General features: G+C 33.5%; 1 protein-coding gene across 1 annotated transcript; it reads right to left on the bottom strand.

Moving 5' to 3' along the window:
• Positions 1-5,156: 5,156 nt before the first annotated feature.
• LOC129234486 (E3 ubiquitin-protein ligase RFWD3-like) lies at positions 5,157-61,311 on the bottom strand. Its single transcript, XM_054868484.1, has 12 exons — positions 60,992-61,311; positions 59,660-59,914; positions 57,011-57,096; positions 47,240-47,342; positions 45,944-46,122; positions 32,188-32,377; positions 26,941-27,098; positions 23,718-23,921; positions 20,560-20,657; positions 14,655-14,746; positions 6,300-6,464; positions 5,157-5,503 (listed from the first exon to the last, which is right to left on the bottom strand). Exons 1-12 carry the CDS (start codon positions 61,091-61,093, stop codon positions 5,345-5,347), a joined length of 1,791 nt encoding a protein of 596 aa, XP_054724459.1. The 5' UTR covers positions 61,094-61,311; the 3' UTR covers positions 5,157-5,344.
• Between the last annotated feature and the right edge of the window lie 4,048 nt (positions 61,312-65,359).

Raw genomic sequence — 65,359 nt, 5'->3', positions numbered from 1 at the left:
TGAAGGTTAACATTTTTTTTTTCTATTAAACAGCAAATTATTGTCAAGAAAGTATTGCCACTCGACAAGTGTTAGTATAATTCTGAGAAAAACAGGGTTGCCACTCAATTCTGGGGAAAAAATTCCCTGTGGGTATGCAGTTTTACAAACGAGCAAACACTGATATTTGAAAAAGATGCATTTAAAATAAAAAAATAAATAATGTTTGCTTTAATGATAGACATTTTAATATTTTACTTTAAAAAAAACCTTTAAAATTACAATTTTTATTGTATTTTTTATGAATTTTATTAGTATAATATTTTATGGTAGTTTCTATGCGTGGTTACAGATTTTAGCAACCTCAATTTAAAAATTAAATAAATAAATTCCTGTACTTTCCAGGTTTTTGAAGAAATTTACAAAATTCCCTGTTTTTTGTTGATTTTTGAATTCCTTGCATTTTCCCTGTTTCTTCAGGTTTTCCTATGGTGTGACAACCCTGAAAAAGTCCTGCAAAAACTTTTAAACAATAGAATTGAGGAAATCACATGGTTGCTTATTTGCTAAAATAAATATTCTTTTCATCATCTTCATCTAACAACATAACTACCAATTTTATATCACTCAAATTTACGATTATTTTCACTTTTTATGTAAAAGTAATATGAATAGAAGTAAGGAATGTTACTAGTCCACTTAAAATAAAATTCAGTTTCTGTAGTTGTTTGTAAGATCAAAAGTATCATTGAATTCTATTATTCATGAGTTCTTTCACAAGTCTGAAAATATAGGAATAACTCAGTGTAAAAACAAAGGGTTCTGTATACATAATGACCCCATTACACTCAAAAATATAAAAATAAATAAAGCTGCAATAAGGGGGAAAAATCAAGTTGCAAAATCTTTTGGGAGGGGTTTTGCATACACTATTTTCACACAGCAAAGGTATTTAAGACATCAAAAACTTCCCAAGTAAATTTTTAAAATCCTAAAGAATGAGCGGAACTATGAACACAAAATTGTTAAGTGGCGGGTTTTACTGTAAAATCAAGCTCATGATCATTGTTTATAACAATTTTGAGATGTATTTAGTTTTTGGAAAGTGTTTCATCAGTAAAAATGTTTCGTTCAAAGATCTTATTGTTTGTCATTAAAATGCAATAGTGTAATTCATTTTTTTTTAAAACACAAATAGTTAAAATATTATATAGGTATTATTTTTTTGAGTGATGTAGAGTCATACATCAGTGAACATATTTCAAAGTTCCTTGAGTTGTATTTTTGTGATCATTTCAAATGGACCAATAATGTTAAGAGAGGACATTGAAATGTATTTGATACTGATTTTAATAAAATGTCACAGTATGTGATTTGTTTTTCCTTCCTTTCTTTCAATCATTTTAATGCTAAGAAATTTGCACCACCGGCACATATCTACTTAAATAACACTAGTCTACCAAAAAAAAAGAAGAAAAAAAAACTTTTCTTTTTACGGAGAAAATATCTGATCCTAATGTAAACTGTTCCGCTGAATTCAAATATGCAAACAGTTTTTCTCCATCACCCACAGATTTTTTGTAACACTAGACAGTAATTTGAAAGAAATGCGCAAATTCACATACAGGGTGTCCAGCAAAGGACTCCCTGGTTTCAAAATTAAATATCTCGGAAACAAAGGACGATATTGGAATAAAATAAATGGAATGTTTACTGTGAAGCCCATAAAAATCACATACAGGAACTTGGAAATTAGTTTTAAAAACTGCCAACAGGTGCACTGCACAATATCATTGCAGTAGGAGTCTCCATAAATAGTGCTGCAAAGAGGTTAGTTGTTTCATCAGCAGTTTAGTCTCTCAGATATGCTTATACGCTAGAAATTATCGTCCAACCTCTTCGCAGCTTTATTCATGGAGACTTATTGCAATTACAGCGTGCAGCGCCACCTGTTGGAACTTTTTAAAACTAATTTACAAGTTCCAGTATTTGACATTTATGGGTTTCACAATAAACATACCATTTATTTTATTCCAATATCGCCCTTTGTTTTCGAGATATTTAATTTTGAAACCAGGGAGTCCTTTGCTGGACACCCTGTACATGACTAACACTAAAATAGTGATCAAAAACTTTGCTATTGTTCTTTTCTTTCTATATTTGGCAACAGGAACACCCCTCTTAAGTGTCTGCAATAAACAGCAAGGATTTATTCACTTTGAGAATGTAGGCTTCTCCAAAGATGCAATTTTTAGCTTTACTTTAATAATACGTAGAAATTTTGATTTTGAGTTTTCAAATTCAGCACTAGTGTTACAAAGTCTGACAAAGTTTTTAAAAAGACATAATTTAATATGAAAGGCCAGCAGAATAACAGGTCCAGTGTTTTTTTTTTTTTTTTTTTACTTCTTCTTCCCATTGTTATCCCATTCGCATAGGAGTAAACAGCATTGTATTAATAAAATTTAGCAGTTAATAAAATTTGTTTAATTTAATTTAAGACAATAAATAATTGTTCCATGAAATGTGTTGTACTAAAGTTTACCTAAAAAGACTTACGAATCTCCATATGTTTCATTCATTTCGATTGTATATTCTAGTGACACCCAGGGCAAAGTGTTTCTATCATGCAATAATATAGTTTTTAAACTTGTTTCAAAAGAGTTAATATACCAAGTCTCATCTGTTTGGTATTAAAATATAAACATATCTATTACAGTGTCAATACTATTTCAGTACACTAAATCATGTTCCTTACAGTAAAATCTATGAATTCTTTATGTTTGCATTCAAACAAAGGCAAAGTAAAACTATCCCCATCTATTAAAAAAATAATCATAAAAATGCATAATCACTTGTTCTTTCAGCCAAAGATAAAAATCTTCCACTGATGTTTTGTGCATAGAATTAACCTGTTGTGATTTATCTATATGGAAATAAAATGTTTCTTACATAAATTACACCATTTTTCCTTTAATAATGTATTTATAGGCTAAATAATCCTTTAAGTCTTCTTGTCAGTGACACAAAGACTCAGATGGATTTGAGTTTGAAGCTGGGATCAAAAGTTGCTATGTAAGGTAATTTCTGATCATTTGGTTTGGAAAATCTGAGGAAATGATCCAAGTCACATGGTTCAACTACAACGACAGGAAGACACGTTTTACGTGAACCTAGAGAAAGTAAACCAATATCTTCCAACACTTTACTTAAAAATATATCACAGGACTTAAGATCGATGCCTTCAAGAAATGGAGGCTTTACTCTCATTCTCTATATTTTATCTATTCTCAGTTGACATATCATGGCAGGAAATTTTCATTACAAAAAGCAGAGCTTGATTTCGTATTGTATTTTGGCAACAGTTTAAATTTTTATTTCAGTTCTCACTTAACAATAGGATGAAATAAATATTAGTGATTTGGAGATATAACTATTGAATGTTCAAATAAATTAACAAAAACATTTGCCTTTTGATCAAACTGCGATACTAAAGCAATCTCAAATCAACTTAATCACACACATTTTTTTTTTGTCAAAATTGGTTCAGTTGTTTATGAAGAGTATGGTAACAAACTCACACACAGAAGAAATACATATATAAAGATGTACAACACTAGTGTATGAATCCATTTCATTTCTATTTCATTGCAGCTTTCCTTAAAAGTATTTTTTTAAAATAAGAAATAGCATATACAATTGCACACAGACTGAAAATTAAAACATTCTCTATTTTCCAAGCACTTCAATTCTCCAAATTGGTCAGTGACAGTTACTTCAAATAATCAGTTTTTGCTGAATCTTGATAACTTAAAAATGGAGCAGTTCCTTAAATGGGACAAAGCTTCCTAAAGAAAAAATATAAATAAAATAAAAACGAAAAAGGAAGAGGATTTATGTGGAATTTAACTGGACTCAAAACTCAAAGTGCACTTTGAAATTCTTTGCTCCAGGGTTGGAAATAAGTGGTATCTCATCGCAGTTTGCGATTCAAAACATATGGAATATGATACAATATCATATCATAAATTGATTCGAAAATTTAGTAATGTAAAAAATAAATAAAAAATAAATAACTGAATATTTTTGGAACGTGAATGACAAACTAGATGTTGATGCAGTGTAGTTAATGATTTTAGATGACAATTTTTTTTTTAAACCAGGGTGCAAGTGGTTTTAATTTTTTCAATGGTGTAAATTTAATTTTTTGAAATTTTTATACCCAAAATATTTTTGTATTTGTAAAACCACCCATTTACACCAGTTTTTCTATTTTGTAAAAGATAAGTGATACATGTTTTTAACTGAAGTTATTGTTCTAAACTTTTTAAATACACACATTAAATGTAACACTTCTGCAAACTTGTTTGTTTTCTTGTTAAAAATGTAATTTAGCAATTTTGTAAAACTTCTCACTTTTACGGAACTGCTCCTAAGTATCAGAATTTAACGAGCAGTAATGCTCCTCAAAATGAAACACTTATATCCCACACTGCTTTGCTCTCTTTGGGTTTTTAAAACTTGTTTCTTCACATATCTTTCATAACCCCACCCCTCTATTTTTTTACACATCAAAAAATCTTTTTTTTTTTGTTTGTTTGGATTTTGTGAAGTTGAAGCTTTTTTGCCAGTTTTCTTACGTAATTAAAAATGTAACATTTTAGTCCCCCCCCCCAAGTATTAAAATAATATAAATACTTCAGCAACTGATTTATGTTGAAAATATATATGCACTATGTAACATCAGTATGCCCAGTAGTGTAGTTCCAGGGGGGGGGGAACGTGAGGGGGGATGGGGAGCTTAAAGATATAAGCTTAAGTTAATGAAATCAAAACCTGGGGGAAAGCTTTTGTTGAAATCTTAGAAAGTGAGAGATGCAAGTGTAAAAATAAAAAGTAGAGAGAACACTGTCCCTTTACTTCCTCCTGAACTTCACCACAGCGTATGCCTTTATATACAAGGCAAAATTTACTGACTTTTCATTTTCTTTAAGCTAGTTTCATAAGGTTGTAATATCACAGCATGTACGAAACACTTTTACAATAATAAGTTCAATTTCATTTAGGACAAAAGTGTTGTTCTCTTTAAGTTTAATTCACTAAAAAAACATAATTAGATAAAGCATCATAAAGAGACACATATGCACTACAATATAGTATTATAAAAATATGAGAAAACATTTATTTAAATAGCTTTAGATACATATTTACAAATGCATATAAAAATTAAAATCTACTCTATAATTACATTGGAAGATAAAATGATAGAACATTGGATGTTTTGTGCTATGCAACATAATTCAAATGGACTGGAGTACGATGAGCACTGTAATTATCACATATGTCTAGAATGTTGTAACACAAATTATTCTTCACCCATCCAGCTATACACCCTCAAAGATTTGTCTGTGAGAGCCGTCAGAAATGATTTGTGGTTGATCTTCATGCCAGCTAAGTCTAAAACAGGCGAATCCGTTTTCAAATGAGACAGACAGTTTCCAGAACAACCATCCCATATAAGAGCCTGTCAAGGACAAGGAATGTTGAAATTTTCACCATGCATAAGAAAAAACATTAAAACAAATGACTCATAGATATAAAAAGTAAAACCAACATGGCCAATGCTCAAACCATAAAAAACATTTCGGTATGCTTTGTGTGCCCACTTTTCAGGAAGTTATGAGATATAGGAAATATTGTGATTAACGGTAGGGGTATACTCCATATACGCTGTATACTCTCTAACTATGTATATAATCACATACACATATCGCCTCAGAGCAACAGTAAGATATCTAATCTCAAAAATAACACTAAGATATCTTACTGTTGCTCTGAGGCGACAATATTGTGCATAATGGATTACTGGGAGTATAACCTCAGAAAAATTGATGGGAACACCAATGATGTGATACGGTGTGATATGGTGCCATGAGGGCAATGGAGGCTGCCTAGAACTTAATTGGCTAATGAAGAATTAAAATTGCATGAAGAATTTAAAATGCATATAAATCAATTTTCAGTCATTTTCTGCTGTTTGTTTTATTTTAAGTTTACTCTGGAGATAGCGGCAATAAAGCATATTAAATGCTTGAACAATAAGTAGGGAATAAAACAAATAGTACTTTTAATCAGCTGTAAATATAACTACTTAAATGCTTACTTATTTTCATACCAGTGCTTATCATTGACCAATTGAAATGTTTATAACTGAGAACAAAGTAAACAGATAACTGTATACAAGTTAATTTAACTGAGATCCCAATATAAAAACAAAGTACAAAGCATTGAGACTCTAAGGCATGATAGCAAGAACTTACACCATTGGCTTCTTCATCACCAGCACAAATAAGCAAAGAGCTTTCCTTATCAGGATGCAACAGGAGCTTTGACTTTGTAAGTTGAGCTTGAGTTCTACCTCCAAAAATCGTCTGAATGGGATTACAAATAAGTCCTCCAGAAGTCTCGGTTACAAATTCACATAACTGAAAAAAACATTATGATTGCAATACAGTATAACCATATCTCAAATTGATTGAGAAGAGAAAAAAAATCGAGATATCGATCTTTCGAGTTGTTAAGGTTTTGAAAAAGTACCCTAGCGACTCTTACAATAGGGAAGTTTTCGATTTTTCAATTTTATTTTTATATGATAGAGTAACATGTATGAACATCATAGGTGAAAAAATGTTTGCGATACGATAAGTAGTTTTTTTAAATTAATTTTTAAAAGTTCAAGCGTTTGTGACGTCAAATGGCACAGGAAGTGATGTCATGCGCTCTTCCGCCACGGGAGAAGCCGAAGAACATGCAGTTGGCTTCGAAGGCGAAACGTAAGGCTTACCTCCTCGCGTTTCTGGAACATTAAACCTCTCATCCTCTCGGAAATATTCAAATACCTTCATTGACGTTACTTGAGGAAGATTTTTAGATTGTGCTTTAACGAATCCGGCCTCCATAGTGTGTTCAAAAGGGTTATTGAATTTCTAAAAAATAAAAATATCAGCGCGCTCAAAATATCCATAACGAAAACAAGGGATCTTTGGCGGAAGGCTGCCGATAAGTGCCCTGTGACGTAAGTTCGTGACGTTTCAGAAGAGCGCACTTTTGCGCATGGATCTTTAAAAGTAATGGCGACTGTTTACTGAAATCATTGGAGATTGCATGTCTCGATGTGTCGATTCAGAAAAGTTGAGTTGTCACCTGATTGATTCGAATTAATTCCACTTGTTGACCGCACGTGCTATGGAGAGGAGTACGAATATTCGCGGCAGTGGAATATGCAAATGAGTGATGGTCAAAGTAGAAGTTAGTGTGGTGATGTCATCGAGGCATGGAATCTCATTGGTTGATAAAACATATATATTGTTGCGAGTGGCAGCATTCTGGGCATCTCGTCTCTCAACGATCCCCAGTTGTTGTGTTTGATCGTGAAGCCTAGTCCGGCTCACGTGTGGGGGAGGGTTTTTCCCCGTGATGCTAGCGGGGGTTTTTTGTGGTATGTGATATTTAATCTTCCAAGTCCTGGAATTAGTGAGTCCAGGTGAAGAAACAGTTGTGTTGTGTCCGGCCAATTAAAATGCCGGGGAAGTGTGTTCCGACGTGTCTACCTGAGATGTTCACTGATCTACGAATTGTGTAATGGTGCTTTTCATTACGGACATTCCTGAAGTGTGATCCGGCGGACCTTTTGGGAGCCTTAAAGTTGATCCTTCGGAGTGGCAAGCGATTGCATCAACATTTTGGTGACATTTTTCTTTATTTACTGGAACCACTTATGTTATGATATTTTGGGGGTGTATTTTATGGGGATGTTATTCTAGTCATATTTAATAAATGTATTTTTCTGAAACATGTTTTTTGCTTGTCTCCAACTTGACATTACACGGCCAGTTAATGTTGGCTTAGTTTAAATATCTTAACTTCTGGATTTTAAACTTAACTTTAATTTATGCCAACAAAAAGTTCGTTAAAAATCAATCACAGTGTTTTAAAATACGGCGATGATTTTTTTAGTTTTGAGGGTCAATTAACAATATCCAATAGTCAAAATACGAACATTTAATAGGTTGCAACTTCCCTATTATAAACACATATACTTTATATACAAGGCTCATGGCAGATTTTGGTAGTCATAAAGTAGGAAAAGTAGGATTAGTATTTCAATGAAGAAGAAGGACATATTCGAAACAATTAAAAGGAAATTTGATGTTTATAGTTCCCCAACACACCGAGCTATGCAAAAGGAAAAAGACAAATCACTATTTGGAAGAGATTACCACTTGAATTCTTTTTCAAGCTAACTCACAACTTCTTATCGTATTACCCTGCATTATCTGGCATGCCGGAAAAAAGGGAGGTCCGGCACGCTGGATAATTCGAGGTTTATTTTGCAACAAAGCAAAAGTAAAATTCTCCATTTAGTTCCAATCAGAAAGCAAACCACTGTAAGAAAAAATAAATAAATCCCGAAAGTAATCTTCTTTATAAAAAAATTTGTATTTCATAAATACGAGCTTGTTTTGTTTATGGTAAGTCTTTATTAACGATTTTAATTATTTGCCAATAAAGTAATCAATTCAGAAGCTATCATTGTTACTGCGATTTGTTCATAGTTTTTTTTTATATAGGTTCCTTTTAGAGAGGGAATTTTAATTTTTATTTATTAAATAGCTATGGTAAGTTCTTTAGCACAGGTTTAGGGGCGGTAACTTACTGCTTAAATGTTTGCTTAGTTTTAATTTAGTTGTTATGAAATTATTGGTTATTAAGCAATATTTTTCATGTTAAAATAACAAATGACATTGTTAATAAATATTTTTTAACAAATTAAGCTGTTTATTAATACTAATGAGATATGTATAGAAGTTACATTCACTTTTAAGCGGAACATTTATTTTCTACAGTATTATTTTTTTTTCCTATCTTTGATTTTTCCATGCCGGAAAGAACCAGGCAAGTGTTATTGAATATCTGGTGACCCCTGAATTTTGTGGCACATTGGATAATACTGTAGGTGGGTTACTGGACAAACATTTACTTTCATGCATACAATATTTTTCCTGACCACTGTCGTATAACTGATTGATGATTGCTGATAAACGTGGATTTCCTAGATATGTGCAAGGATAATGTAGAAAAAATATTGGATTCTCAATTAAATAAGCAATATTTATCAAGAATCTACATTCAATGACTTTAACAGTGGTGAATTTAAAATTTCAAATTGATGCAAAATAATGGTTCCAGAATTCATCCACTCTATATGTAATTACTTCAAAAAGCTTGAACACTGGCATTTTCAAAGTAAAACTAAAAAACTTACAACAGGTTTTTCAGTTTGTCCCTTGCAAATATTTTGAAATTAATGAAAATTACATTTGCTACCAAATATAAAAAAGAATTTATAACTGGAAGCAAAATGTAAATCTCCTAATCAGTGCAATTTGAACTTGATTGTAAGATTTCACAAAATCATTAGTTTTGAAGTGAAATATTAACCAGAAATATTAATTGAAACTAAAATAAAATTAAGCCAGAAATTCAGTCAGCATTTAGCTTTTTGACGTTTGACGCTCTTAAAGAACAGACACTTATTGTTCAGGATTTTTCCATTACAGGATTTTAATAAAACCAAAAAGATATTTATCTCTTAAGAAAGCATTATAAACATCAAAAATATCCATACTGGACACAAAGATATTTAAAATATCAAAATGAAGGCTCAGGGCTCTAAAAATGGCATATAAAACAATTTAATTTTGTAAAATAATTTTAGAATAGTGTTTTAAATATCTTTTATGTTGCTAATGACTATTGACATAATAGAAGCAAAAATAAAATTGAACCAGAGATATAGCATTTAACTTTTTCACATTTGATTTATTAAGAGCATCTAATTTCATTTGGAAGTTTTCATTTTATAACACATTTGAAAAGAAAAAGAAATGTCATTTATTTGCCTCTTAACAAAGTACAGCAAACATCAAAAACGAAAAAAAAAAAAAAATCCAATTTCCAGTGGAGGCAAACAGATTGCATTTTTCAAAATGACCAACAAAATTATAAACAGAAAATAAAAGAATTTATTACAGTAAAATAATTTTAGAATTGGATTGGCTAAAATTAAAAAAATCATATCATATTAATATTATTTGCACTTTTTTATTTTTTAGTAGTTCCTATTTTTTAGGAACAAAATAAATACAACAATAACAAGCACACAAAACATTAAACAGAAATAACAACGTCTTAAGTTCTTAATAGAAGTTTTTTAAGTTGCTTGTATTTTCTTTTTAAAGAAAAAGTTTTTTTTTCCCTCAACAGAATTTAATGTTGAGCATTCTATTTTCGGATTTATCTTAACTAATCAGATATACTGTTTGGATTGGGAAATTTGAACTAATTATGAAAGTCTTAACCAGGGTTGGGTTTTGGACTGTCCGAAACTGGTTTAGGACAGGTGGTTTTTACCGTCCAAAAGTATGCTAAAGCTAAAGAGGTATAACCTAATCAATTCATATTTACTGCAATACTGAAAATGGGTAGCAAAAGTTATCAATAAGTTATAATTAATGAATATTTGATAATATTTTCTCCAAAATGTTCATTAAAAAATATTTTGCTTTAAAAAAATGCCAATCACTCTATTACATAAAACCTTCCTTATGTAACAGTTGGTAGAGTTATGAAAGGAAGTTCACAACACGTTCTGTTTATAACTTAAAGGAATGTTATTAAAAGTGTAATATTTAGGTGCAGGAAATTTTTTTTTCCCGAACCAAATTTTTTTAATGGTTTTTGCATATAAGTTTTACAAGCTGTTTCAATGAAAATTCTTTTTTTAATCATTGATTAAAGAACAATATGCGCTCATATTTTAAAACTTGTGTGCTTTCTCTTTTCAATTCATATTTTAAATGTAATACATTCTGTAACTATAATAAACAAAAACTAAAGTAGCTTGACAATTTTTAGTTCAAAAATTGTCATTCATTGCATTTAAGTCAATTATTACATTACATTTTAAACACTTTTATTCGCACATATGTGTAAATTTCGAAAATTTGGTTTCCATTATGTGAAAAATAAAAAAACCTCAAGAGCACAAATTGAAATCTTTAATGAAGAATTCAACTTCTATGTAACTAGATTAGAATCAGCTGTATTAATAAGTTACAAATATATTTATACCTGAATGTTTACATTGAATAAATGTTCAATATAAAACAGGGTGGCGACAGGAACTGTGAAAAAAAGTTCCCTGAATTTTCCCTGATTTCCCTGATTAAGTTCACCAAATTTCCCTGATTTACGTTACCAATGATAATGGTTTTTTTTCTTTGCTTTACTTGAAATCCATTGGATGTTTGTATAAAATGCAGTATTTTAAACGTTCTAAGTTATGTAAAGTTGTTGAATTAAAGATATGTTTTAAAAAGATGCTACTTTTTAAAATAAAATGGTTAAAAAAAACAAGACTATTTTTTGGGGGGGGGGGAATAACCTACAAAACAGTATATTAAATTTTTATACAATGGAAAGATTATAGAAAATTAAAAAAAAAAAAAAAAAACTTTACATCCAGAAACCACTTAGCATAAGAATTTTAAGAAACTATTAAAATTACTTTTAAAAACATATGTATTTATGATAGAACTAAAAAGTAATTGAAATTATTTTGACCTAAGTTTTCAAACAGTATAGTAATTGTTGCAAGAATAACAAGTAATAGTGAAAGAATAGAAGTAATGCAGTTATTCTTATATAACTAATTGACATATTTATGCAAAACAGATGAAACCATTTGACAAACATTCATAGGGAGCTTTTCTCTAATCAAGAACATAGGTTTTTAAAGAATGAATACAGCATTTTAACAATAAAAAAAAAAATAAAGATATTTACTTAAGTACACAAGTTAACTCTATTTCAAATGATTTCAGTATGTAACGAGAAAAAATCTTCGATTGCTTTTATAACAAACAACTTTGAAATGCAAGGGGGAAAAAATGAAAAAAAAAAAGCAATTAGTTAATTTCAAAATATATAAAAGAAGAATACAACTTGGTTATAAAGTTAAAGAATCCCTAAAGTCTGAAGAAAAGAAAACCTTTATAATCTGCGGTGACAACAAATAATATAACGGCAAAAACAAAGGTTTTTTAATTGAAAGTTCAATTTTAGCAATTAAATTAAAAACTCGAAGAAGTAATAACTTTCAAGCTTCTATCAGTATTAATTCAAAAGCCAAAGATTTCTTTTTGAAATCGTGATTACAGTAAACTAATTACTTCGAGACAATGGAATAAAGGCAAACGAGCTAAGGCATAATTGAAGGCTTCCTCTTTGCCTGTATGGTTGTTTATTTTACGTAGCATTGAAAGCGTAAAAGGAAATTTCAAGCTATGTAAAATAAACAACCTAACAGACACAAAAGCAATCTTAGGAAGTTCATCCTGTGGTTAATAAGTAAGATTCAATACTTTGACGTTGAGGAAAAAAGATGCACAAATATGCGGCAGTATAATCGCACCTCATTAATTTTACTTTTTTTTTGAACAGATAATTGGCGGAAAATGCGTAGGAAATTAAGAGTACTTAACTTTGTAAAGCAAAAAAAAAAAAAAAAAATTCTTCAAAAAATCAATTTTCCCTGATTTTTTGTTATTTTTTCAAAATTCCCTGATATTTCCCTGATTAATAAAGTTCCCTGACTTTTCCCTGATTTCCCTGATCTGTCGCCACCCTGTAAAACATAACTTTGATACATTTTGTTCTGTTTTTGATATCTTCTCACAAAATAAAATTTCTCTAAAAATGTAGATTTGGACACTTTGGAATAGTTTTGGACAGGACGTTTAAAGCCCTGGTAAATACTGTGGTTTTTATTGTAGTGCCCGAAACCTTGCCAACCCTGGTCTTAATTATATTAACAAGTTCGTATTTTTGTGTACTGCACTTTAGATTATATTGAATCTTTATTTTTCTTCAGAATCTCGTCAGATTTTTTTTTTTTAGCACTTGACTAACAATCATTTTCTTAAAATACTCTTACTTCATAGGCATTTAGATTTCAGGAGGTTAAAGCAGTACTATTTTCGGAATGTAAAGCATGAAGGAACATTTTTACACCTGACTTTTATATTAAATTACGCAATGATGTAATTTTAGTTAACACACTCATTACTAATGATAATACTCAAAACATAATTTTGTTTCTCTAATAAATTTAAATGCAAAGCTGAATTAAAAATATGAAAAGATAGACAAAAGTGCATGCATACAGCAGAGTAGGGTCATAACCACTTTTATTTCGGGAAGGGTTTTACCAACACAATTCTGTGAAATCTATATAATCGATTGACTCGATTTTATTGGTATATTCTATTGGTTTTTGTTAGAGTAGGTAGTTTAAATGAGGGCAATGCTACTTTAAGGGCATTAATAAGAGCAATTGATTTGTACACTACATAACTTTGCTATTGTTAAATATTTAATGTCGTTTTAATAAATTTATTTAAAAAAATGTGTGTAATAGTACATACATTCAAAGTAATACTTCTTGAATTCATGTTTTTGGACTTAAAAAATGTGCAAAATATACGATTTGTCGCATTTAAATTAAGAATTTTGAGGATTTGTTAGATTCAGGACTAAAATCTGAATGAAACTAAGGTTTTCTAAGAAATAATTTCACATCAACAATAAAAATAAATAATGTTGCAGATAAAGACCTGAGTATGTGCAATGCATCAATAATAATAATTTCCTTTTTTAACCTTTAAGAATATGGACAGCGTACTGAGCATGCCACTAAGAGAAAAAGCAGCTAAGAATTTCAGAATAGTCACTTGAACAACACCTGGCCATTATTTACCCTTTTTCCAAGGTCCTTTAAGTGACGTACTTGTGTTTAAAGTCGAAAGTTGCCTTTTTGTCTCGTTCTTTTTTATTATTTTTTTATTAAAACCACACGTGAATGTTCAAATTTTGTATGAAAAAATCATATAAAAATAACAAAATACAATTGTGAGAGTTGCAATAATTGTTCAACAAATGCTAACAAGTTGTCTCAATGACTAAAATATCATTTATATATATGCATTTTTTCAAAAAAAATGTGTACTAATGTGTGCATATCACACTATTAGTACTAATTTTATATTAGTGAAATTCTCAAATTAAACGTTATCACAATTTTTTTTTATATATTGTAATTGTATTCATTTTAATTGTGTTTGTCTGATCGTTCAATTAAATCTTTGCTCTGTCTATAACATTACTAGACATTGTATCAAATAGGAAAATCTTTAAAAATTGATAGTCGAGCTTTAAAACATGCTGGCATACGGAGTACACCACTTGTGTTCTTATGTTACTTCAAACCGTCTGTGTTCTTAAAGGTTAAATGTGATTGAAAATTAAACAGAGAGAGTAGTAATAAGTTTCTCGGCCATGCAATGGAAATATATTAGATTTATACATGAATTTAATTTTTTAATATAATGCTCTTGAAACAGCCAATTTTTAACGTCTTCTGAAAGAGATTCAAGCTAAAATGTAGGAAAAAAAGGATTTTTCGCACAAAAGTACGATATTTAATCCTTAAGGAGGAAAAAGGACAAAAATGAGCAGTGTATTCTAAATGTGCGCTAAAAAGAAAAAAAAATTACTGTATGAGAGACCCGAGGCTGCTTTGGAGTAGGCCGACAGGAGACTAAAAAATGACCAGAAGCTGGTTCTGAACTCAAAGAATTACAGGGACCTGCAACAAAAATGATTAAAATACACTTCAAATACACTAAATCTTCTTCATAAATGTAAATTACATTTAAAACTCAAGGAATATGGAAAAACATTAGCTTAATATTGATATTAGCTTGAAAAAACAGAAGTGTATGTGGAGCAATACAGTTCCAACAGAACTTAATCACTTTCTACAAGGGCAAAGAAAAAGCATAAAGACCCTATTTGAGTTTTACGCCATGCAACCACTTGTGACGAATAATGTGCTCAACAAAATGCAAATTTGAAATATGATATGGGCATTATTTCGAATGGACAGGAATTTTAATGGTAGAAAAAAAAAGCAATTAGTTTCGATAAAAATCTTTATTAGGATAAGAGAAACTATACTAAATAAAGTCGTCATAGCAAAACTGAACATCAGAATATCAACTACAGTCCTAAAAGATCCCCATCAGAATGAAAAGAATTATCATGAAAAACCCTCGTTGCAATCAAGATATAAGTTACAAGATATCTTCATTAGAAAAATAGCGACTCAAACCTGATAAAAATTTCAGAGTAACAATGAAAAATTTCAGTAGTTTTGAAAACTGTTCCATTGTTTTTAGAAATTTGATATTTTTTAAAATTGAATGACATTATCAAGAAAATTAGTTAAAATATCCCTATTACAATAAAGACAAGTTGCTATAACCTCAATGATCTTGTTAAATTAGTGGTGGAGTATTTTTCATTAAAATATAAATAAGTGGAAAACAAATCTACTTCAGTTGGTTTTAATGAAAATTTATTTTAGGAGACAAAATAAACTACTAAGCATACATGAGGAACATTAAATTTTAAGCCAAAAGAAAGTGAACTCAAAATAATTGTAACTCTAATTATTTTTATTCATTGTATAAAATGCAGGGAGGAAAGTTCAGACAGCAAAAAAGAGGAAAATATTTTTCTTTATTATTTTGTTTTTGTAAAATTATGCAAAAAAGGAATGATATACAAAAACTGCATCAAAATACCACTGAAAGGTCAATATCCAAAAATACAATACAAAAAAAATAATAAAAAAAATATCTAATTTACCAAATTTTTAAGGTATTTATTTATTTATTAATTTTTTTAAATAAACAAATTATGCTTCAAATATTTTAGTAGAAGTTAAATATGTTGCACATATTATTCTTGAAGCATAGCATTCTAGTATTCTTCAACTTACAGTTTTTAAAGAGATCAAGAAACTGTCTTACACACTAAGTACCAAAAGACTAATTTAACAGTTGCATTAATCTAGTGTTTTTAGGGATACCTAAGAAAAGAATTTACAATCAAACTGTAACAAAACTCACAGTCATTAAATATTTAAAACTCTGGGACATGCCCCCTTTTTAGAAATTTTTGAAAGTCAGTTTCCAAAATGTTATGCTGTGCTTATATTTTTTGGGAAAATTGGGAAACTTTCCTAAATTTCTCAATTTTTAACCAGTATATGATTTGGGGGTAGCTGTAGTTATAACATTAGTTGTTTATTAAAGCATCACATTACAATTTTTTTAGCATACATTGTTTGAGTGGGAAGCAACTTAAAGGGAAAAAAAATCTTCTCTCATCCAGACATTTAACCATGTTTTTTCTTTGTTATCATTGCTCGTTTTATTTCCTAATAACTTCCCAATTTGTATAAATGTGCTGCATTCCACTATTTCTTGAACTACATCGTTTGTCCATTTCTATATTACTTTAAATTTTACAAGACATAAGGGCATCAATTTCTCACCCCTTGGCTCTCCAAACACATAACTTTTAAAATTGGGAGTGTTTGTAGAGTAAAAATAGAGTAAAAAATCTAAAGTCTTTTTTATGTGATAGAACATACCTTTTATAGCAATGGAAAATGAATAATTAAATTAAAAAATGACTGGTTACCCGTTCATTGATATTTGTATTTCTTCTAATCTTTTTCCACTTAGAGTGAAGCTCTTATATTTGATGAAAAAATATTCACTATTTCAGGACCAAAGTTGCCTCACTTTATCATGAAAATTATGCAATATTTTTTTTTAACAAGCTGTAAAACTTAAACTTGAGGTTGGCCATAAATATTTTCTATGCTGTTAAATACAGAAAAAGAATAACCTTGCCATTTTTCAATAAAATCAGAGAATGTGGGTGATGGACCACATTCTTTTTTATTAATTTTTCATGGAAGGAACCAACAATTTAAATAAATTTAAGAAATAAATAAGAAGAAATAAGGTAGCCTACATTAAAAAACCTTCTAACAATAAAAAATAATTGAAATATTTGCAGGATGCAAAAGAATTGAACTCTCCAACAAGGCGTGTAATTTTCGGTGAAGCACGTGTTCGACGATGGCATGTTTCCCAAACATTCGCTTTTGACATAAATCACAATGAGTGGGGGGTGGACGGGGGGAATAGGAAGAATATTAAAACAGGGATCGATGACAAAGGAAAATCAAAATCGTTTGGATTCTCAAGAAAAATAGGAGTGGATCGGCATTGAAGGGGGAAAAGTTCCAAGAACTAACAGAGACAGCACAGGGTTCATACTCAATTTGGATTAAAAATTTCCATGACTTTTCCAAGACTTTTTCATGACTTCATAAAAATTTTCATGACCTTATTATACGAAAAGAACAATACAAATTAAATGCCAAACTTGCCAATTTTCGGAAATGGGCTTTCGAAAAACTTTTATGTGAGTGCCACTACCTCATTGGACGTTACTCATCGGAGGGCACTTACTTGTGACTGAAAAAATATAAGTGCACTGCAGAAACTAATAAATTACTCTTATTTGTCATCATATCAATTCTAGTAAAGTAAAAATGCAATACACTGATGTTTAAATGTCTAACAAATATTTAATAAATAGGGCAGAATAGTAATTAATAAGACAAAAATTGAATGGGTCAATACTAAGTTACCAATAAATAAACTTACTTCATAAAAACATTGCCCTTTGGTGGCAATAGTGCACATGGGCGTCCATATGCAAAATTTTAAGGGGGGGGGGGCTCAGATATTTTCCACCATGGTTTAGCAGGATATTTTCCCCACAGAAACCGATTGCAGTACAGATTAGAGGTATTAAAATTTGACATTTTTAATAACTTATTCATTAATGGCTGGAAAAGAAATGTTTTTGCATTTTTGCAAAGGAAAAAGTACTAAAAGCAAGGAAGTTCTCATTTCTAGGGGGGGGGGCTTAAGTCCCCTCTTGCCCCCTATATGGGCACCCTTTGATAGTGCATCTACTCACCAATGTAATTGAACAAAATACTATATTCATTCAATAAAGTAAAGCCGCGTTTTTCATTTTTCTAAATCAGATATTTCGGCTGGCTACAAGAGGATCAGTTTTACGAGCTGTATGACGGGCACCACTGTTTTAGAGTATTAGAATTCCCCTATTTCTATGTTCTATTGCCTGACTAAAATCTTCACTTTCTAAAGCCTTCAACATATTAAGATAAACTCTGGTAAATTTAATAATGAATTTTTTACAAGTAGTTGAAACAAACTCGGGTGCAATTGAATTACACTTTTTGAGTAGGCGTGGCAAAATCATGAAAGTGCAAGTCCATTACAACAGAATATAAAATATAAAAAGGGCAGAAAATAATAGTGAATTCAAAATTAGGGATGTCCTTAGTAAAATCACATCACAAAAAAAGGCGAGCGGCTGTTACAGAAGCAGATGAAATTGGATTCTGAAACTCAGACTTGTTTCTGAAATTGTTCAAGTTATATGCAATATTACTAAAGCACTCAATATTTCTAGTGCTCTTTTAGATATTGTTACTTTCTTACTACTCAAGACATTTTTTCATGACTTTAAATAAATTTCCATGACTTTTAATGAAAATATTAATTTTCTATGACTTTTCCAGGTCTGAAATTTGTTTATTTTTTTTCCATGACTTTCCAGGATTTCCATGACCCGTGCGAACCCTGACAGCCGGAATTTTGGGAAAATCTCATCCCTGAATGTAAGAAATTACAAAGAAAAATTTGAATTTCCTCTCTTCTGTTTAGGAACTCTTTTTATATAATTGTTATGTATACATAAAATACAATGCCAGCTCAGTTATTCCATCCGAGGGCAGCAGTTTTGTGCTTATTAGCACTCATCAGCCCGGGAATAGGAAGTAACTGAGCTAGAGACAGAAAACCTCTTAAAGGAGCCAAACAAACTGGTAGCTAATGTAGAATTAGCACAGACGAGTGACCGCAGCAATGGTGTGGTTCAACTGAAAGATTGAAGGAAAAGCTATGTATTTTGCAGTAAGTTACGGCTCAAAACCAGGGCCCAAGGCAGAAATACATAATATACACTGCTAGCTCACTTATTCCATCCGAGGACTGCAGTTTCGTGCTTATTAGCACTCATCAGCCCGGAATAGGAACATTAGTTACCAGTTTATTTGGCTCTTTTTAAAAGAGAAATAAAAAATCATTTCTGAATTACAACAGTTGCAAAATAACTTATACACGGGGTTTGATGGCAATCACCGTTCTTTATTCATTGTAAAACGAGATTTTTACGTTTTATATTTTTTTCTTGTAAACGACAAACAGTATTTCAAGATCATATTCTCATGGTTATATGAAAGAATGCCATCAGAAAGAAAACTAATTTTTATGGGGAGAAGTACATTCTTTTGAATAGTACCAATGAAAATAAGATGCAAGGTGACACAATTGAGTTACAGCGTATTGAAAATACGCTATTTTTCATGTGAATGATTTCGATAGTCACTTTGGATGGCAATATCTTTTAGAAAATCAATATTTACGCTCTGCAACTTTTACACATCAAAACCATGTATATTGACAGTGGAATTGCAAAGTAAGAGCCAGGAAAAGATTTCCCCACTGCACTTTTCACGAGTTTACACGCATCCCATAAAAAATCAAATGAGCTCAAATTCACAAAAATACTTGAGCGTATTGACAGGCAAGTGTACTTTAAGATCCTAAAATTTCAGGCTTCCAGGGTGATAAATTATTCTGCAAACTTAGGCTAAAGACGGCAATTTATAACAAAAAGCTAATCCGCAATTTTGGGTCTTTTTTTTTTTTTTTTGAGAGAGAGAGAGATCCTAGATCCTTAGGATTTGTATCTCAGAAGCTGAAAATTTTTGCATAGGTTAGTTTCAAAGGCATCTCTACACTTCTGGGGACGATTTGAAAAATTAAGTCAGTTGACGTGGAATGACTCAATTTACTCCCCAAATGTTTATTCTAAAAATAAATTGCATTTTTTCTTTAAACTACAAAAATAAATAAGGACTTTAACATTAATTTTAATCATTCAAATAAAAAACACACCTGTTTCTGAAAAATTTGTTATAAAATGAAGCAGTAGTCAATAAGACAGTTGACATTCTGAAATTGCTAAGTTATAACAATTTGTTAAACAGTTATTGTTTTGGCCACTGCATATCTAAGTCAATCTTCAAGTTTATTATCCTTTTTTTTAGTCACTAATGATTATTGATTTGATACACATGATTTTTGATAATTTTGTTATTTGACCAAACAATGACCCCCAATCCTGGAATATTTCTTCCACTTGGGAAAATTCCACTTGGCCCCTTTGAGGGTAATTATCCCCAGGCTGGGCATGGCTATACTATAGCATCCTCATGTCAGCCATAAAATTTCTGGAAATAGAGTTGTCTTGGTAATCTTGAACTCCATCTCAGACAAAAATAAACTGTTCAAGGCATAAAACGGAAAACATATTTAATTCACAGCATGGGAAAAGAAATAAACTATTAATATTATCAATAGTATCATACAATACCTAATGCAGGCAAAGGAGCAACTTTATATTCCCCAACACTGTTCAATTTTTCATAAAATGCACAATCGGAGAGCTTCCCAACAATCGGACCAGACGTTCTACATAAAAAGAAAAACATCAGGTAAAAAAAAGCTTGCGCTGCATTGAAAATGCAAAAATGAAATATGCTATCTAATGCGAAACACACACTTGTACACTACACTTATCTGACACTTAGAAAGTTAGAGCAACTCAAAAAGTTTGAGGATAAAAAAACAAACCATACACAGAAACAAAATTTTAAAAAATAATTCATGGGTTAAAATTCAAACTTTTAAATGAAGGGAAGACCTCCTCCAAGCTTTAAGAGTGGAATGGATCTAAAGATATAGGGAGGGAGAAAAAGTAGCAATACTATTTCACTAACTACAACCTTTGGGTACTACCACCATATAAAACTTTGCGTTCATTGTCTTGCCTTTTTTTTCCGCAACCACCCAAATTCCTAAGAATTGTTTATTTTTATAACACTAAAAGAAATAAATACAAAAGTTAATAATCTATAAGGGTTAATAAAGTGGCATTAGCATCACTATGCATGTGATCTGATGCACTGAGTCACTATGATCTCTGATACGGTGAGGCTTCTGCAGGTGGGTATTTTTCTTATTGAAAATTTTAAAAGACGGAATCTGAAGTTTAAGCTGAATTTTAGGCTTCATAATTGTTTCCTTAAAAAACATTCTATGACTGAGTTGTTTTCAAGAAGCCCAAATGTGATTAAAAAAGTATGTGGCTTATGATGCACCAAAAGAGAAAGGTTTAAAGCTCGAACATATCCATGAAATCTTGTTACTGTATCATTTTTTGCAACAAATTTTAATATATTGGTCTTTCAGCTAAATAGTGAAAGTTAGTATATTTATTCCAAAACGTGATTTAATGAAGCTCATTTTATATATTTTTTAACAGAAGCTTAAAACCTATTCAAAATGGGTTCGGTTTCCAATCAGAACAAGTGGAAATACCTTTAAGCGGTTCATGGATGCCACAATTGCTACTGTAATATATGAAATCAGTATGATTAACAAGAAGTTCTGCCTAGAACTCAACAAGCCTATTTTCTCACATACCCACATTGATTTTCTAGCATCAGATCATAATTATCTTTTTTAATTAAGATTACAAATTATGTCGCCATACTTTTTAACATCTTAATCTAATTTCTAAAAACAAAATATGCCTCTTTCACAAAAAAAAAAAAATATATATTAATTTGAATTTTGACATCTTGAATTCAAATTATGTTTTTCGCAATCACCAGTGTGTGTTTGTGTGTGGGGGTATGTGTTTGTGTGTAGGGATGTGTATGTGTATGTAGACATGTGTGTTTGTGTCTGTGTGCTGGCATAAGTATGTGGGCAGTTGTGTGCATGAATGTGTGAGTGTGTGTGTGGGGAGAGGGGTATGTGTATGTGTGTGTAGGCATATGCGTTTGTGTTTTTGTGCAGGCATGAATGTGTGGGTAGTTGTGCGTATGTTTTTCAGGGTTCGTACTCAATTTCAGAAATAAAATGAAGGAGTTTTGTAGGAGTTTTGAAGGAGTAAAATGAGATTTTGAAGGACTACTAATGGGGTGTCATTAAATGATGTCACACTTTTTTTCAATATATTTGACCATCTGCACCTTTTATCACAAAGTGTCACACTTCACCCCAAACTTCTCGTCACGTCATATTTTTTACAAACATATTGTTACATTAACTATGTCATGTCACTTTTTGTCACTCTCTCTCTTCCGCTTGTCACAATTTCATGAGCCCATCTCCTCCTCAAAGCATGACATCACTTGTTTATGACCCTTTTTACAATATCATAACTGCAATTAACTAAACAATTGGGGTTTTTTTAACACAATCACTTAATATAGTACATCTACTTATGTATTTTTAAATATTTAAATAATAATTAGACAACCTGACTTTTGTAGCTGAGTGTAGTGGAAAGAAAAACAATCTTAAAACTTGAAAAAATAGCCAAGCACCATTTAAGCATATTTTACTTCACTTATGAAATGTCTTCTAATGAAATTCTCACCTTCAACTTTTATGAATCAACTATGATCAATTTGTAAATCAAAAAAAATAAATGCACGAAATTACTACATTAAAATCGCCTTTGTGACGAAGTTAGTTGCCAATCGAAGTATTTTAAGTTTCTGTTATAGAGAAAGATTATGTAGTCTTGAATTAAATAAGAAGGAGTTCTGAAGGAGTTAAAACCAAAATGAAGGAGTTTGAAGAGCCCTTCAAAAAAATTTCATAAATGAAGGAGTATTGGAGGAGTTTTGAAGGAGCGTATGAACCCTAGGTTTTGTGTGTGTGTATGTGTAGGTGTCTGTATGTATGCGTGTGTGTATGTGTTTGTGTGTAGTTGTGTATGTATGCACGTGTGTAGGACATGGATGCAACCTGGAGACTGTTTTCGCTATAGGAGCAGCATTGTGAGGAGCCGGTCGACGGTGATGGTGCGGAGGGTGGCGGTGGGAAAAGAAAATGATAGCACGCCAAAAACAGTCAAATGAAAGAAATAAGCAATTGTGATTGCTCAAAAAAAAAAAAAAAAAAACATTTGATGGTACATAGAATTTATAACAAATTCAGTGTATCAAATTGTTAGGTTTTATTTTTCAGGTAATGATCTTTTTGTTAGGATCACTTTAAATTTATTATTATTATTTTTTTATAATTAAAAGTACAATTTCACGAGAGTCAAATTGAACATCATATTACAAAAAAAAAAAAAAAAAAAAATCTCACAATATATATGAATCTGAGAGGGTAAAAAATAAATAATCAAATAAAGTAACAGCAACTTTTAAACAATACAAAGGCAGGTTTTTCAGTTTAAATAAAAATTGTCAATGGTTCGAAAAAATGAAAAAAAAAAAAATTAACAAGACCAAAATTAATAATTTTTTATCAAAAACAATATTGTTTTGTAGCTATTTCATTTTGGTAAAAAGTCAAGTGCCTCGGACTTCTCTCCCCCCCCCCCCCCCATTTCAAGAGAAGAATTTATACTCAGCTAAGATTATTTAAGCAAATCACTTCAATAATACCATGATAACCAATACAGAACTTGAATGTTGTGGTGGTGGGGGGAGAATAGATACAAACCTGTAACTAGCAGATGTTGCATTGCGAAGGTATTCTACAGAAACAACTGGAGTTTTACTGCCGAAAGCTGGTAATTCACGGACATGGCTGCTAGTCATACGAATATCAAAAAGAAAAGTGGCACCAGATTTGAGACCAGCAAAAAAGTACAGTGGATCATCTGCATCCCATTTGCAACTCCAAACATCAGATTCAACTGAATACCTAAAGGGTGATACAAAGGACTTAAATAAAAGCATAAAAAAAGTAAAAAAATTCAATCCTTTAAGCGATTGTTTTTTTTAACAGGATTTTTTTTTTTGGTTTTTTTAAACTGTTTTTTTTAACAGTTTAAAAAAACAAAAAAAACATGATTTTTTTTAGTAGGCCCGGCTTGTCTGGAAAATCTTGGCTGGTTTTTTTTGGGCTGGGCAGGGTTAGAAAAATCTCAGATATTTTACATGCCATGCCGAGTATGTTTGTCTAAAAAAATACAAACCCAAATAAAATTTTATATGGCCAGTTTTTTTCATTGTATAATAATAAAAAATATTTGAATTTGTCATATAGCATTAATCGGACAAAAAATTAATTGAACAGCTTTATATCTAAATTAAGAATGATTTCAATAAAATACATAAAAGTTCAAATAAAAAGTACATAAGTTGTCATTAAAATTACCTATACTTAATTAAAAATTATAATAATTACATGCCCTACATTTCCAGTAGGGCATCTAAGGGTAATAGATTCATGCTTGATCAAAATGTTTACATGCCAATATAATTTTTGAGCCCTGAGGTTGGCAGTAGCGTAACTATGGGGTCTGTAGAAATTGCCCCCCCCCCTAGGGTTGCCCATATGGGAAGTTACCAGAGGTCATTGCGACCTCAAAAAAAAATTTTTTTTTAAACATTTTGATTAGTTGATTCGACAAATAAGAGGCAGTATTGCAATTTTTTCCCCTTATTTTCTTTTTTAGAGTTGTTTTCAATGATGCCCAATGTCCCTTTTCAGTAGATGTTATGTATCTGTCTCTAGCTCTTTTCTTTGCGAGATTTTTTTTAAATTTTTTTAAAAGCATTTTCAAAATTCTATAATAATAAAAAAAAAACTCTTAATTTTTTTTTAATCAGTTGAAATGCCACCCCCCTGGCTGCTGTGCCCATGGCAAGAGCCACTCCTGCCAACCCCTTGTTACGCTACAGGAGGCTGGGTCTGGTTTAGCGAACTCTGACTCCCCTAAGCTTTATATTCAGAAGGGAGTAAGTTTTTGGGAGCAAGAAAGCATAATTCGACTGTTTCTGCTTTCGCACATTTTTAAATTATAAATGTTTGCGTTCAAAGTCTTAATGCTTTTTCACAACTTTTCCAAAATTCAAAACACTTGCTTACTTTTATTTCACAAAACTTACAAATTTTTAACAATTTAAAAAATACTCCTAATCAAGTGTAAATTTTAGTTTTAGCAGAGTAATTATAACTTTGAACACTTTACATCAGGGATTGCGCTAAGGATTTCAAATTGTTTGCCAGTAAATTAGCCAAATTTTTAAAGTGTTAGCCAAATTTCAAAAGTCTTAGTCAAAGACTAACTTTTACTCATTTTAATGTATTTTTGTTTGCAGAAATATTTAATCAGAGAGTGAAGTATAACTTAATTTTTGATAATTTTTTGAGGATAAGGACAGGGGTATATCCAGGAATTTTTGTCCGTTTTTACGAATTTTGTGAGAAAAAAAATCATATGTAATTTTTCAAAGGAAAAATGGCTAAAAACAAAGAGAGCGTAGCGCAAAAGGGAAACGTCATCCTTCCACCGATCCGATGAACGGTAACGCTCTGATCTAAGGCCCCTATATATACGAGCCGAAGCATCAGCTTAAGATTAGCCTTTTTGGATCAGAGCGCGTGTTTGAGTGGTTGCCTTTCTGGCAAGTTATCGTGTTTGGTGATTGTTCACTGTGAGCAATTATTAGCGGCACGTGAATTGTTTATTAAATAAAATATTATTTTCGGCAAATTTGGCGAAATCTGAAACTTTGCTGTAGTAACCCTAACAGTGCAACAATGAAAAATCCGATCCAAAATGGCTTAACTTAAACTGATGCGTCGGCCTATCTATATAGCCGCTCTACTCCGATCCGATGCTAACGCACGCGCGCGTACTCATTCTGCTAGGAGTATAAAACAACTTTCAATGATTGCTAGTCTGGGAGTTTTGTGAAAGGTTCATTTTTAGGGGTCCGAATTTTGTGAAGGAACCTAATTTTTATCTAGATTGACATATGAAGGGAGATTTTTTTTCTTCTGTGTATATTTTAGAGAATTTTCTGTTCGCCAATAAATTCGCCATATTCGAATTTTTTTCGACGAATTTAGGATTTTATCGCATTTGGCGCATTGGCGAATGCTTAACGCGGTCCCTGCTTTACATGATTACATTCCAGCCACTGATGAATACAATAAAGTACTCAAAAATTTAAGTTTGACTTAAAGTTATTTTTAAAAACATCTATCAGTTCTTTAGACAGAGTAACTAATTTGAAAGATATAAAATTCCTATTCAGAATGCAAAAATATTGTCCATTTCAGTTGATAGGGCTTGAAACTAAAGACACAATAGTTGGAGGCAAAAGATTCTCTTTTTATGACAATAAGAGAATGATACTAAATTTCTTATATTTCCAGTGATTAAACATAAAACCTATATTCACCCAACTAATCAAACAAAATAGTTTCTTGCATTTATTAATTACAGTAGAACCTCATTTATCAGGATCTAAGGTTTATTCAGATCAAATTTGTAGAGTTCAAAAAAAATTATATTTACTAAAATAATAATTTTGAATTACAATTGCAAGAATGGAAATAAATATGCCAAATAGTCGAATATTATTTCAATTAACCACACAACTCCAGCATAGAACGTACAATAAACTACAGTACAAATTTAACAAACAATATGATGCACTTGGAGCTTCAGTTCGACACCACTGTATTTGAAATATAAATGATAAAATATTTGCAAGAAATTAACTATGTAATTTTATTACAAAGTAGTTTTTTTTTTTTGCTGTAACAAAAGATAAGTCTGCTTAGTTAAGAATGTGTCTTGGTTATTATCCGAACTATCACTAGCCCCAGTTAGTCAGGATAAACGAGATTAGATTATAATGGGAACAATATCAGGCTATTGAGAAAAATGTCCAAAGTTTTGGAGCATTCTTGTGACAAAACTTACGTTTGAACTACTGTGTTTGACAAAACATTTGTAATCTTAACAGATTTGTCTAATGATGCAGTCAGAACAAGGCCATCGTTGACATGAAATGCCATATCCTTGATTGGCTTCTGATGGACCCAAACAAATTCTGATGGCTTCATATCTAATGTTGATATCTATAATAAAATGTTAAAAGTCATGTTCAAAACAATATTATTCTAATGACAGACGATACAAACAATATTATTATAAAAGACAATACTTTTAAGCATAAAGGTATTAACAAAATAAGCATAATAAAAAAGTTGGTTGAGAAAAATTAGGTACTGTCAGATGCTGCAAAATTACTTTTAGCTAGTAAAATTGTGCCACCTAAACTAACCTAACTCTTCCCCTTAATTCGATGCTCAATTTTGTATTTTCAATGTTTTGGTTAGAAATTGAATTTTGACTGATCAATCTGATTTTTGTACTTCAGAATTTGTAAATAAAGTTAGGCCTTGCAAACTACCGACCAGAGAGTGGTATGCAAATGATGTCACGCTTTGAAGAGGGAGGGAGTTTGGGATTTTTTTTTTTTGCAAAAAAGAAGGGAGAATGTAACAAGAAGAAAGACATCACACATCTTTTTATAATTATACGCTTATTAAAATCAGTGTGAAATTTAACAAGGGGAGGGGTTAAGTTGAGGTGCGATACTCTGTGACAAATGAAGGAGGGGATCAAACATTTTGAAAAAAAAAAAAAAAGCGTGATATTGTTTATGAACAGCCCTCCAAGAGCTTTTTTTCAAAAAGGGGTCCGCACTAAATATTGGTCTATGAAAGGGGTCCGGTGTTTATAAAGTTTGAGAAGCTCTGTTCTAGAGTAACAATATATAGGGATTCTTTTGATGACCAAACAAGACCGATAATAGCTCCCACCAAAAAATTGGATCTTATAAGTGAGCAAACTTCGTTGTTATCTGATCGGAAACACTGGCGTAATTCGCTATACAAAACTGAGCAATTTATGACGCTGTGTAAGTTCTGTTAGGTGATAAGAGAAAGCCTCAGAATTGAAAACAACCTCTATTGATGCATCTAAAAGCAGGTGGGGGACAGATTGATCTTTCACTGTTCCCCTTTCCGCTCACTTCCCTTCCCCTTGGTCTCCAGTTTTAGGGTGGGAGTAATAAAGAAAAATCGCTTTGTATGAAAAAAATGAAGATGGTTACAGCCCTTCTCTCGTACCCCGCTTAGGCTTCAATCTGTTAGCAATAAATTCTCCTCCTTGGTCATGAGACTTTCCAGAGGTTTGGCCTCCAATTAATCATTTTACTTTTTGGCTAACTTTCCCAGTAAAAGTTAGATAAAGAAGAAAAAAGCATGAAAGAAAGCTTAATGCATCTTAAAAATTTTGCTAAAAACAAAAAGCCAAAAATGAATAAAATTAAATAAATTTTAAAAATTAAAATTGGAAAGTAGGGTATTGAGATAGGGAAAATGTGTCTGTCAGTCTATCTGTACCCTTCAAATAACATTTGAGTGAATAGTCCAATTCAAACATTTTTTTTTTTTTTTTTGGAAAGATCTTGGTGAGGACACTTCATTCTCATACCTCATTTTTTGATTTGAATAATTTTTTTGTTCAATTTAGTTCAAAAAACTTAACAGTGCCTACAGGGAAATTCAAGGCAAATATAAATCTTGAACTTACAGGTGAATTTGCTTAAAACAAATTTTGTAGAAAAAAACTTTTGAAGAAGAACATGTATAGAAAATATTTTTTGGATTTAAACAATTTTCCGTTCAATTTTGAACAGTTCAAATCTCTTAACATTAGCACCTATGGGGAAACTAAAAGTTAATCTTAATCCTGAACTAAAAGGCAAATTTACTTCAAATTTTGTTGGAAATAGCTATTGTTGAGCAACTCCCTACTCCGACTCCTAGAATTTTAGAGCAGTCGACTCCAACTCCTGTACCCGAAAATTAGTGAGACTCCGACTCCCCAATTCTGACTCCGTAACTTTGGAAAAAAATTAGACACAGAGAATAAAATGACTGCCTCCGACTCTTGGATTTCATATAATTGGTATCAAATTTTGAATGACTTTGTTTATAAATATGTATTGATTTTTTTTTGTATTTTTTATATATTTTGAAATATTTAACATTTGAAATTTAAATGAATGTGACAATTTGTAATATGTTTTTCCAGGTTTCGAAAATATCATGATATTTTCGAAAATACCATAAATATCCAATATTTTGATATATATATCCGATATTTTCAATCAGCACAACCACAAACTAATATCATTCAAAATAGTAAACACAAACTAAGTCTTCAAAATAGTAAGTGCATCCTCAAACCACTCTTTATTTTCTTATATTAATATTGAAACAATATGTAAACTTAAAATTAAGGTTTCTTTCACTATTTATGTTTAATATCACACTTTTCATTTTTATCAATTTTAATGGAGTTAATTTAGAATTAGCTGTTTTACTCATTTTTCTTCTGTTAGCTACTTTTACAGTTATATGATTCAGTAATAAAACATATGCATTAATTGGTGCACAACCATAAGACTTTTTTTTTTTTAAACCAAAGTTTTTAATATTTATTTTTTTGTTTAATATTTATTTTTTGCACTTTTAATCTGAATTTAAATTGTTGCATTGCAAATAAATTTACAAATATAAAATAAAAAAGGAATATTAAATTAATGATGTATTAACACATCATACAAATATAGTACATAACCTTTTGGTTATTTTAATAATAAATGAACAATATTACTATGGTTAATATAACTTTTATAATGAAAATACCATAGTTGAAATAATAAATATTGGAAAACATCAAATCATCATAATATTTTCAAAATAAATATCAGATATATATTGTGTTTATATCATGATACACATTGACTGATATATATTAGTGAACCCTGTTTTTCAAGCATTTCTGCATAAATACAAAACTGAAGTTATAGCACGTAAAGCATAATTGATTAAAAGCACTTAGTAAAAACTTAAATTCCCAAATGGAAACATGCCCAAAATATTAGATTTAAAATTTTTTTTCAAAAATCTCTTCTTGCATTGTGTAAAGGGATGCCTAAGAGTCCTATTTTCATAAAGCAATTCACTATTTTACACTTAGAACATAAAGGCGCATTAAAAGGGTTAATATAAATGACTTTTAACGACTTGTAACAACATGAATTTTAATGAGAATATTAATTTTAAATGACTTTTCCAGGTCTGAAATGTGTTAATTTTTGTCTCATGACTTTCCAGGATTTCCATGACCCATATGAATCCCGTAAAATCAAAGAAACATATTTAGAATAAATGCAGTTCATTTAAAGGGTGGAGAGACTTTTAAGAATGCATAATGAAGCACTTAAAAAAGGCTAAAATACCTTTGAAATAACAAGCATTGTTTCAGTTGCATTTCTGAAACTAGCCATAAACGCTCCCTTTTATGTACAGAAACATTATAAATGTTTTATGTTCTTGCAATGATATATTCTAAGAGGCATTTCTGAGTTTTTGCTCTGTTTCAGCATCAGTAAATGTACTAGCATTTCTTTTTTTTTTTCTCAAAAGGGTCAAAATGAAACTTTGACACACTTCTAGATATGACCCCCTAATTTGGGGTTTTAACAAATTACAATTTTCTTTAAAACTTTATATTACAGTAGAGAACCAATTATCCGGGAAGTTTGGGACCATAGCAATCCCGGATATCTGAATTTCCTGGTTTTCTGGATCGCTAAAAAGAGCTTTTGGCCGATTGTTTATAAAACTTAAATTACTATAATAAATAGTAATACGTATTAAAATAAGAAGAAAAACAGTTCAGAAATGCTTATCAATATCGAAACATTAAAAACTACTAGTGAGAGAATAATTTAAACACCAAAAACCTTAAGTTATTTACCAAGACCTGAGACCTTCATATTCATTTTGAAAAAAGAAAGAAAAATTACCAATTTTCGATGTTTTAAAATGAAAGAGAATGAAGGGAAGGGCACGAAAGGGGTTTTTGAACGTAAATGTGCGATTCTTCTATTACAGTGTATCAGAATTTGTTTTCATGAACGCGTTTTTGTTTTTTTTTTTCACTTTTTGACAAGGTTTGGCGTTAGCGATTATTGATAACTATTGCTTTTGCATTAAGTTAATACCAATTGAAATTAAATTTACGAGTTCCTGCAGCCTTATTACAGTCTTGCGTTTAACGATTTCTAGATTCCACCATCAACTATTCGGAAAACTCGAGAATCGCGGCGATTCACGCGCTTTTGCGACGTCACTTCCGCTCTAAACGGTTTCATTCAATAAAATATTGCATTATAATGTGACAATATTCATTTCTTTAGCTTTCAGTTGGACTAAAACACAAAAATTTCTTTTAGTTCAAGAATACATTCCGGAAATTTTTCCCTTCGTCAAAGACAACCTTTGAAGTTCATTTTTGTAAACATTTTCCCGAGTTATAGATGAGTAATGTGGTATTTATTAAGAAACCGCTCATTTTCTTTTAGGTATTTCAAAGGAAAAAAAAAAAGCTTAGTATTTCAAAAATTGCTGAAAATGCGTATTTTTAAAAAAAAATGGGCCGGCAAAAGGTTGCCGGTTTTCTGGTTTCCCGGTTTTTTGATTCCTGGATAAAAGGTTCTGCACTGTACTACACAGCGCGATGATTTATAAAAATTCAAGGAAGGCTTAAGCATTTCATGAAAATACAGAGGAGCAGTTAGCAAAATAAGTTAGCTTGGGGTCAAAATAATCCCTCCCATAATACCAGTGTTAATCATAAATTTGAATTCATTTACATTGACTGCATTAATATTACATTCTCATTTTTCTTTTATATATTTGTTGGTTTTTGAATAAATTTCAGAATTTTAACGAACATTTTTGTGTCACATAAAATGCATTAGTTCTTACTTTAAAGCATAACACAGTAGAACATCAGCTTTAAATGCCCCATGATGCATGTTTAAATCTTTTAATACAAAACTGAACAATATCAAAATGATAGATTCACTAATTGCATGACTGTTCACTGTTTGCTCGAGTAAGCTACCAATAATCATTGCAAAAATAATGAAAGCACAAAAAAGAAAGAAAAAGCACAATGATGCTTGATAATTGCATCTAGCTTTAAAAAGTTCACAGAAATTTGTATCCTTTTCAATTAGAAAACATATTCTTACATTCTTAATCATAAACTAAAAACATTTTATACAATTTTTAGACTTACTTTTCGAAACCCATAACCAGGAAATAGTTCATTTACAGAAGGTTGAGAAATTAGAAGCATTCCTAGAAGCTCACACACATCAACTATTCGACATCCACCATTTTTGGCAATATCTAAACATTTTTCCAAAGAATAAATAGGAACCTTGGATTTGGAAGCCTGTGAGCTTTCACTGCCTTTTATACCACACCTTAAAAAAGAAATAAGTAATGTTATCTACCAATCATTACATTAGGGACATTGTTGCTAAGTTAAAAATTTAAACTACTTCAGACTTATTTATTGAAAAAAGGAACACATTAAATTGACTTCGAGATCTGCTGAAGCATGTTCTTAGCGTGTCTCACTTGAGCTGCTTGTTTACTTCTTAGAAGAGAATAGGTGCAATCAACAAAGTATTATGAATATAAACAATAAACAGTCAATAAATAAATAAATAAATAAATAAAATAATAATAATAACAATAAAATAAAATAAAATAAAATTTTGAATTTCAAAATAGGTTCTTTTAAATTTTAGTATAAAATGTAATATTGTGTATTATGGTCTTTTACATTTTCTCGCAAAACCCCTATTTTCTGTTCTGTACTACCAACGGTGATCAGCACACTGTTTTCATTAGCTAAGACAAACCCAAACAACACTGAAGATAGACTCTAAGTGCAAAAAGGAAGAAAACAATTGCACACAAATATTTTATTTATAAAAAGATTGCAAAAAGTCAGTATAGAAAGGAATTGAACCATGAAATTACCTTGCTTTCTTTCAGCCATTTTTTAGAGCACTAGGCACAAAAGTCATATCTGCAACTGATCTCAAAATGGGATGTTTTTTACAGTACTAGGGGGCTTCACCACCTGCTTGCTGGGGCTCACCAACCTCCAAAGATTGCTTTGCAATCTTATTTTTTGCAAAGATTTAAATTGTCTATTAGAAAGAATCAAATTAAATCCCCCCCCCCCCCGCCTCCCACCCACTCCAGTAGAAAATAGATAATAAAAAAAAGATTATAATTCGAACACAATCCTGCTGCTATCCGAAGACAAAGAGAATTTGAAGATTCACAACCTAAATATTTTTTAAAAAATGCTTTGAAGAGCACCCTTTCCCGGGTTCCCAAACTAACTTGCACAGATAGAGGTGACTGGAGGGTCCCGGGTTTGATCCTAGCTGATCGAAGATCAAACGTCTTAATTAATGGTGACTGGGGGACATTAAATATACTCGTGGTCACTAAGTCTTCCAAGTCAAACAATACCTCTAGGGGTGGTGGACCAGGGATTGCTCGGTTTCTGGTATGGATCGAAATATCAGAACTGTCTTCAAGGATCCACCCAAATTTTTAAACCAAAAATAGTGGATGGTACGGGGGACCCTGGAGCGAAAAGTGAACAGATATAGGTGTTAAGGGCCTACTGAGCATTGCAAAATTGCAGTTTTTAACATTTGAAAAGTTGCTTTCAATTTTGCGGTGTCTAGTAATATATTTTGCTCTTTAGTTTCAAGCTTGAATTGAGTTGAGCCTTGGATTTTTCACTGAAATATAAACCCTTATATCAGATGTTCTAATTAATTAGGAAAATTGGAACGAGCTTTATTTGATGCAGAAAAAGAATCTCTTTCAAATGACATAGAATGTTAAGGGGTATGGGAAATCTTTCACCCCTTTAATAGGCAATTCGCGCGAAATTTTAGCTTTAAAAAATAATCACAATTTGAAAAATAAAAACTAGGTGCAAACTCTTGGGGCTTGAAGTAATTATGTACTAAATTTCAAAGCTGTAGGTGCTTTGGGGTCTCCTGGACTTAGGCCTGCCACAGACTTCCCTTCTCAATTTCTTTCATTTTTTCCCCCTTAATATATAGAGATTATGCCCTTGTATACTTGATTCAGACGCTACTTTAGCAGAAATTTTCAAAAATATTCTCATTCTGGCACTGCAGGGACTACCTCAAAAAATAAAAGTTCGTCAAGTGACGCATGTTCAGCAATCAGGGAAAAAAGGGTTCAAAATTTCCTATCAATGTGCAAGAAAGAGCAATTTTGTGACTCAAAACTTAAATTTAGACCTCTTAGGATTTTTTAAAATCCCAAAACTTCTGTCATCTTCATATATTAACCAGCAACCAGCATCAGGCAGGCTCTTTCCACATTGACAGCAGCAGGGCCGTCGCCAGGTACATTTGTTTGGGGGGGGGGGGTGTTGAAACTGATTTTGCCGACTGACTCCTAACATTTTGCTGACCCGACAGATACATACGTACACACATTATATATACGTATACACACACACACACACACACACACACACACACACACATATATATATATATATATATATATATATATATATATATATATATATATATAAATATATATATAAATTCAGGGTCTTTGACCAGAATTCGTTACATATTGGAACATGCAATTGTAGACGTACTTCAGTGCTACTAAGGGGATGCATTAATTTGGATTAAAGGCAAGATAGACTGCTGTCCTCCGCTAGGAGGCGCACTCCTGTCCTGAAGACCGAACTGGATCCAGGGCAGTTGGTACCGGAACGCGGACGCGCAACTACCCCCAACGTCAGCTCCTTGCCATTTCTCGTCCCCAACTACAACTTGTAAATACATTGTAAATATCTATGTAAATAGTCAGTCAATAAATAGTGTAACCCGTACCTACAACTGGTGACCCGAACCGAACATGGACCTCCAAGCATTGCAGGAACAACTCGAGGATCTTAAATCAACGGTGCAACGGCAACAACAGCAAATCGTGCTGTATGAGCAGCGTCTGCCGGCAGCGACGAATCCTGCCCCCTCAGCCGACCCCCCCAACTCCATCTGCCGCGTCACGGCGAAACTGCCTCCCTTTTGGCCGGAGAAACCCGCCGTGTGGTTCGCACAAGTCGAATCGCAGTTCCTGCTAGCTAACATCACCCAAGACGCCACGAAGTTCCACCACGTGGTAGCAAACTTGGATAGCCGATATGTGTCGGAGGTGGATGACATCATCATCAATCCCCCCATTTCAGGCATGTATAATCACCTGAAAACAGAGCTCATCCGAAGAATTTCCCTCTCTGAGGAACAGCGCGTTCGCCAGCTCCTCGGACGTGAGGAACTAGGAGACCGGAAACCCTCCCAGTTTCTGCGACATCTGAAATCACTGGCAGGGACAATAGCCATCCAAGACACCCTGCTGCGCTCTTTATGGCTGCAACGTCTTCCCCCTCACGTACAAGCCATCCTGCAAGGACAAGTTTCTCTCCCTGTTGACGTCATGGCAGAGACAGCGGATCGAATCATGGAGATTCCTCTAGCACCGCTCCACAGTTCCGTTCATGCACTCCACCCTGCTGCTTCCCCCCCCCCCCTACCGATTTCGCCGCGCTCAGTGAACAAGTGGAACTTTTATCTCAGCAAGTAGCAACGCTCGAAACCAGTTTCGGCCGGTCAAGTTTTCGCGCTTCCGAAGGGGATTCCCGCGGCAGATCAAGAGATCGCCGATCTAGGGGCCAAGGAAATTCCACCCCTCGTCACTCGCCCGACCCTGCGGCGGTCTGCTTTTATCATCGGCGTTTTCAGGAGAAAGCTCGCCGTTGCACCCAGCCCTGCTCTTTTCAGGGAAACTTCCACGGCAGTCAATAGCGGCAACTACCAACTGCCAATCTGGAGGAAGTCGCCTTCTCGTTACTGATCGCTTCACCAAGCAGCGGTTCCTTATTGATACTGGGTCGGACCTCTGTGCCTACCCCGCTTCCCTCGTGTCAACCCGGCGCCCGGACCCTAACTTCCAGCTGTGTGCAGCGAACGATTCGTCTATCAACACCTATGGAACATTGATGCTCCAATTAGACTTCAACCTGCGCAGAAGTTTTTCTTGGCGATTCGTTGTGGCAGACGTTTCCCTCCCTATCATCGGCTCAGATTTCTTGGCATACTTTCATTTGTTGCCGGACTGTCATTATAAAAGACTGATTGATGGGACCACCGGACTTTCTACCACCGGCCCGCCGTTAAATTCAGAGCAGCCAAGCGTGAAACTCCTCCAAAACAACTCCTCTCACTTTCACGAAATTCTACAGGAATTCCCCGACCTGATTCGACCAGCCGGAGCTGTGCGCCAGGTCCGGCATTCCACTCTGCACTACATTCGGACAACTCCTGGACCTCCGGTTTCCTGTCGTCCACGTCGCCTTGCACCACATCGACTAAAAATCGCTAAGGCCGAATTTTCCCCGACCTGAATCCGCTCGTGATCTCCGACGATTCCTTGGGATGATCAACTTTTACAGACGGTTCCTGCCATACGCCGCATTCTACCAGGCACCTCTTCATGACTCTCTCTTGGGCCTGCGAGGTTCTCAGCCCATCCCTTGGACTCCCCAACTTGAGAAAGCATTTTCCGATTGCAAAGCAGCTCTGTGCAAGACAATGCTCCTGTCACATCCCGCTCCTGAAGCACCCCTGGGGTTATTCACAGATGCATCCACTCTCTCCGTCGGGGCTGCACTAAATCAGTTCATCGACAATACCTGGAAGCCACTTGCATTCTTTTCTAAAAATCTGACATCCAAGCAATCTGAATGGCCGGCTTACTATCGTGAACTTCTAGCCGTTTACAACGCAGTTCAACATTTCCGACACATCCTGGAAGCTCAACACTGCACTATCTACACCGATCACGAGCCGTTAACCTTCGCGTTCCAGCAGAAGCGAGAAAAGCTCCCCCCTGTCCAGCTTAACCAGTTGTCGTTCATTGGGCAGTTTACAACTGATATCCAGCACGTCAGCGGCGCAGACAACGTAGTAGCCGACGCACTCTCCCGGATAGCAGCATTATCGCCTACCCCGGTCAAACTTGAGGACCTCGCCAGGGCACAGGAATCGGACCTAGAGCTGCAGACGCTGATGAATCAAGATTCTGCACTGCAGTTTCGGACAACGGAGTTACCAGGATCCGATGCCAAACTAATCTGCGACGTTTCCACCGGGAAGCCACGCCCCTTTGTACCTGCTCAACTACGCCGCCAGGTTTTTCATTCCTTGCATGGTCTCAGCCACCCTGGAGCTAGGGCTACGGCCCGACTGGTTTCCGCCCGTTTTGTCTGGCCTCGAGTGCAGAGCGACTGTCGATCTTGGACCCGGGCCTGCCTAAGCTGCCAACGATCGAAAATCACTCGCCATACGATGTCCCCCGTGGAACAGTTCGCTCCATCCCCCATCAGATTCAGACACGTGCATACCGACATCATCGGACCCCTCCCCATAGCGAAGTCCTTCCGCTATTGCCTCACCGCGACTGATCGTTTCACACGTTGGACGGAAGTCTGGCCACTAGAAGGCATCACCGCGGAGGAGGTAGCTAACGCTTTCTTCAATGGTTGGATTTCCCGCTTCGGATGTCCCGAAATCGTCACCACCGATCAGGGCCGTCAATTCGAATCGCAGCTCTTCAAACGCTTAGGCATATACACAGGGTTCAAACGCTCGAGAAGCACTAGTTACCACCCTTGTGCCAATGGCATGATTGAGCGGTTCCATCGGCAGCTGAAAGCATCCTTAATGTGCCATTCCGACTCTTCCTGGCTGGAAGCCCTCCCGATAGTGCTCCTCGGCATACGAAGTGCGTTCAAAGCAGATCTGGACGCCTCCCCTGCGGAATTGGTGTATGGAGAGCCTCTTCGTTTACCAGGGGAATTGATAGCACAGACTGCAATAGAGGAGCTCCCGACGGACCCTTCCTCGCTCGTGGACCGACTCCGGAGCCACATGGCTAGGCTGCGGCCGACCCCTGCAACTCGGCACTCCAGGCACACACCTTTCGTCTCCAAGGATCTGGAGAAGTGCTCCCACGTGATGCTGCGGGATGACACCATTCGAGGAGTTCTTCAGCCTCCCTATTCCGGACCCCACCGAGTCGTCCTGCGGCAAGGTAAAACCATTGTCATTAAAGTCGGCACAAAGGACACAAGGGTGAGTCTGGATAGGGTGAAACCCGCCTACTCCTTGGACGACAACAGCAAATGCTTACCTGCTGAGTCGAAACCGCAGAACACCGCTCCGGAGGCTGCCGGAGGTGTAACCACCCGTTCTGGACGTCGTGTCCGTTTCCGGGACATCTTCCAAGCGTAAGCAATGAACTACCAAGGGGGGTGGTGTGGCGCCACCAGCGCCCGCTAGGAGGCGCACTCCTGTCCTGAAGACCGAACTGGATCCAGGGCAGTTGGTACCGGAACGCGGACGCGCAACTACCCCCAACGTCAGCTCCTCGCCATTTCTCGTCAACAACTACAACTTGTAAATACATTGTAAATATCTATGTAAATAGTCAGTCAATAAATAGTGTAACCCGTACCTACACATGCAATTGTAGACGTACTTCAGTGCTACTAAGGGGATGCATTAATTTGGATTAAAGGCAAGATAGACTGCTGTCCTCCGAAAAATTTCTGAAATTGGCATACTAAAAACATGATTTTAGGCTTTGGTTTATGTAAGAAGCAAGAGGATCATGGATTCATTCTCATCTTTTTTTTTTTTGCTGGAGTCAATATGCTTTTTTCTAGAAAAGGTGGTTTTCGGGAGTTCTTCCTTAGAAATTTCTAAAAACAAAGATTTTGTGCCATCTTTATTGACGCGAAGGAAAGGATAGGGGGTTCGGGGACCCTCCCCGAAGGTTTTTCGAAATTAAAGTTTTAAAAACACAGTTTTAGGCTATTTAAGGATACTTTTGGGGAAAGGGTAGGCAGTGACAGATCTACATTTTTTTTCCGAGGCGGGGCAAATATCGAAACTGCCGCCTTTATCCATCTTTCAAGTTTTAAAATTGAGTTTCAACGAAAAAAACATAAAAATAGTGTGATTCTGCCACCTCCTAAAAGTCGACGCCCTTGGCAACCCCCCTCTCCTCCTCCTCTTAAATCCGGCACTGAGGGTAGGTATTTACAGATGTCCAGTGGACAGTGGCAGATTAGCTAGAGAAAACGGCAGTGAGGAATTACAAGGAATTTTGGAGGAGACATTCTGGGGAAATTCGAAAAAAAGAAAAAGAAAATGTACTTTATCCATATAAAATTTAACACATAAGAACATTTTCTACTCAAAAAGTTTTGTAATATAATGGTGAATTAATTATGTTGTACATAATTTTTTGGGGGGGAGGAGGGACCCTCGTGGTAATCATTCGTTTTGGTATCTCTGAGTACATTGATTCTGATTGAACATTTCCATGGCACACAAATAGGGATTTTAAGTATACAAATCAGAGAAATTGCTTTGTGTGGGAGAAATAGTTTGCAAAATGAGTTATATCATGCTAGTAATGTTAAGCTAGAAAAAGTGGTGTTCGGAGATTTCTGCCCCTGAAGATTCTAAAAATGAAACTTTAGACAGTCTTTGACGATGTTTGGGGGAGTTTTAGGCTCAGGAAATTTTTCGAAACTGAAGACTTAAACAGGTGATAGTAAGTCATGTTTGGTTCCGCTGGGGCTCAGGGGCACTCCCTAGGCGATTTTGTGAAATTTAAGTTCCAGAAAGGCAATCATAGACCACTATTGGTGATATTAAGGAAAGGAGAGGGGAATGACATTTTTTAGTGTTGTGGGAAAAGAGTGGATTTCATAGACTCTCCCCGGAAATTTTCTGCGAATGATGTTCGAAAAATGTATTTTTACGCGATCTGCAATGATGTTTGGGGGCTGCCCCCCCGGAAAAATTTTAAGGACTTAAGTCTTGAAAAAAAATTCTCTAGACAACTTTGATGGATTTGGGTAGCTGCGTAGCCAGGGGAGGGGCCCAGCGCCCAGGGAGAAGGACCAAGGGCATAACGCTTCTAAGAGAGCCTATAACCTTGTTTTTCGGCTTTTAATTTCGGAAGATTTTCGGGGCCTAGCCCCCGATTCCCAAGCAGTTCCGTAATGTTTTCAAAAATGGTTTTCGGGTCTTAAGTTTTAAACATTTTTAGGTAAGACCTTCCACTCCTCCCCCTCATCCAACTTAGCAAACCATAGCGTTTACAATGTTCTTAGTAGGTCAGCTCCCAAACACCATATTCAGAAATACTGAAGGAGAAAACATGTCAGCATTTCTATCTTCTAGTTAAGAATATAACTCATGCATAAGTTTTGAGGTTATTTATCACTTTTTAAAATACCCAGACTTAACAAATAGGAGTGTATTGGTGTTTTAAGCAACTATTAATTAATAATTAGCAGATATAAATAATTGGCATTATCTATAATGAAATCAATTTAGCAATTCAATGAAAAATAATTAATGTGATAATCTCCTTGAGGTAAGAACCTAAGAACCTGGGCCTCTTCCGAAATAGAATCTTTGCTACACCACACAATTTAAGAAAGGAGTATCGGCTAGTGTTTCCTCAAGCGTTATTTGAATTGCAGTTCTAAACATATAGTTTTAAACTTTAAACGACTATTTGGTGATGTTAGGAGAAGGTGATACAAAGTGATTTCGATCGAAATTTTTTTGAGCTACTTAACTAAATCATTTTATTTATTAAAAGAAAAAAAGGTAGGAGATCCTCCTCCAGATTTTCTTTTTAAAAAACATTTTAGCTGTTTTACTTTGTCACGACGAAATTTTCAATTTTCACTCTAATGTTTTTAATTGTTTAAAGTACAAAATTATGCAACCTTAAAACAATCTGTTAACATTTTGAACTTACAGACTAAGATAATTTAAAGCTTTTATATTTTAACTTGAGGAAGGGTTAAACGTTTAACATTTTGAATACAAGTGGTATTTTTTAGAGATACCTAATAAGATACCTTTTTTTACTTTTTTTAAATATCAGAAATCCTGAATCTCTTGATAACTTTCATTTTACTTTAATTTTTTATAACTCATTTTTTAAACACTCATTAGAGTTACTGGTGTGACTTTTCTAGACAAGATTTTGAATCTTTTCCTCTATTTGAAACATATTTACCTTATTTTTGCACGGGTGTGCCCTAGGAAGCTATCATGTTTATTTACCTATCGTTTTTTTTTTTTTTTTAAATTGAAACTTGTTATGCAATTCTATAACGCTCTGGCTATTCTTTTTCTCTATTGGTTGAAAAAATGTTTGAAACGTATTTCAGTAGTCTTTGGTTTGGTAAATGGTAATTTTAATGATGTTGTACATGTTTGAATGTTCCTAAATAATATTTTTAAATTGCATTTTCTTCTGAAATTTTAGAGCTAAAAAAAACAAACAAACAAAAAAAAAACATTCATTTGCCCCCCCCCCTTCTTTTTCTTTTCTTATTTGAAACTTTTCACAAAAAATTTTTCATCCCAGCAACTTACTTAGAACTCTTATTTTTTAATATTTAACGGAAGATATATACATATATATATTTATGTAAATGGGGAAAGATTAAAATAATGCTTTGAAAATATTAGTTAAAATAATCATACCTTTTCTGCTGCATTTCAATAAGCTTTTTTTTTTTCTCTCAAATTCAAGTAAAATGCTTTTTCAGATTTTTCCTTACTTGCCACAATGAGAATTATTGTTCATTCACATGAGAATAAAGTTCAAAAACTTTAACTAGTCTTTTTTTTTTCTTTTGAAATTCATAATGAATAAAATAGCTATGCTGGATAGCCACTCAAATCTTCTGCCAAACTCAGGAGCCGGACAAACTCAATGCACTTGTATCTCTTCAAGGCTCCAACACCAATAACCTTCTTTTTCCTTCTTCAGGCAGAAAGTTCACACAGCAGGGGCCGGACAGACCGTCCTAAGCACACAACAACAATTGATCCAACTCTTCTCTAATTTTCCCTCGAGCTCCTAGTTCCAGATTCCAGAGAAAGGTTTTAACAGAAAAGACCCCTGAAGGTCTGACGTTTCTAATGTCACCCCTACACACGATTACGCCACGCCGTCTCCACGACAGCATTTCTGAGTGTTACAATTGGCGGACAAATGTCTTGCTTTAGTTACACAATAAACTTGTGTGGTCGACAAATAGGCATAACCCCTGCGAGTAGAATACTATTTCGGTTTTCACCCGTAAGCCTAGAAAAAGGGGAAACGGTGCTGAATGTGTATTCAGGAGTTCGTTTCAAAATCAAACACTTAAAAATACATACCAATGGGACTTTGTGTTGTAATAAAATCCTTCTCTCTATTTTAATTTTTTTTTTATCTTTTCGGCACCCTATGCATTTCTCCACTTTGCTGTGAATTTTTTTTATTGATGATTCAATTTTATAAATGTGTCCACTGTGCACTGTCCAAAGCTATCATGTTTCTTAATGTAGTTGTGTTTTTAAACTGAGACTTTCCGTGGGTTTCTATACAGTTTATTGAATAACTATTTTTGAAAAAAATATTTGAATCTTACATCTCGGCTGCTCACAGGTAATCTTAATGTGTGATACAGCTTCGCAGATATTTCTAAATAATATTTTAAGATTGAATTATCTTCTTAAAATTTACAATATAAACACTCATTAGAACTCATGATTTGCATTGTAAATTTGTTAAAATGAGAAAATGTAAAAGTGCACTTCCATTTATCCAAATGCACTTCCATTTAACTTTTATCAAAGATATAGTGAACTTTGAATTCACTCTAAAGGTAAAAATTGCTGATTGTAGCTGAAATTGCCGACTGACTACAGGAAGGCGGCGTCCATTGGGAGGTCCCAGTGGCCTCCATAAAAGTCCTTATTCGGCCAAATTTGTCTGATTATTCGGCAAGTTTTAAGACATTATTGCATTTTTTAAAATTCCTGAATGTCCCTTCTCATGTGTGCATTGCATATCCGTATTTTATCATTCGGAAAATTGAGGATTTTCCTCAAGAATTTAAGTTTGGGGTGTCCCTGGATATAGCGTCGGCAAAATAATACTTTGTTCAAGTAAATGTCGATAAATTGAGAATACTGTGCAATTAGCAGTCGGCGAATTGATTATGTCTTTCAGGTGGGCTTTCAGATGAATAGTCGTCAGTACGCAAAATATACATGTTTTTTGGTTTTTCCTTTTTCAATAAAAGGTGAAAACGTGCACATGGTCAAACCACATACTACTTTACTCAAAGATTTAGAATACAGAATCAACTGAAAAAGAAAAAATGGCGACTCTAGCTGAATTTTCTGAGTGGACGCTTATTGTCTCGGCAAAATGAGCAGTCGCAAACTAAGCAATCGGCATAGTGTGAGCAATGTAAAACTGAATGTAAATGGAGACACCATTCATTATTTTCTCTTGCACAAAGTATGAAAAGGTTAGATGTATAACTTTGTATGAATATGATAACTTTTTTTTTAATTTCTGTCAATTAAAACTTTGAAATTCCGAAACATTGAAAATGCCGACTTATGAACTGATTTTGCCGACTGGATGAAATCACTGGGAGGGTGAGACACCCCCCTCACCCTCCCTATGGCGACGGTCCTGGACAGCAGCATATATTAATGAATTAAGTTCTGAAAATTTCAGAAAAATATTTAAAGACTTAATAATTCAAAAATGAAGATTCGCCGTGTTTTAAATATGAAATCAATTAAAAATGAAGAATTCTGGGTGTTCCAATTATCCCTCGTACTTTAGGTAAAGTTCATATTGTGCAGCTTTTTAAGGGCTTTGATATGCTGCAAAAATTGAACAAATATGAGATTTTTTTGATGAGATACTTGTAAATTTATGATTTTCTTTAACATTGGAATGAAAATCATGGAATATATTTTTTTAAGCAAAAGGGTCCCTATAGTCTTCCCGCACCCCTGAAAACATGAATATAAAATTTCACAATGATTGGCTGAGTAGTTAAGGCATGAAAACATTACAAACAAACAAATTCATTTTCACATTTATAACATTAGTAAAGATTCACAATCTTAATATATAAAAATCAATGTCCTGAGATAACATATATATACAGTCGGACCTCCATATATCGAAGTAGCAAATTGCCGGGAAAAAATTCGATATATAGAAATTTCGATATATAGAAACAATCTGTTTTTATCATAAAAATCTCCTAAAATGTTAAAATTAAAGCTAATTTTCATGTATGAAAGCCAATTTTTAATTTTTACGAGCATCGGATTAGGGTTAAGAATTAAAAAATTAACAGAAATTACACTTTTGCGCCTTCACACATCTTCATTTTTCGGCAACTCAACTTGATCCGCAACATTAGGGTATTTTCGTTTTGACAATGTAATCGGGAGAAAAGTAAAAAATCAATCTACTTAAACTGAATGATTTTTACTGAAGCTAAAAAGACTGAAAATGATAATCAACAGACAAAAGCGATAACTTGAAACTGATTTTACAGTGTTACTGTTTAGAACTAAGATTTGAAGTGAACTTGACGGAATTTAAGAACTCCAGAACGGAACAACAACCTATCCACACATCCCTCAACTAAAGATTCCTTATGAGTTTCATAGCAACCTTTAGTGAACATAATTTTCTCCCCTAACTTTCATCTTTCATGAGACAAACAGTCTAAAGTGGAAAAAAAAATCTACGAATGTCTCGAGAGAAATTTCGATATATAGAGATTTTTTCGATATATAGAAACAATTTTTCTATGTAATGAACATGGAAACGTGCTGGAATTTCGATATATAGAAAATTTCGATATGTGGAAGTTCGATATATGGAGGTCCGACTGTATACATATATATATATATCAACACACAGCCAAAACCACTGAAGCTTCAGACTTGAAATTTGGCAGGCATGTCCGCATGATTACAAAAGTAACTACTAAGAAAGGATTTTTCGAAATCTCAATTAGTTCGGGAGAAATTAATTAAAACCCATTAATTTCTGCAAAATTAAAACCTGTCATTGCAATTCAAATCCCTTATTTTCGACGGCTTTCCCCCATTCAAATCATTATTCAATACTTCATTTCAACTTTTGGTCGATAGCGAACTATAAATTTGATATTGTTTTTGTTTCTCACGTGATTCTTCGAGGCTTTTCTCAAGTCAAATCGTAATGTTTCTGTCTATTGCTTTCATTTTTTCAAAACTAGAAACGAAGTTTTTATGAACATCATCACAGGCGGACGATCCTTTTGAATTTAGAAGAGTGCAGTTTCCTGTTTAAGTTTGTTTTGCAATAACCATTAATAAGTCAGAAGGACAGACATTAAAAGTAGCAGGGATCGATTTAAGAGAAGACTTTTTTTCATACAGCCAATGTTATGTAGCTTGCTCCAAAGTCAGTTCATCAAGCAGCTTAATAATTTTAGCACCAGAAAAATAAAACTAAAAATGTTGTATACAAAAAAGTTTTTGCTTAAACATAGGTATATCAATAAAATGTGGATGGCCTGTGTTTGCAAAGATAATCAATACTTTAAAAGGATCGTTAATAACAGTTAAAGATTGGTTAAGGACAAGGGCATATATGTAAGGAGTCCAGGGGCCCCGGGATCCTCCCCAAATTAGAAAAAGTTATAGGTAATAAGTAATTATTATAGGGGATTTTCAAAACTAGGTGCACCAAGCAGTTAACCCCTGCTAATTCCATTACCCGAGCAATGCCGGGTACGGGAATGCTAGTAAACCATAAACCACCTGGGGACAATAACTCAACTTTGATAAAATTTGCAGGTATGACATCTGTGCTTAGCACAGCAGTATATTGATTGAGTTAAACTATTCATTTTCGTCTATATACATGGATTAGGGGAGAGGGGAGATGAATAAAATTTTTTTTAAAGAGTAAACAGTTTTAGCAACGAGTGAAACAACAGTACTGACCTATATTCTTGTAGTAATTTATTGGCACTCATCAATTCCTTCTTTAACCTTTCACATTCTTTAGAGGCTAACGTATACTTTAGCCGTTCCTGTGTAGCTTCCATTTCAAATTTTCTCCTCAGTTCCTGCTCCTTCTGCAGATCTTGCAGAGCTCGGTCTCTCTCACTTGAGTCTATTACCTGAAAGAATATTACACACATAATTGAATAACATAAACAAGTTTCATGCAATTTCTTAACATGTCATATAGCATTTTTTTTTTCAAATATAAATTATTGATTCTACAAAAGTAATAATAATCTAAAATGAGTACCATTACTATTACAACAGAGAGTCTTGATTTGTGCAAGGTGTTGCAAAATTGTGTGTTGCAAAAAAAGGTATGTATACGACATTTTGTGATAAGCATACATTGTTATTTTGGACACTTGTAAACACCCCTCAAACTGTTTTAAGCCATTACTTTACTACAATATATTATAGAAATTCGTGATTAAAATTTTACAACTCATTTCTTTGATTTGTGACTAATCTTAATGTTCAACTCCTAGTACTCGTTTCGTATACAGTTGATCTTATATTAGCATTCCTTTTCAAGATTTACAAGTACTTTTCTACATACACAAACCCTGTGATCTCCCTTTTAGTGTCTATTTCATTCCTCTCTTTTGAACTGGTTCTAACAGTGTCCTTCAAAAAGTCTAGTTTAAGGTTAACCCCTTCAGACCTGGTGTCCGGTATACCGGACATACACTTTAAACAGCTGCTAATCATTTAATTGATTAAATTACTTGATCTTTTTTTGTAGTTGACTCTTTACATTCCGCTTATTATAATCTGTGAAATATTTTTCGTTTTGGGATTGACAACACTGACACATAAGGGTTAAGAGACAGAGAGTGGCAAATTTTTCCAACCATGGTTTCTCATCCAAAAAGCTAGGTTTTTTTTCCCCTGATTTTTTAAAAACTATATAATTTTTAAATATCATTTCAAATGCTTATATTATTTTTTATTATTGTTTAAACAACATTTTATAATGAAGTTTGCCTCATACTTTATCTTTTTTTTATATGAAATATTAATTTCAAAAATATAAGTCCGGAATATTGGATGTGCCATATCTCTTTAAATTTTTCTCCTACAAACCTGAAATTTTGTCTATAAGATACCCTTCACCATAGTATACTGTGTACCAAATATAAACATTTTTGGTCAAGTATTTCATAATTCCGACTGAAGAGGCTAATCCCCTGTAATGCTTCAAACATCAGGGGAAAATATATGATGCCTTACCTTCACAGCTCGTGCATAAATGTTACGAATTTCAGATTTTCTTGCTCTAGCATTACATTGTGGACATCTGGCATTTTGCCCCTTTAGCCATCTTGTTATACAACTGAAATTTAAAAATATATATTTTTAAAGTTTATTTATCATGAAAGGAAATATTATCACATTAGTTTGCACAAATTTGCAGAGAACTGCATGCACCTATTCAAGCTTAAAAGGAACCTCTTTTTTAATGCTAAACAAAGTTTATGGAGGAAAAGTTTAGTCCATCAACAACTTTCATAGTAAGATATCACAAAGAATGATCACAAAGCCATAAGTTTGGTCACCAAAAATTTGGCTCAAATATCAACATTGAGCTAAATTATTAAAAATTGGGAAATCGTTAAGAATTATAAAAATTGGGAGAAAGGATCTGTGATGTGGAAGAGCTTGAAATTTTGCTGAAATAAGGGAATTTGCAGCAAAAATCGGGAAAGCTGGGTATTGGCAACTTAACTAAATTTACTGCAACATGTTGACTAACAGATAAGTAATTTTTCTTAGAAAGCAATAGTTTTAATGCTTGGAGCCCAAAACAAGAGAGAGAGGGATACATAGTTGCTGCTAAAAAAAATAAAATAACATACAGGAAAATAAGCTTGTTTAGTTTCGGACAAACTCCCTGTTAAATTTTGAATTTTAAAAAGGCTTAGCAAAATCCAATTTCCAATTTTATGCATTTTAATTCAGATTAAAATTTAACTACTTGCAAAAACAGAAATTGCAAAACAAACTCTAAAAAAGATTTGAGATTTTCAAAAAAAAAAAAGAATCAAATCAAACAATGAGATAAAAATTGCGAGAGCATTTCGGATTGAAACATGTGTATTACAGAAATCACTGACTCTTTTGGGCTTAAGATCTACATGTCATTCAACGGAAATCAGTTTCATACAGAGTCATCTGTCTACCTAAATCATGCTGACAAAGCAGATACAAAAGGAAGGCGGAAAGAGTTATTGGCAACATGTGAGCTCCCATTGTCGCACCACCCTCTTTTCTTCTGAAAAAGAATTCTTTTATTACAAATTTTAAAAAAAGAAAAAAAAAGTAGCTTGAATGCTGACTGATATGGCGGATGAATCCTGGCGTCTAGGGCAAATAATGACAAATATTAACAAAGTTAAATTTTATGCCTTCTATTGCTGTAGAAAATTCCTCGACTATTAATGGATGAAGCATGAATCTGCTTCAAGTTTGATTAGAGATAATCCCAAAGAGTTTCCATAGAGTATTTTGTTAATCTACAAAGTTTAAGCACTTTGGAAATCGCATATTTTTTTAAGAGTTTCCAAGCAGTTATGTGAGATACACATACAAATACATACCGCATTACCCCGCATTATCCGGCATGCCGGAAAAAAGCAAGGTTGACTAGCATGATGGGAAATTCGAATTTTTGGCATGCCGGATAATTTGAGGTTTATTTTGCAACAAAACGAGTTCCAATCAGAAAGGAAACCACTATTCGGAAAAAAATAAGTCCCAAAAGTAACCTTCTTTCAAAAAAAAAAAGTGCATTGCATATAATATGAGGTAATGAAAAGCAAGTGGCAAAATTAAAAATTTGGAGATAACCAGTACAAATGGTAGGTGAACCCCTCCTCTGCCTTGAGGCAAGAAATAGAACTAGTAGCCCAGGTAGGTGCTGCTGTATAGCATGATTTATAAAAAAAAAATCAATGCAAGCTTACAAAGGACGCTTGTCTTTTACGCCTTTATCTTTATAAGCCTTTTACTCAAAACTTGAAAATGTCCACTTACATCCCTTTGTTTCTCACTGCCTTATATTAGACTATTGAAATCAAAAAAAAAAAAAATCCTACAACTTTTATGCATGAAGGAAAAAATACTTCAGACAATTCAGAAGTTTCTCTTATCTTCTAAATGATAATAAACATTCCTAACTGTCTAATTTTCAGAACATTTTTGAGAGATAAGTGTAAAAAAAACAAGAAGTTCCATCTAGAACTAAACGAGCCTACTTTCCAGTTTTCTAGTACCTGATCAATATTCTCAAAAATAGCTAAAATCGCAAATTGTTTCAAACATATTTTTTTTTAAATATTTTAAGCTGATTTCTAGGAATAAAATATTCCTCACTCATCTAGAAAAACAGATGCGTAAAAAAAACGAACAAATAAAATAGCAGCACCGTTTAAACAAAGCAGCTAATGCACTTTTTTCCATTAAAAAAAAAATCTTTAACAGCATTCAAAGCGAAAAAATAATAATTAAAATTAATAAGCTCATTAAAATAAATGCATTACATCAAAAAAAAAAAAAAAATTGTTTCTTTTTTCCCTGTTGCCAAAACTAATTTTTTAAATGAATTAATGCAGTTACCAAAATAAATAAAAACAATAAATGTCAACTTAAAGAAATAATTTTTATTGTCAAAAAAAAAAATCGTTTGTGCATATCTTTATGTAGAAACATACTGTTCGTTTCCCTAAGCCGAGACTTAGCCCCAATTTGCGCATGCGTCAGGTCCGCTGTGATTTTATCAAAATAGAGAGGGAAACCCGGAAGTAAAGGGTTCAAAATAATGTGTTCAAAGACAGCAAGTGCGAGCGGTAAGTGCCATGTGTGCAAGTTTGATGATGTGTTCAAGACGGAAAATATTTCCAGCCCCCCCCCCCCACATCATGTGTCCTTAAGGAAACATTTATGTGTATAAATGTTGGACATTTTAACAATGCCAGTTTTGGAATCTGACTGATTTTAAAATTTAAGCTTTTGACTTTTATAACAACATGAACTTAGTTCAAATTGTAATATTTAAGCTTTTTGATATTGTAACTCCAAAAACCTAAATATCGCCAATAATGGGGGGTCTGGGGGTTCTCCCCCAAATTTTCTTTAAAATTGAAGTCCAAAAACACAATGGTAGGCCATTTTGGTAAAGTTCAGGGAAAAGGGGGTTTCAAGGACTCGATTAGATCAATTTTTTCAAACTGTTAGTCCCAAAATCACAATATTGGGCGACCTTCAAAAATATTAGAGAAAGAGCTGGGGGGGGGGGCGCTCTGGACTCTCCCCGAAATTGAAAGTTTAAAAACGAAATAGTACTCCATCTTCCATAACGTTTATACGCTTTTTGACTGCATTATCGAAGGGATGGAGTTCAGGAACTCTCCTTCGAAAATATTTCGAAACTGAAGTTCAAAAGACGCAATTTTAGACGATAATGGATAATGTTAGTAGTAAAAGCGTTCGGGGCTCCCCGCCATTAGTTTATTGCCAATCGTAAACATATTTATTGCAGCAGTCAAATTGCTTGGGACATAAGATTTTCACTTTCACAACATAAATCAGTGATGATCGGAAAGTCTACCCAAGGTAGTGCCAACAAACCAGAAAAGAAGAAAAGGGGGAGGGGAAGGGTGTGGGCGACTAATTATAATAATATGGCACCATTCCCACACAGTCTTCATTTGAAAAAGAATTCGTTATAAGATAGCAGGTGATGAAATTAGCCATAAAAAAAACTTCAGATATACATTTTTTAAACGAGGTACACTTTCCAATATTCATTAATTAAAAAAAAGCAATAGGGGAACTGAATGCTCACCCCAGGGAGGCCCCCGAATCACATCCCTCTTAAGGCACTCAAATATAGCCTAAAGTGGCCTTTTAAATATTTCAGCTTCGAAAAATTATCGGAAGAGAACTCCCGAACCCCTTCTTATGAATTCACCACAAATATTCTAAATTTGAGTTTTAATGCTTCAGTTTCTAAATTTCTTTCTAGGAACAGTAACCCCCTTACCTACATACATGACTTATAACCGCCTAAAAATTTTAATATTTTAGTTTCGGTAACTTTTGAAAAAAGCTTCCTACTTCCTTACCCCTTAAATCATCCAAAGATAGCCCAAAGATAGCCCAAAACAGAGTTCTTAAAATTTCAGAAACAGAAATATTTTGGCCTGGGCGACGGATTACCCCCCCCCCCTCCTTTTTGTGTTTATTAAAGGCACTGTAAGTTTGTGTTTAAGATTTATTTTACTATTGAAAGAGCAACTCCACTCCCGACATCGCCAAAGACAAAGCAAAGTTTTAAGACTTCAATTTCAAAAATGTTCCGAGAATGACCCCAGAATTTACTAACTCTTAACTCACTCAAAAATAGCCAAAACAGCATTTCAATACTTCAGCATGGAGAAATTTTCGGGGGAGAGAGCCCCCCTCCCCGAACTCCTTCCCCTAAGTTCACTAAATTTGACTTAAATTTACGGTCCCCCCCCTTTTCATCACCGAAATTTTAAGAATTTAAGTTCTAAAATTTATTGAGAGAAAGTCTTTGAATTCCATTTTCTTAAGCCTTAAATATTACTCAAAGCTGAGTTCTGAATGCTTCAGCTTTGAATTTTTTTCGGGGAAGGGGACCCCGAACCCCCAAAATGATCTAAAGTCTAAAGGTTCGCTTTTACAACTCCAGTTTCGGAATTTCGCCTAAAGACAGTCCCCCCCCCCCCCCCCCCCCCCGCTTGACATTGCCAACGACAGCTTAAAAGTTTTAAGACTTCAATTACAAACACTTTTCGGGAGAGGATCCCAAATTCAATTTCTCTTAATAAAGTGTAGCCTCAAATAGTTTTTAATACATCAGCTACAAAACATTTTCACATTAGAACACCAAAACCATCTCTCATCAATTCGCCAAATATTGCCTAAAGTAGTGTTTTTAAGACTCCACTTTCCAATTTTTTTAAAACCTCCCCCTCCCCACTTTTACATCATTAAGGATAGTCTAAACATTTTTGACTTTTAAATTTTTAAGAGTTTGCAAAGGAAAAATCCCAAACCACTCCTAACTTCAAAAATGACTTTGAATTCAGTTTTTCGATATTTTATTATGGAGCCCTGGAGTAGCCCCCCCCCCCCTAGAATATCCAAGATACAAACGCCAGTATCGTGAGTTAATTTGCCGACTTTCCCTCTTCGCAAGAGCAGCGTTTTTTTCGCAAATTCGTGATGCCGTTATTTTTTCTTGTTTTCTTTTCTCTCCCCCCTCCCCTCCTTCCATATTTCCATTCTAGCGACTGTTAAATTGAAGACATTGGAATTTAGTAATTCCTCAAGTCTTAGAATATTTTATCAGCAACATGTCAAAAATTCAGGAACAGTTGCTTATTAGTGTTTCAAACCAGCTTGAAATCCCCTCCCTCCCCGTTTCTTTCCAAAATTCCCATTTTCATTAAAATCTTTGAAGTCCCTGATAGTTCCCGTTTTGCCCGATATGTGGACACTCTTTGCTGTGGCGTAAACATTTCATCCCGTCAGCAATCACTCTCAATCGGTGATTCAGATTCAACTATTAAACATTTTTTGAAAAAGAAAAAAAAACAGCAAATGAAAAAAAAAGGATGATCAAGAGAAAAGGCTAAATTTTCAAATAGAGACGATAAATTAGGGAGAATAGTGAGCAACTCCGCGGTCTGCAATGCAGTGAGTTGGAAATAACAGAGCAATCTAAAATAAGTCAACCGGCGCAAGTCTAAAAGCCACTCCTCCAAAAGCACGTTGCCAAAAAAAAAAAAAAAAAAGCCCATGGCGGAAAATCGAGAGAATGTCGATGCAAATTCATGGTTATGGAACGATACAGAAATTAAAGCATATTTTTCAAATACTCATTTTTTCTTTTTTAAGTAAAAACCGAAGGAAAGTCATTGAAGTTCTTTACGTCCCGATCTCTGTCTCGGAAATTTTGTCCAAGACGGAAATCTGTCCTGAGACGGAAGGTCTTGCACCCATGGTAAGTGCCCATCCTCAACCCATCGCCCTTTTTTGAAATGGAATCCACCCTGAGTGGTAGTCTTTGCTTTCAAGAACAGACAATAAATGACTTCAAGTTTATTGGCTGAAAACTGAATACCTAAATTAAAACTTTAGTGTGAAAATAAAAACAAGTCATATCAACAATAATTATTTCACAGTGAAAACCATTTGCAGAGTAAGAGTCAATCTCATTTTGGGATAAAGGAGGCGGAGTCGAATATCCAAGAATCGGAGTCAGTCATTTGTCCTCCGTGTATAAATTTTTGCCAAAGCTACGAAGTCAGAGTCGAAGTCTGGGAGTCGGAGTCCGACTAATTGTCAGGCACAGGAGTCAGAGTCGGAGTCAGATGCCCCTAAATTCTTGGAGTAGGAGTCTGGAGTTTGTCGTCAAGAGCGATTTCCAACAAAATTTGTTTGAAGTAAATCCGCCTTCAAGTATGGAATCTGCATGGACTTTCAGTTTCCCCGTGGGTGCTAATGTTAAGGGATTTGAACTGTTCAACATTGAACGGAAAATTGTTCAAATCAAAAAGATATTTTATATACAAGTTCATTAAAAGCTTTTTCCTATGAAGTATGTTTGAAGCAAATTCGCTTCACAGTTCGGAATTGCCTTGAATTTCCCCGTAGGCGCTAAGGTTAAGTTTTTTTGAACTGTTCAAAACTGAACAAAAAATAGTTCAAATAAAAAAGTGAAATATAGAAACGAGGTGTCTTTGCCGAGATCTTTTAAACAAAAAAAAGTTTGTTCAAATCGGACTATTCATTCAAAAGTTATTATGGGGACAGACCGACAGACATTTTTCCCCATCTCAATACCCTACTTTCCAATTTTTAATTTTTCAATATTTATTTAATTACTTAAGGACCCAACAGACGTTGTTCTGTTCAAACGGTGTAAATTGAAAAGTTAAAATATTTCAATAAACTATCAAGTGTTTGAACCGTTTTATTGAAAAGATTAATTAAAAGAAAATGTTTTAAGCTGCTTGGAGTCAGAATGAGTATATTTAAAACAACTTGACTTATCTAGTGCCCACTGAGCAGTTGTTTTACTAACTATATTTTCTCCTGTACTTGATGGTTTGTTCCTTCAGCCATACTCAAAGGATAAAAAGCGCCCTCAGATATTAAGAGTAAAAAACTAACTACCCATCTAGAAGAAACGGGAAATCCCGCTGCAACATCCCCCATATCAGAAAGAATAATAAAATAATCGAAAGAATATCGTTTAAAAAGAAATTTTAAAGGTAAAAACAATTCCTTGAATAAGCGAAAATCATTCACCCCCTCCCCCTCTTGATGTAAAATAAACATTCTTCAACTAAAATGACTAAACACTCTTTAAAAACGAAAAACAATTCTTTGCAATTTGAAATATTTTGTCAAATAAACAAAAAATACAATAAATTACATTAACAGTAGCTTTAAAATCTAAACAAATGATCGCGTAACTCTATTGTTTATAGCCAAAGTCGCCAAGTCACCACGTTACTGTAATCCAGCCGATCACTGAGTGAAGCCAACTCCGACAGATTAGCCGTCCAATATTTTGAAAGAAAATTATTCATATCATATATTGCCTAATTTGTTCTTTCCACCAAAGATTAAGATCTTCCACTGCACTGATTTTTTGTGTACAGAACTACCCTGTTGTAATTTATCTGGAGGAAAATAAAATTTATTTCATCTTTAAATCCCATCATCTTTTCCTTTAATAATGTTAGTAAATTAGATAATCCTTACAGTTGACATTGGTGCTAAAACTCAGACGGATTTGAGCCGAGAAAAAAATGTTGCTAGATACGGTACTTTCTGATCATTTGGGTTCGGAAAACGTAAAGCACCGATCCGGTCACATGGTTCAACTACGACGACAGAACACACGTTTTGCATGAACCTTCCAGTACTTTATAGTTTGAGATATATCACGGGCCCTAAAATCGTTGTTTTCAAGAAATGAAGGCTTCTCTCGGTACAGATGTGATATACCCTCCCATTTGGCGAAATGCAGGTTTCTTCAAACTTGAACGTTAATTAAAAGTTAACTCCAACGTAGTGTGTATCTGTAATGTGCCATTGTCATATGATGTTATGTTTTGGACTGAGTGTGAGGATTTATACCATAAAAAGGTAAGTTCTTTATTTTCAAATTAAAAAAAAACTCTCACTTCCGAAATTCTTTGTTTTTTACAAATCCTTGAGGGGTTCTTGTAGTTTTTAACTTTATTTTTACTGTATGTAAATTAATTTTACAAAAATAGTACGGTTATTTTGTTCTAAAAGTTAATTCTTATCGATGCCACAAATTATTTAGACATATTCTATTAACGTGCCTCCTTTAGGTACTGAATTTCTGAAAATAAGTTGACTCCAGCATTTTATAAAAATATAAAGGTGTTATTTTATGTAAAATATAATAGGTATTTTGAGAGCATGTCTGTATAGCAAATAAATGTGTGGTATTTTTGTATTGTTTATGTTTAGGATGTTTTGTTGAGACATTTCTACTTTTCATACATCGAAATTTGAGTAACTAAGCACTTTTTTGGCTGAAATAGTTATGGATTTTGGGGATGTTTTCCGCTTTAAACATCACAATGTTGGAAAATAGCTTTTATTTCTATTGGTACACATTTCATTGGTGAGCTGTTATAGTAATTTGTCAATTTAAGCATTTTAAATACTTTCTAGTAATTGTTCTTTGTGTACAAAACCTTTCTAGTTTCTGGTATTTTTAAAGCGTATATTCGTGATTTTTTTGTTGTGGTTATATGTTTTTATATATATTGTGTTCTAGAGTGCTTTGATCATGCTTTTTTATCTGATTTTTTCCTGTCGGCGCTAAAAAAAGCATCGCTAAAAACGATGTATGACATATGTTGTCATACATCGTTTTCTTGGCGATGCTTTCTTGGCGCCAACAGGAAAAAGTCGCCAAGGGTGGGGTATATCACATCAGTTCCCTTCTCTCTCTCTCTAAGTTTTATCTATTCTCAATTGACATATCACAGTAGGAAATTTCATTACAAATTGCACAGCTGGCTTTCCTATTGTCCTTTGGCAACAGTTAAATATTATTTATTTCAGTTCGCGCTCAACAATAGGTTAAAATAAATATTAATCATTTGGGAGATATAACTGTCCAATGCTTAAATTACTTAATTAATTAACAAAAATGTTTCCGATTTTGATCCATCGCGCTTCGAAACCATGCTTGCCACAACTTAATTACACACAAAAAATTTGATCAAAATCAGTCCCGCCGTTTAAAAGCCTTATGGTGACAAACGTTCGCACAGAAGATTTTTATATATTAAGATTTTATTCATTTTTGACTTTTTTTTTTGTTTTTTGCGATATTTTTAAGAAGCATTAAGCCTTCTTTCATGCATTTTCCTCTTTCTGACTTACTGGGAAAATAGGCTAAAAAGGAAATTGAAATGAATGTTTCAAAAATGAACCAACATGTACAATTTTTATACCCATGTTTGAAAAGGTTCCGCTTTTGCAACTGTTTTACTGCAGATTTCTTTTTTTCAAGTTTTTAATCACTAAAAAACGTTTTTTTTTTTTTTTTTTTTGAGGAATTTTATTGTTTTGATGAAAACTTGGGAGATATTTACTTTATTAGGGAGAAGACATTAAAATTCAGGAGTCTCTAGAATGAATTGAGGAGAACTAGTAGCTATAATATGTATACAGACATCACTAGAAAAGTCGGAATTAACTAAGAGATGGGTTTTTTGGATGTCAGGCAGTCTCCAGTCTAGATCATTTTCAAGGAGGGGATTAGGGACCTAACAAATTTTAGCATGGATCCCACCACTGCACACTGAAATTTAGCTCCAGCACAAAAATGATATATGCACAATGTTTTAATACAGAAAAAATATTTTTATGAAAGAAAAATGTAAAACATAATGATATATGAAAATATTAATGTACCTGCGACCAAATAAATGACCACATCTAAGAGAAACTAAACGATGCTCACTTGAGCTGGTCCATTGTTCAAAACAAATGGTGCAAGTCTGAAAGAAAACACATGTTCATTGACTTGATCATAAAGGGTAGTTTGAATTTATAAACCACATGCAACATTTTTTTCATAAATTATTATTATTTTTTTTAAAGCTGAAATGAGCAAAATGATTGGTACAGATGTGATATACCCCCCCCCCCCCCCATTTGGCGACATCCGATTTTTTGCACAAAATTGAAATATTTTTCTTGCCAATGAGGCGATAAATTTTTAAGCATGGCATCCCTGGTGAAACTAACCTGTGGTTGGCAACGCGAAGGCAAACTTGTTCGAACTTGTTTACTTGGGTTCTTTACTTGGTTTTACGCAGGAGAGATACGTGTTGTTTTGTGCAATATACCTTACAGGAATGCTTATTTTGTGTTAGTTTAGATTCAGTAGTTGTGTTTTGCAGTAAAAACATTAGAAAATGTCAGTTTCTTCAAACTTGAAGGTTAATTAAAAGTTAACTCCAACGTGGTGTGTATCTGTAACGTGCCATTGTCATATGATGTATTGTTTTAGACTGAGTGTGAATATTTATACCATATAAAAAGGTAAGTTCTTTATTTTAGAATTCAAAAAAAACCTCTCACTTCCAAAATTCTTTGTTTTTACAAATCCTTGAGGGGTTCTTGTAGTTTTTAACTTTATTTTTACTGTATGTAAATTAATTTTACAGAAATAGTACGGTTATTTTGTTCTAAAAGTTAATTCTTATCGATGCCACGAATTATTTAGATATTCTATTAACGTGCCTCCTTTAGGTACTGAATTTTATGTTAACAATTGAAAGTTCTTTCGGTTGTACTCTTAAAAATGCTGAATTTTATTAATAAATCTGCACAATAATGGTGCATATTTCACACTTAAAACTGTGTCATTATTGTACACTGAACGGAAGGAGTCACCCTTGGGTGTCTCCATGAAAATATACATAACTGTGACCATACTCCGACTGTAATGTATATTGACAGTCGGAGGGATAACGGACCGAGCGGAGCGAGGTCCTGGCGAGCCAGAGGTCTCATAGTACTTTCGTAATGAGACCGAGGCAGGGCTGGCCAGCCGAGGTCTCATTACGAAAGTACTATGAGACCGAGGGCTCGTATCCCGGAGAAATGATGAAAAAACAATTAATGCATTAATTTCGACTTGTAATTAATACAATAATTTATTTCATTGTATTTTAATATGTTTACAAAAAACCCCGGCCCTGTAAATTTTTGAAGCATATATTCGTGATGTTTTTTGTTGTGCTTTTATGTTGTTTTTATATATATTGTGTTCTGAAGTGCTTTGATCATGTTTTTTTATCTGATTTTTTCCTGTTGGCGCTAAAAAAGCATCGCTAAGAACGATGAATGACATATGTCGTCATACATCGTTTTCTTGGCGCCAACAGGAAAAAGTCGCCAAGGGTGGGGTATATCACATCAGTTCCAAATGATTATTATTATTTATACCTGCCAAAAACAAATGTAAAAAAGAAAGAAAGGAGAAATTACTTACTTGTCATAGAAAAATAACAGAAAAGGATACACCTTTCATAGTAGAAAATTAAGAGTAGCACAAAATTCTCAACAAAATAACCATGGAGCATGATTTTTTTTCCTTTAACAATTAAATAAATTTCTAATAATGTTTTCATTTCATTCTTTTTATAAGGAGCCATAACTAATCAAACTACATACTCAATTTCACGCTAATGCAATATGCTTTTACAGGGAAAAAAGGGAATTTACAAAAAAAAAGCAATTTATTTGACCCTCTTTACTGTCTAATAAATTTATGTATTGAACATCAAAAAGGGGAAGAAATAACAGCATTAAGTAAAATAGAATCTAAATTAAGAATCAAAAAAAATTATAAATGGTAAACATACCTAACATTCACGAATCACAAAGTTGTGATAAAATTTCGGACACATGTTTTAAGATTAAAGTGAAAAAACCAACGTAAATAAAGCACAAATTATCAAGAAAACACAGCAAATAGCTATTTCAAGGCTACAATGAAGCCTCTTCATCAGTTGAAAAGGCTCCCTGTAGCTTTGAAATAGCTATTTGCTGTGTCTTCTTGATAATTTATGCTTTATTTACGTTGGTTTTTTCACTTTAATCATATTGTAGCACAGAGCTTATTTGATCTTTTTTCATTTAACGTGTTTTGAGGTTGCAAAAAATTCCTTTTTCAACAGGAAAGCAATGTTATGGATAAAAGAAAGCCTTAGCTTTTACTTTTTGCACACTGAAAAATGCATATCTGCATATTTCCTTTTCAACACTTTAAGCATTACTAACATTGTGTTTACTACTCATAGCAACTAAATTATTCAACTTAGCCTTTGTAATCTTGATGACATTTATGAATTCGAAGCCTCAAAGAAATTGTGATTGATTTGTACAAATTAACATTTCACATTACAATTTAAACTTTTTTTTTTTTTTTTTTTTTTTGATAAGAAGTTTGCAGCTGAAGCAAATTCATATCTGATACAAAGTAAGCACTAGACATAAGTAAAAAAAAAAACAACTCATTTTGAAAATTGAAACATAAAAATAGAAACTAACCTGACCATCATCATCAAACCCTCCCTTGGGAGAAGGTGAAGGTTTACTTTTGGACTCCTCAGCATGAGAAGTTCTCTCCGGTGTCAAAGCTTTAGGAGTTTCAACATTATCTTCATCATTGTCTGTGCTATTTAACTGTTCTAGCATTTCTCGATAGCTGGCCCGTCTTCGAACCCGCAATACTCTACTACTGGCACCTTCCTCAGCAGAACTATTTTCTTCATTGTCATTGTCGTCAGCATCTTCTCTATTCGGCTTGAAAGGAAGAAACAATATTAATTTAATAAAGATTCAGACATACAAACATTCTAAATAGAAAAATAAATAAGCTGAAAATGCTAAAGTACTGAAAAATTTAAATACTCATCAATTAATTTTCCTTGTGAATTTTAATTAAACTTAACTTCTAATTAAATATGAACACATTCAAACATAAAAAACATTTTTTAAATAGAAATGCTACCCCACAGCTGACAGCATGACATTTAAAAGAAATTGCAAAATATACATAAAAGAATATGGCTTTTAAGAGACAAAATTTATGGCATTTTTACTGATTTATCAGTTGAGCGTCAATCATGGGGCATGATCAGTCAGGAAAGAAAAGCTTCAATATGAACCAAAATTTTAGATGTTAAATTTGGAGAAAAGGGTAGGAAAGCTAGGTATTGAATTCAAACTTTTGACTGTGGAATGCAACACACGACCGCTTATTTCTAACACTGCTAGGCAATGAATTTACATGTAGGTTGTCCAATCATAGAACTGATGGGCACAGCAGACTCTTCTGTGTCCTTTTTTTCCCCCACACCAAAATGTATCCTAACCACAAATGAAAATTTACAATTTCAAGTAAAACAAAAATCTGATGTTATGTTTCAAGAACACAAGTGCTTAGTAAGGGAAATTTCAACTGGATTCTTGCTAACTTTAAAAAAAAAAATGTACAAAAATTTTTAATGGCCTTGCCAATGTTGCTATAAAAACAAACTGCCGAAAATGAGGTAACTGCACCACAATCTCAGTTGTCGAAATATTCTGAGTTTTATATATACTGAGTTTTCAAGTAAAATGTAACTACTCTACGCATGGAACTTTTCTACAATTGACAAATTAATATTATGAAAAATAAAGATGGTATATTTCAAATTTTTTGCATGAAATTAATCAACAATCCATTCATAGCCTTTTCCCAACATCTAAGATCAAAGCATAGACAAATTCAAAATAATAGATCGTAAAATTATCTTTTTCGCTCAGAAATGAGTAGGTATGCGGCGTTAACATCCCAAATAGAAATAAAATATACTAAGTGTATATTCGTTAACTTACTTCAAGAGGTTCACCATCTGATAAGTCTGAAACACCATCTACAGATATTTCAGATAATGATTCCACTTCTTCATCACTTATATCTTCCATATAAATATCCATGTAAAATAGTCACGTTCTGTTTATTTACATCGGCTGTAACTGCAGCAGCGATGAATAAAAATATAAATACCAAAGGATAGCATGTATGTTCAAACTGGAGATGCTAGATTAAATTAAAGGTACTTTTTTTTTTATTTAAGTGCATAAAAATTATTTTTCAGAAGAACATCCATTAATAAATAAAAGATAAAAGTTAAACCGCTACTATATAAAATTACGAAAACACACAACCAAACTTCAATTCAAACCGCTGTTGCCACTTCAAAAAATGATGGTCAGAAATCTCTTATTTTCATTTTTACTCTTTTAACTTACAGCGAAGCATGAAATAACGTAACTTTTCGATTGTAATTGAAGACATTCTTTTTTTAAAAGAAAGTATAGAAGGAAATAAGAGAAAAGTGTTTGCTACATTTATACTAAACACGAATTACAATAGTTAGTTCGGCAACGTATTGTTACCATGACAACACAGACGATCTCCTGTTTCTCGGTTTAAAAAGTATACAATTGGATATTCTATTAGTTTTTGTTTTGTGTTTGGTTTGTGGATGTTGCAGACAAAGTTTTCTTTCTTTTTTTCTTCTATTTTTGAACAAATGGAGGCTGCATACATCACGGCATTAGCCATAAATTGGATTTCGGAATTACCTCATGCTGCCATCTAGTGGCTACAGATACAACAACAAACCTTAGGGACAAAAAGAAATTGAACGTATAGTAAAGATCTGTATGAAAAAGCGAAAGTGAACCTTTTTCTCAGGGGTTGACAGATTACCCTAGTAGCACATAACGTACGACGATATCGTAAAATTTACCAATACTATATCGCTGCGTCATCGGGTCACGATATAAAACGATGTCTAATCCGACAGAGCGTGCGCTATCGTAACAATATCGCATTCGATATTACAACGATAACGGAAGCGTCATTGTGTCGTCATCGTTTTGCCCATAGTTCCGATATCTCCCTATATTGTTCATGCGTCATTGTAACGATAACGTAAGCGTCATTGTGTCGTCGTCGTTTTGCCCATAGTTCCGATATCTCCCTATATCGTTTATGCGTCATTGTGACGATATCGTAAGTGACATCGTGCTGTCATCATTTGGTTGACTATTCTGATATCACCCCTATTTTGCTTTATATGTCGACATCGCTAGCTGTAATTAAGATCATCTTTTTTTACAAAGAAATAATAAAAATCAGGTTTGCTCCCCCCCCCTCATCTCAACTCTCTTTCTTTTTATTTTTTTATTTTTTCACTTTTTCGTAATTTCATTGATTTTTTTAAATTATTTATTTGATAATTTATTTATTTTAATTATTGTTGCTATTATTATTTTGAGAGAAAAGATCTGTGCTATGCCAATGACACACACACAAGCTAAATAAATAAATAAATTGAAGTAAATTAATAATTGAAATTAAAAATAAATCAATAAATTTTAAAAAATGAATGCCTTCCCCCACCCCCCCTTGTTTTTTTTTTTTTTTTTTTTTTTTTTTTTTTTTTTTTTTTGATGCCGCAACTTGCGCCATAATCTTCCCCTGTGGGTACCTTTGATAAAAATTAATTGATAAATAGTTTAATCAAGCTTTGTTTAGTTTTAAATAGGGTTGCGGAGTCGGAGCCGTATTGATTTTGGGGTGAAGGAGAAGGAATCCAACGTTTGAAATTTCAAGAGTTGGAATGAGTTATTTTCTCTCAAAGTTTGTAATGCTGCCTGTGCTTGCGGAGTCAGAGTTTGAATCAGTCTGATTTTAAAGTAGAGTAATCAGAGAGTTTCGTCATTTTTCCTCCCACTTCGCAGCTCTGGTTTTAAAGAACTATTTTTAAAAAATATTTAAACGTTAATTATAAGATTAGAAATTATTCTGATATAATTGTACATGCGTAATAAACACTGCAATGTTAAACAAAGTAGAAAAATACGAATATTAATAACAAATTAACGTAAAAGATTTCAAATAGGTTAGATAATGCAATATTTTTTATTGAGAAGTCACAATTGTTTGTGGTTTTACTTGAACGTTGAAGTTGAAAGACATTCTTTCCTGTTTGAACACCCCCCCCCCCCAGAATCCACAGACTGGTGCTCCTCCTGGGCTGTGGCATCCATGTCACCTGACCTGGAATAGATTTCATTTATGCCGGACCCACTTGACTTTATAGAATCCTTTGTAGACATCCGGAACCCTGCGTCCAGCATCTGGCATCCAGTTCCCTGCATTAATTTGAATTTTGACATCTTGAATCCAAATTAAGTTCTTATTAAATTATAATTACAATAGGAGGCATTTGTAAAAACAAGAATCCCAAAGAGTATGATCCTATCATAACTTGTGGCTGCGAAAAACATAATTTGAATTCAAGATGCCGAAACTCACATGTGTGCCAGGGATTGCACTCTAAATGTTGTGAGCTAAACATTAAATCTTTTTTTTTTCTTTCCTTTTTTCTAAAAAAAATAAGGTAACTTTTTTAACATGAACTAACAAAAACCTCTGAGGACCAGTCAAATTTTTCTGTGAACCAGTTTTTGGTCCTTGGGACCATTGGTTGAGAATTGCTGATCTGCATAGTAAAATGAACACTTACTTCACAAAATTTCTTTACTTTACCTGATGCACTAGTCAACAGCAATAGCTATTCTTTGTGGTTATTCAATAGCAACCAGCAAGGTCATTAAAATGACAAAATAAAATTTTGCCTATCAAAATCACTCAGCTAGTGTTGAAATTAATTTTCAAAACTGCTGAAAACATACTTTTTTCATTTTAAAAATATTTGACTTGCTCAAAATGCATGTTATTGCATTCAAACTTATGCATTCAAACTACATGCATCATCTCCCCCTACATAGTCAAACTTTGGCCAAGAGCTGAATATTAAGGGACGGATACAAGGAGAGGATCATGGAGTCATTACCCAACTAAACATCCACAATCGCATGCAATTGTCATTTCAACCAATGCCTTTCGATTTTTTTTCCACAAATTTTACAGCTAACATAACTCATTTATGGTTGGTAAATTTCAAAAATGCAAACAGGATAATTTGAAAGACTGAGATTTCTACAGATTAATCATACACCAGTCACCATTAGCAAACATGGATAAACTTACACCGACAGGAATTGAAACCATGGCCATCCAGCCGGCACGGATCTGTAAATTGTAAGCGGCCCTCTTCAAAAATTTTGCAGTGTCCCAGCGGCTCACTGGATTGCCCCCCCCCCCCAAACGATGAATTTTTAACCAAGTGATAGTTGCTTGTTTCTACCTGTTTCAATATTTCTTCTCAAATTTTGGATTTATTTGTTCAAGTGTTTTTATTTCATTTTATTCTTATAGTATAGTTTATTGATTTTTAACTTACCTGTTTAAGCGTATCGAGGTAGTTACGTGGGTTTTTTAATGTTGATTTTGTTAAACTCATTTCGTTCATAAGTTATGTCAGCAAAGAAACAAGTTTCCCATAATTTTACAGATCTCCGAGATTTAACCAATCTTTTAATTTCAATCCAAGTTTAAGAACCTCAAAACTGTTTCGGTTTTGAAAGAATTTTTACATTACACGGAATCAGCTTAACGTAGTACAGAGTAGGGCTTTCATTCTATAAATCTTTCAAGTTAGGCTTACATTTTTGCCCGCTTTATAGGTTTTCTCCCAATTCGTAATTTAATCATGAGTCAAACTGAACAATGCTTCATATCCAAATCCACTCAATGGTGAGATAAATTTACTTTACCTTTCGTTAGTTGGCATTCTCAGCTTCAATGCCATTACATCTGCCTCCAGCTTGGTTATTCACTATTTTAGACTGATGAGTTCTAATAAGAGCGGAACTGCAGTCCCTGGATGTGATAACCGCAGACTCCGATCTGCATACCCCTGGAGTGGGGGGGGGGGGAGGGGGCACGTCCTTAAGAGGTTTTAAAAAAAACATGAGCACTACAACTTATTAACGTTGCAAATTTACACTGTTGGCCTTTGAGGGGCGGGCATACAGATTTTGTTGTAGGAGGGCTCAAAATTTATAGTTACAGGCCTCGATAACCGTGCTGTATTTCATGTATTTCTGCCTTAGCCCTAGCTTAGGAGTGGTAACTTACTGCTAAATCACTCTATATTTGTTATTGTAGCCCTGATTAAAACCACTTAAGGAATTTCGCAAAACAGTTTTAACTCAGGAGTGCCCAGCCCCCTTAAAAATCACGAAGACCCCCCAAAAACCAAAAACCTCCTTAAAAAGGTAAAA

The sequence above is a fragment of the Uloborus diversus genome, chromosome 1 (genome assembly GCF_026930045.1).
Source record: "Uloborus diversus isolate 005 chromosome 1, Udiv.v.3.1, whole genome shotgun sequence".
NCBI lineage: Eukaryota > Metazoa > Arthropoda > Arachnida > Araneae > Uloboridae > Uloborus > Uloborus diversus.
This window is presented reverse-complemented; position numbering and strand designations above follow the sequence as displayed.

Coding starts and splice junctions, on each gene's coding strand:
- LOC129234486 (XM_054868484.1), bottom strand. CDS start 61,093: ATGGATATTTATATGGAAGATATAAGTGATGAAGAAGTGGAATCATTA. Junction 27,099..32,187: donor CTGGTTATGGGTTTCGAAAA/GTAAGTCTAAAA, acceptor ATTTTATTATAG/ATATCAACATTAGATATGAA. Junction 5,504..6,299: donor GTGATGAAGAAGCCAATGGT/GTAAGTTCTTGC, acceptor TGTCCTTGACAG/GCTCTTATATGGGATGGTTG.